Genomic DNA, 72,089 nt, shown 5'->3' with positions numbered 1-72,089 from the left:
AACTGGGCTCTTGCAGAGAAATCCAGCTGTACTCTTACATAGGAGTTCCCAACGACTTCATTTTCATTTTGTTGGGTAAGTTACTAACTTTGCAGCATATGCATTTGCATCGTCAATTCTTGTCACTCCTCTTGGTGCAATGAAGTCTAATTATGAGGCTATAGACACTCATATGTCGTATTATGTCACTATTTTCTCTTATATTTAAATGTATTAACATTCATATTCTGTTGCAATGCTGAACTTGCACATATTATTTTCTCTATGTTGTGGGGTCAGCAACAACTGTTCTGCATGCTCCTCGGGAGTGTGAGATTGAGTCTGTGAAGGAAGTGTGAGATCTTCCTTCAGAGATACTTGTTGTTATTTCTGTGGGCAGCTAGCTCTGCTATCATCGATTTGTGTAGCCTGAATGATTTTTAATATAGTACGAACTTTTAATGTTTTACTGCAATTCATTTTTTGAGCAGATTTTAAACATATTGACCTCAGTGATTCTACATGTCTTCTGCAGCTTTTCTTTTATATACAGCTACAGTAATAAATGCAGCTCTTATCTGGGTTTCTTATCTTGATAAAAGCATCTCGGAGCTCCTCAAGAAGGACATCTCGGAGCTCCTCAAGAGCGGCCTTGACATCAATGCCTACGGCAGAGTAATTCATTTCGTCTCTTCTGTTCCCTTTTCTGTTCTTCTTTTAATCTCTTGATGAGTAGTTCCATTTTATTTCAATGAAAATGAAGAGTTAACCCAACTTTTCCTTTGATTTTTCAAATAGAACGACTCATCTGCATTGTCGAGCCAGCATTTTCTAATCTTTCTTGCTCCTCTTATGCATTTGATTGGTGAAGCAGAATCGTGGTTTCTACTTTTCTTTTCCTACGGACTTCATGTCACAGCATTTACTCTCTTTTTTTGTTTAAATTTAACAATATCCTCTAGTTCTCGTCATCTGAACGATTCAAAATACTATCTACGTCCATCAATTTGAATTTTCTTTCTTATATTTTATTTTCCCTTGTTCTTTTCGGAAAAGAACGCTACAATTGATCATCCAAGTCCAATGTGCTTTCATTCTGTAGCCTATATCATTTGTAACGGCATCATTTCCCACCAATTGATAAGCTGATCTGTCATGTCGATTTATGATATTCGTTTGGTCTTTTTTCTTGTGCTTTCATGTGTATGGTGCTATGATTTGTGTTTCTCTTCCCGTTCTTCCTTTTCAGCTGGACGATTGAGTCCTTGTTTAGTTCGTAAATATTCACAGGGGTGGCAATCTCATCACTAATGGGCTAAGCTAGCCATGGTGTTGTAGGCATTCCATCATTTCTTTTCTTATTATTTATATTGCTTGCACTTTCATTAATGGGCACCTGAGATTTTTCTTCTTCTGCTGCTACCTGTTCTTCATTAATAAATGCAGAACTGCATTCCTTCCATGTCTTGATATGTTCATTAAAAGGATTGTTTTGCTTTGTTGTGATCAAATAAAAACACGGTATTGTGGACTAATGGGTATGTGTATAAGTGATTGGCTTTCTCTAATTTAGCCTTTTTATTTTCATGGGTTCATTGAATTTTTTGTATTGTGAAACAATCCTTGAATTTAGCATACCTCTGGTTATTGTGAATTTCCTTAAATTTGAATTAATTGGTACGTGAAAATTGACTGATTTTCATTGATTTTAAGCTTACTTTCAAAAGTGAAGAACCCAACCAAATTGTAGGAGGGAATTATTAAGTCGGATGATGTGAAGTAATAGTCAATGGAAGTATATCCCGACAAGTGGAGTTGGTAAGACCGAAAATTTTGAATCATCGCGGCCTCATGCATTTGTTAGTTTGCAATCAGTTGGCAAGTTAAATTCTTGTTGTGAATTTCCTTTTTATGTGCCTGTTCATTTGTCATGAATTTATATATGCTTTGTGTTTGTATGTTAAATTGTTAAATCACAAACGATGACGAGGATCGAGGAGATGATGAAGAGGAGATGGTAAAGATGGTCTTATGTAAATAATTAAATGTTGAACAATGCAGCTTTTCCCAAGTTTAGTTGAGGGAAACAATTTCGAAACATTTGTTATTGATGAATTCTTGTGATTTTAAAGATATTTTTGTGAAAATTTTGATGTTATTTTTAAAGATATTTTTGTGAAAAATTTGATGTTTTGAAGTTATATATATATATATGAGGAAAATGATTGTGAGCTTGAAGCTCATATAGCTTATATGAGCTTGAAGCTCATATAGCTTATATGAGCTTGAGGGCCCAAACACATGAGTCCCACATTTTTTGTGGTGATCCAAACCATTCATTTGCAAGGCCCCATCATAGATAGGGTGTGTACCAAAAATCAGCTCCATTGGATCATCCTAACCTCTCCATAAGCGGAGGGCAAAAATGGGCAGATTTGTGGCAAACGGTGTCTGTCCATTTTGCCCTCCACTTTTGGATGGGTTAGGATGATCCTATGGAGCTGATTTTTTGCACACACCCTATTTATGTAAGGGCCTTTCAAATGAATGATTTGGATCATCCTAACAATGTGGGCCCACATGTGTTTGGGCCCTCAAGCTCATATAAGCTATATGAGCTTCAAGCTCACAATCATTTTCCTCTCTCTCTCTCTCTCTCTCTCTCTCTCTCTCTCTCTCTCTCTCTCTCTCTGTCTATATATATATATATATATATATATATATATATATATATGAGGAAAGTGTCTCTAGTCGATCATATATGAGGAAAGTGTCTCTAGTCGATCGACTAGAGAACCTTCTCTAGTCCGCCAACCAAAAACACAGTGGGCCCACATTATTTGGATGATCCAAAGCAGTCATTTGATAGGCAATGACATAGATCATAGGATCATCCTAGCCCTTCGATTTGTGGAGGTTAAAAATGGACAGTGGAGTTAAAAATGCAGTGGTCCCATGTTGTTTGGATGATCCAAAACATTCATTTTATGGGCCCTGACATAGATTGGGTGTCGTCAAAAAATCATCTCCATAGGATCATTCTAACCCTTTGATTTGTGGAGGTTAAACTAGACGCTTATAAACTCCACAAATCTGTCCATTTTAACCTCCACAAATCGAAGGGTTAGGATGATCCTATGAGATGATTTTTTGGGCACACTCTATTTGATGTCAGGGCCTATATATATATATATATATATATATATATATATAGAGAGAGAGAGAGAGAGAGAGAGGGAAAATTGTTTGTGAGCTTGAGCCCATATAGCTTATATGAGCTAGAGTGCCATAAAAACATGGCCGATCCCACATTTTTTTGGGTGATCCAAAGCATTCATTTGGAAGGAGTTTACATAGAGAGGGTGTGTACCAAAAATCAGGTCCATAGGATCATCCTAACCTATCCAAAGTGGAGGGGAAAATGGACGGACACTGTTTGTCGACAAATTTGCCCATTTTGCCTCCACTTTTGGAGGGGTTAGGATGATCCAATGAACTTGGTTTTTGGTACACACCCTATCTATGATGGGTCCTTGCAAGTGAATGGTTTGGATCACGACAAAAAATGTGGGACCCATGTGTTTGGGCACTCAAGCTCATATAAGCTTATATAAGCTCAAGCTCATGAACAGTTTCCCTATAAATATATATATTTCAATATATATATATATATATATATATATATATATATATTGAAATACAAGTGTGACAACCCAAGAGGGGGGCTAATTAAAACTTTTGGCTTAATTAGGTGGATTATTAAAATTAATTTACTAATTAAGCACTAATTAATCTAACCCGTGTTTAAATAAGCAAGACAATGAAAGCTAGGGTTTAGATATTACTTTATCCTTTATATGCTCTAACCCTTGTTCAATAAAACAATAAACACAAATAAAGGGTAGAGATTACCAATCACCAATTGTGCAAAGGAAGGGAGAAGAAGAAGCAACCACAAGGCACAAGATTTATAGTGGTTCGGTCTATCACAATACCTACTCCACTCTTACAAGTTGATCTCCTTGGGCACTCCACTAAAGTTGAGATTCTTCAATGGCGAATCTCCAAGCCGTACACCACATTCTCCAATCTCCAAAGGGGACAAACCCTTTCTGCACGAAGCCTTGCGAGGGGACAGTCCCTCTTACAATGATTCTCCTTTCTTACCGGGCCGAATCGGAGACCCTCAATTACAAATGAAGAACTAAAAAATAAAAACTCTCTCTTTGCCTCTTTATAGGCAGATTACAAAAGTTAATAGCTCACAACCTCCCCAAAGATAGAAAATGTAAAAGCCCTATGGAGATTCCTCTTGATAAAATGAAAATCACAAGTTCAAGGCATAGAAGAGGATAAACCTTTGATTTGAAAATGTTAGGCTCAAATAGATGTGAAATGATTTGTCAAAATGTTGTTTACAAAGGTTTGGATAGTGTATATATAGCCCATAAAGAAATAAGACCGTTTGGGGTAAAACTGTAAAAAACTGGGTTGAAAAAGTCAAACCCCGCAAGCCCCAACGGCTAGTTTTCCAGGCCACAGCGGTCAACCGAGGTACATCGATCGACCGTCCTTATCGGGCTCTCTTTTTTATTTTCAAATTTCAAACCGTTGCGGTCGACCGAGCCAATGTGTAGACACCCCCATTTTGCTACACTTTAAAAAGCAAAAGATTCGGTAGTTTGTCAAGTCACGAGTCCATATTCCGCAATAAATTAGGCATCCATACATTATAGGGTAGAGTTCCTTTCATTTTAGGTGTTTGAAAGTTTATTTGCAATCCTAAAGGTTTCTAGGGTGTTCCAATGATATCTCGAAAATGAAAGTTCAAATTTCCAAGCAAGTGAAAAACCTGCTATTTTTAGAATTTTCAGGGTTTTCCTTTTTTTTGCCCATTTTTGTATTACAGGGGTATTTTGGTCATTCCAGATGTGTCCCGTTTGACCCCCAAGTTGTGGCTGAGAAATCATGAGTAATTTCATAAGTTTTGGAAAACCTGCTAAATTTAGATTTCTCAGAGTTTCCCTTATTCTTGCACTCCAGGGGTATTTTGGTTTTTTCCTTTGTGATTCATTTGATCCTTGGACCGTGTCTGAGAAATTCCAGGTCGTTTCTTGAATTTTGGGAAACCTACTATTTTGGAATTTCTCCTGGTTTTTTCTAGTTTCACCAAATTTTGTACCTCTGGGGTAATTTGGTCATTTCCAATATGTTTCATTTGAACTTTAGGGTGTGTCTAAGGAATCTTAGATCATTTCATGAATTTTGGAAAGCCTGCTAAATTTAGAGTTTCTCAGGGGTTTCACCTGACTTGAAAATTTTATGTGTCAAGGGCATTTTGGGTATTTTCAGAAGATACCAAATGATCCTGTTTGATATCACCAAAAGGACCTAATTTTAAAAGTTTCTATTTTTTAAGTTTGACCACAAAGACTTTCTATTTTTAACTTTCCCCTTTAAGGGGTGAACCAATTTGAGGGTATTTTGGTCGCATTTGGTAGTTTGTCAAGTCTCGAGTCCATATTCCGCAATAAATTATGCATCCATGCATTATAGGGTAGAGTTCCTCTCATTTTAGGTGTTTGGAAGTTGATTCGCAATCCTAAAGGTTTCTAGGGTGTTCCAATGATATCTGAAAAATTAAAGTTCAAGTTTCTAAGCAAATGAAAAAACCTGCTATTTTTAGAATTTGCAGGGTTTCCCTCATTTTTGCCCATTTTTGTATTACAGGGGTATTTTGGTTATTCCCGATGTGTTGACTCCCAAGTTGTGGCTAAGAAATCATGAGTAATTTCATAAGTTTTGGAAGACCTGCTAAATTGAGACTTCTCACTGTTTCCCTTATTCTTGCACTCCAGGGGTATTTTGGTCTTTCCTGTGTGATTTATTTGATCCTTAGACCGTGTCTGAGAAATTCCAGGTCGTTTCTTTAAATTTTGGGAAACCTGCTATTTTTGAAATTTCTCAGGATTTTTTCTAGTTTCACCAAATTTTGTACCTCAGGGGTAATTTGGTCATTTCCAATATGTTTCATTTGACCTCTAGGGTGTCTCTAAGGAATCTTAGATCATTTCATGAATTTTGGAAAGCCTGCTAAATTTAGAGTTTCTCAGGAGTTTCGCTTGACTTAGAAATTTTATGTGTCAAGGGCACTTTGGGTATTTTCAAGGGATACCAAATGATCCTGTTTGATATTGCTCACTAAAAGGACCCAATTTTAAAAGTTTCTATTTTTGAAGTTTGACCACAAAGACTTTCCATTTTTAACTTTCCTCTTTAAGGGGTGAACCAATTAGAGGGTATTTTGGTCGCATTTGGATGTGTAATGGTCAAATAGGGCATTTTGGTCTGAAAAGTTGTTTTCCCAAAAAATGATGGTTCGATCGTATGTCGATGGTGCACCATAAATGTCATATGGGTTGGGTTCATCAATAAAAATTTTAAATTTAAAAGATTTTATTGAATTTTCATTGAAAAAAACCCAAAATACATGTCATAAGGCCCATTGGGCTAAAGCCCAAAAGGTGGGGGTCCATGTGGGTCGGCCACATAAGTGGGCCCCCCACATGAGGAGGCCACATGCAAGTTAGCATTGCTAGTTTCATATGTGAGAAGGCTTCTAGATTGATCTTGAATAATCTCCATTGTGTAAGTTAGCATTGCTTGGCTTGTAAGAAATCAATATTATAAGTAAATCCAATTTAGAAGGTAAGGGTAAAGCAAGCCATATGTGAGAATTGGAAACTAACTAAAGGTAGGAGTTCTCACATTGGAAACTTCCAAATCTAATCTAACCCTAACTTTTTCTATAAAAACAAAGCAAGTACAACATTTGGCCTTTCTCTAGAAAATTCATACATCTCTCACTTCCTTCTTGGAATTCATTCCTCTCTTTTGTTGCTTTTGTGTTCATCTCTTCTACTTGGTTCTTCACAAAATGCTTTCACATATTCAATACATTCAACATATTGGAGGCTAGTTTATGATTCTTTGGGGTTTCTAGAGCGTATAAAAGGATGCGATAAAGCGTATACTTCGGATCTACGCATCTTAGAGACAAGAAGCGCGATCAACGATAGGATCTTTATCTTTGTAATATCAAAAGTAAAAATGCATGCTAGGGTTTTACTTTTGATAGATCAAATCAATGAATTTTTTCTTGAAATTCCAGTATGTTATAATATAGATTATAAGTATTCAAAATCCAAAATTTCACCAAAAAATTAATTCTCCTCCATTTAATAATGATTTTCTTTCGTTTTTTATTCAATATGGATTTAAATCAAATTATCAAAGCAAGTGTTTGAAAACGTGGGTTTCTTTAAAAACTGATATTTTTTGGGTTTTATATAAAACTGGAAACTTAATTTCTTTTTTCATTCTATTTTTCAAAAAATAACCCCTTTTTCTTGATGAATGAAGCCAAAAGTATATCAAACCATGTCCAAAATTCGTGAAATCTTGTTTCCAAACCAATTTTTGGATTTACAGACCACCCCAAAATTTTCGGAGTTTTTTGAATTTTTTTAATCGTGTTTTAAATTATTTTAATTTTGGGCTACTTTTAATAAATATTAAACGATTATATATCTCCCTTGCCATGTCAACATGAAGATTATACAGATGCCACCAATCGTTGCTGCCCCAAATTTTATTATCCTCCACCTTTTACTTTATTTCTACCTCAAGTTTTATATCCCACCTAATCTTATCCCGCCCATTTTAACCCATCTCGCCTATCTTATTGGGTACCGCATGTCTTGCCATGGGGCACCCAAGAGGGCAACTTATAGGCATTCACTTTGAACTTAAAAACCGAACCTAAAACTAAGAATCTCATTTCGTGCATATTCACTTCTTTGTCACTTATCGAAAGTCGCAAGTGGCAGAGGGGAAAATGTAAGGACATATTATTTATTTTTTACAGTAAAGAAACCCTATTTACCCTTATTTACACTGTATACTCCTCCCTTTTAAGTATGACAACACCCCCAAACTTGTTCAAATTAAAAAATACCCGCCACTCAACCCTAAAAATGAAATTTCCTCTTTCTCCAAGTGCTCTTTCCTAAAAAAACACCAAAACTCTATTTATTTGTTGCCCTAAATCCTTCCCTTTATGGCTGAATCCTTTCAAAAACGTCAAAGCCTACCCTACATTCCCCATTCACACAAAAAACCCCAATCAATCCTGTGGTTTTCCAAAGAAAAACCCCAAACCCAAAAATCCCCTTTATTGATTCACTATAACGGCTATTCGCTTCCCCTTCCCTTCTTTAAAACCCACATAGGCTTCCTCCCAAGGCACGGATCTCACACGAGAACCCCATAGCTAAAAGCTCTCTTCTTTCTTGCGTTTTCTTCTCTTTTTTTTCTTTTTTTTTTTCTCTTCAGTTTTGCCATTTTAATGTCGGGGCAGCAGCTCGGGCATCATCTCAATGTCTCAAATAGGGTCTCTGAGACGCACCATCATCATCCTTTTATTCTCTCAACTCTACCAATTTATTTGCACCTTGGAAGCTTCCAAAAGGTGGAGGTCTAAACTTAATTATTCTATTAAATATTCATTCATTCTTATTTATGCTCGTTTTACATAATCTTCATTGATGCATGCTCATGAAAATATACTAGATTTCTTACTTGAATATTGTCATTGATCTTGTACGGAGGCCTAAACATACCTTTGCTCCTCTACCTATAGCAACCTTGAACTGATCTTTTTACATTTGTAGCATAAAATCTTAAAGTAACAAAAACAAGACTTGTAAATCTACTTTACTAGATCCATTTAATTTTTTCACTATATTTCTTGAACTAGATTTGCCAAAGCCTCGAAATCCACCCAAACAATTACTTTCAGAACCTGCCCTGCAATTGTATACTTGCACAGGACATGTTTATTTTCTAAATCATCTGCAATTAAGTCAAATTAAAAAATGATATATATATATATATATATATATATATATATATATATATATATATATATGAGAAAACGGTTCCTACACATGTGTAGAGAGTTCTCCACACACTAGCTTAAAATACAGTGGGGGCCCACATTATTTGGGTGATCCAAGCCATCCATTTTAAAGGCCCTCACATAGATAGAGTGTCTACAAAAAATCAGATCCATAGGATCATCCCTACCCTACGATTTGTGGAGGTAAAATGGATGTCTTTAAACCTTCACAAATTAGTCCATTTTTTGCCTCCACAGTTCGAATGGTTAAGATGATCCTATGGATCTGATTTTTTATGGACACCCTATCTATGTGAGGGCCTTAAAAATGAATGGTTTGGATCACCCAAATAATGTGGCCCCCACTGTATTTTAAGCTAGTGTGTAGGTAACTTATCTACACATATGTGTAGGAACCATTTTCTCTATATTTATATACACATACATGCATGCACACATATCTTCCGAATATGGTTTCCATGTAAACTTTGTTTGCAGGATCAGATACCTCCCATCTTTTCTGATTCATGTAATCAGGTCTTGTTCACTTCAACTGAAGAACATATATTCCAAGGGTAGAACTAAATCTTTTTTAGTTTCTTGTCATTGTACTAATTCTTTATTTCCATTTTTAATACTATTTCATCATATCCGAGAATCGTAATACGTTGAAACTACTGTTAGATTTACCCATCAACTTACTTTCGAAGCTAAATCCCAGGATCTATTCATATTGTCTTAAGTATTATATAGTAGGCTTAATTGTTTCTCTCAATTTGATTGAGAAAACACATTCGAATCATTCAACCCCGTTTATACTTCACTGAAGCTGCAAATACACATACACCTGCACATGCCCTCGCTATTCCTTTACCAGCGTGTTATCCTGTCAAGAGCCCCATTAAATCTCTAGACATCCACCTCGCGACAGTTCAGTGTTCGAATTTCAGATTGCATCAATTGCTTAAGATATAAACTCGTGTATTGCAAAACTTGTTAAGATATCCAACGAACCTTTTTGCTATTGTATATCAGCCTAGTCACTTGCCAGTAATGGTAAGCTCACTGTAAGAGATTTTTAACTTGAATCTTGGAACTTACTCACATTAAGCAGTATAATGACATTGTATACCGTGTTCATTTTTTAATGATAATGAATTAGATTAAAAATAATAGAACCGAGGGATCAGCCTGACGAACTAGAAGATCAATCACTCATAAATGAAAAGGAAGGAAAAAACAAAAAAGGATGGCATGTGTCAAATGAAGGGGGGAGGAAATCAAACATTTCTTTTTCATTTCTTTTTTGAAATGGCAGGATGATTTCATTAAGAAAGGAAGAGGGCCGAGATGGACCCCAACCAAAAATACAAGAAAACAATACAACAAAAAACAAAAAAATAACAATTCTTGAGGAAGGAAGTCAAACCACTCTAACTCCAACCTCCGAACCCCACTCCTAGCCAAAGAGTCTGCCTCCCCATTTGCAGACCTCCGAACATGATTGAAAACAATAGATGAGCCCGCAACTAAATCATCTATTTCATCAAAAATAGAAGAAAATCTCCAATGAGGCACCACCAACCCTTTCAACCATCTAATCACATTCTAGGAATCTCCCTCCACAATAGTGTTATCCATACATTCTCTAGCAAGCTTTTTTATACCATGATAAGCTGCCAACACTTCGGCCTCCGAGTCATCACAAACTCCAAGAGGGCCAGAGTAAGCCCGTACAACTTCACCACGATCATCCCGACACACTCCCCCAACACCGGCCGAACCCAGGTTCCCAAAGCTCAACCCATCAAAGTTAATTTTGAACATGCCACTTGGCGGAGCCTCCCATCTCTGAACAGATCGAGGCCGAATCTCCCTACTAAAGCAAATAACTTTCCAACCCTCCCATAAGTCAAATGCTGATACAAAACGGAAAGCCGATAAACTTTTCGCCCATGAAAAAGTGAGAGCTATAATTTCATATATAGCCAATAAGGAGATTTTGCAACCCCTTCAAAGACACGAGAGTTCCTCTCTTTCCATATCACCCACCAAGTTGCTAGAAGACACAAATTCCATAATATTTTGCCTTTCTTCTTCCACGGCACAAAGGACCAATGAAGCATCAATTCCATAATAGAACAAGGAAAAATCCAACTAATACTAAATCTTAGAAATATCAAACTCCATATCTGACGCGAAAAAGAGCAATGCATGAAGAGATGACCCACAGATTCACTATCCTTCAAGCAAAGGGGGCAATGGTCAACAAGCATCATACCACGCTTGCGGAGGAAATTAATAGTTTGAATCCGATCGCGACATACCTCCCACCCGAAGATACCAACTATAGGCGAACAATGAAATTTCCATACCTCGGCTGAAATAAAGGATACACTGCAAGGCAATAAGCTAAAATAGAAAGATTTGACAAAGAAAAAACCAGAAGATTCCGCAGTCCATACTCTATTGTCCAAACCGATTCTCTTAATATAGCACCCATCTAAAAGCTTAAGAAATTGGACAACCGATTCTAACTCTAGATCAAAGAAGTTCCTTCTAATGCCGATCTATAGACACCATCACTTGCTAGCTTGTTTGCATCACTGTTCGCCGATCTTCTTACATGGTGAAAGGTGATGGAGGATCTCTACATCCAATTTATAACTTCATCAATCCAATGGGCAAAGTACCAAGGATGGGGGAGAGTCCCTTCAACCATTTTATTACATTAGTAAATCCCCTTCCACTATCACCTAATCCAGTATGTCATGATCTAATAACCTGATTACATGACAAATAGCTCTTACCTCCGTCTCATTGGAATCGGCAAACCCAATAGGGCCTGAGAACGTCCAATATGTATGCCTCTCATGATCACGAAGAAGTCTTCTTACTCCAGCCGTCTCAGAATTCCCCAAGCTAGAAACATCAAAGTGTAGCTTGAGGCAACCTTCCACAGGAGGCACCCAAGGATGCACTACGATTTGCCTTTGCTTCCCACTGGAACATACTTCTTTCCACTCTCCCATAGTGCATTCACTGAAATAAATCTGAAACTAGGAAGGGCCCTTACCCATGCAATTGTCAATGCTATCATCTTGATGAATAAGAACTGATGAGACTTTACTACGCCCCCTGAATACCCTTGCATTCCTCTCTTCCATGGCGAGAATAACCAATTCTATATCAACTCAGAAAGCTTGGATGGAAACACTAAAGGCTATACTGAATCTACATAGAATTTTGCTCCACACACACCTGGTTGTGCTAAAGTGAGGGACATGTGATCTACTATTTCTCCTGCCTTGTGCACTCATAATGATCAATAACCCACATATACCGGTTTCTGAGATTCCCCACCTTAAGGATTCAATCGGCTTGTAAAATGACTTGAGGGTGAACGACCCTAAAGAGCACTGGATCCAAACCTTGTATACCCCGTTAAATAACCACTAGTCTCCCATGTATGCTTCGAAATCTAAATTTTGAACCTTATGTATTCACCCATTATCTTGTTACTTATCTTACGTAATGACATCCATGTCCCATTGAAATTTGTTATTTCGATTGACAACTTTAGAGTTCATCCATCGAACTCATTCACACTCAATCATTAAGTTCTAATCCAAAATTTAACTCTTTCTCTCATCTATCTTCAAAAGCCCCAAATCTTGACTCCTTCACACTCAATCATTAACTTCTTACCCAAAATTTAAATTCTCTCATCTACCTTCAAAACCTCCAAACCTTGAAAGTCTCGCATTACTAATTCAAATTCATACATTCAAAAGTTTTTCTTGTTTTCACCCATATGTAGGGTTTTAGCATCTCATGAGATTCTTGTCTATGAATGGGGTCTGACAATGTTGATCATGGCCACAGCGACGAGTGGGAAAACCTTCCTCTTTCTTCACTTTTCCGAGTTGGAACGTTCAAGGAAGGGAATCTAAATGATGATATTAGGGTTTTGAAGGAAGAGGAGCATTGTGGCATTTCAGAAGACGGTAGTGGGTTCAAGATTTTGGAGAAGCGAAATGCTTCTAGGGTGTCACAGTAGAATGATGGAGATGTTGAAAATTTAGGGTTTCAGAGTTCGGAAATAGGAGACTTAGTTTGGGCAAAACCATCCACTTACAAATGGTGGCCTGGTTGGATTCGCAAGCGCATGGGGTCTATGGTTTTGGTCTCATTTTTTGGGATTGAAAAGTATCGTTGGTTTAAGGAATCAGAAGTTTGAAGTTTTGAGGAGAATTATGTTGAGATGACAAAAATGGTTAGGGAGGAGTTATCAGAAGCAATTGATTGTGCATTGAAAGAGTTTGCTTCCAGAGTTGGGTTAGGGCTAATGTGCCCTTGTGTTAGGGCTAATGCGGAGGGAGACCGATCTGAAGTGGTTGGTAATCTTCGTCCTATGAAACCGATGAGGGAAGTGAAGAAGGGATTTGAGCCTGTGGAAATGTTGGGTTTTGTTCTTAAGATTGTTGTTTCTGCAAGGGTTGAACCTGCGAAAGCTGTCGGTGTGGCTCGAGCTGCTGCACAAGTTAATGTGTACCGTAGTTTTGTTTCGATCAAGCGGGATTGGATGTATCGCGAAACAATGAGGCTTATTGAGAGTGATTCAGTCAATGATGATTCAGAAGGTACCATGAGAAGCACACTAGTTCTTTTTTTTTTATTTGTTTTGATGGATATTGAATCAGCATTTGTGTTATGGGATTTCAATGTTTATGGTCAATCATAATATAGGTTATGCGGTCTTTATATCTTGTTTTTGCCACTGTCCATCGTACTTTTATTTTTTGATGGTATCATTATAGCTGATGAATTAAAATTGAAATTTTTATGATCATGGAAAGTCAGTTCTATAATTACAATATGTATTTTTTGAACAAATATTATACTCAAGTCAACTCAACTCAACTCAACTAAGCCTTTGTCCCAAACTAGTTGGGATCGGCTAATGAATCCTTTAGAAAATTTTCATGAAGAAGGTGAAGAATCTACCCGGCTCAAATTGACTAAGTCTAATCATAACATAAGTTGGGTTTGTACAAATATTATATTAAATAAAAAATAACACACAAAATGGGGTTCAAAATAGTGCCCAAGCATTACAGAAAAACAACAAAGGAACTGAAAATGTTACAGATTTGGCCTCTTGTGTCACAGCCATAATTACAATATGGATAATGAACTATTTCTCGAATTTCTATAACATCCACGACTTTCAGTAAGAAATGTTTATGCTGATACTTGTTTTTTCCTGTTTTGCAAAAACACAAGTCTCAAGGAAGAATGTTGCTGACGTAGGACAAATTGCAATTGTGTGGGGTTATCTAAAAATTGGAACGAGGTTGACAAACTATCAAGTTTTTGACGTCCAAGAATGTGAACATGATAGTAACAGAAGTTCTGTAACTTTGGCCAACATGCAACTCCTATGATTCGATCACGAAAATATGATTAATCAATAGAGATTTTAAGATTCTCTGCGAATAAAGTTAATTATATCATCCATCTACACATAAGCATGAAAATAACAAGAATTCCAAGAAGTCACAATTTTCATAATCAAGAAATTTTAGCAACCTCACAAAAATGTATTCCAATCCCACGTACAAAATCTCACAAGGTCTCAATATAATACTAATATGCCTATGAGGAAGATTTTGGATCTCAAAGAGGACTTTGGGTAGGAAATGATCCATAACAGAGAACATGACCTTGGATAGGAGAGAACAGAAGAAAGTGATCCATGTAACTAGTGTCAGGATTAAACTTAGTCACTTGGAGCCTTGTAGATTCTTTCACCTTATTCATGAAAATTTCTAAACGATTCATTAGCCGACCCCTACTAGTTTGGGACAAAGGCTTAGTTGAGCTGAGTTGAGTTGAGAAAGAGGGCTTTGGGTAGGTTTAGAAGGGTCAGCTATGAAGCACGGGTACCGGTACGGGGTGCGGGTACGACACGACACGGGTACGTGGGTACATGATTTGCCAAAAAAATCGGGTGCGGGTACGTTCGGGTACGCCGAATATAATAATATATAATAATATTTTATTATATATTTATAAAAATTAAAAAATAATAATTGTAGAGCAATCAAATAACAATAACATCACCAAAATGGAAAATTCTAATATTACTCTTCATTTCATAAGTGATTAAGTTCCATATTTCATAACAAGAGGCATCAATACATCATTCATTAGAAAAAAAAGTCTGTCACCAGTGTGTTGACCAGTGCCTGACAAGATGAATAATTTTTAGAGAACAAATTATGAGATTTTTTTTACCGGACATTTGGGATTTAATAATGTTTGGACAAAATAAATTTTATGAATTTTTAAAATTTGAAAAATACCCCACCGTTTGGAAGTTAAGAAAGTTAAAATTTTGACCCGACCCTTTTTCTTTGAATTTTGTACTAGAACTGGAGAGTTGACTTTTTTTCCTTTTAGATTTGGGTGTTGAAACTATTTTTAATAAATCCAAAAGGGGGGTATTCCGTTATTTACATGTAAATCTTAAGTAAATGGACAATAAAATAGTAAAGACATTACTTGTAAAATACTGAGTACAGGAAAGTAAAGAGAAGTACAGGAGAGGAAAGAGAAGCAGCAGGAAGAAGCAGGACGTGTCGGGTACGCGTGGTGCGCACCCGACAGGCAAAACTAGTTTTTTTTTTTTTTACAAAAAAGGGGGGTACGTACCCTGGACGTACCCGCACCCCATACGTGTCGGGTGCGGGTGCGGGATCCCCGGGAGAGTACCCCTGCTTCCTAGGAAGGGTGCATAGCTATGTTGCATGGATTCTTTGCCCCCCTATGCCGAATCCGTGTCGACACGTCTCCACATGCGAATTGGAATGGATTCACGTGGGACACACCCGGATTCTTGTCGTAGCCGTGTCCCGCACGAATCCTGTTTTTTTCGGGCGAATCTGATTCATCGTTGTCTCTTTTAAAATGAGAATCCTGTATATTTTCCCTTTAAACGTGTTTTCTTAACCTTTTTATATGAAAGCATAACTTGTACTCTTTTAATAAAAACCCTTGCGCCTCAACCCCCGAACATCGACTGCCTTCCTCCTTCGACTCTATTAATATAAAACTCGCCTCAACACTCTACCCTCAAAATTTTCATGAATATATATACATATGCACATACATACATATATAGATATATTTATATATAGATATTTAAATTTTTAATTTTGAAAATTTTATTTTATTTAAAAATTACAGAATCTGAATCCTCCTTGTGGGAGTTTGCCGAATCCAAGACCTTGAATCCATGTCGGATCCCGACACGCAAATCCGAATCCATGCAGGATCCCGACATGCGAATCGGAGAGGTTTTTGGAAAAGATTAAGGGGCACAAGGTTTAAGGTGAGATGGGATGGGTAAAACACGAAGAAAAAAACAAGGGTTTGAGGGTTTAGGCAAGAGAAAGGAACATTTTCTTATTCCCAGACAAATTGTTTTGTAGAGGAAACCAAAAAAGAAGAAACATGAAAGAGATAGGTAGCAAGGCTAGAATCTCACTAACCAAAACCCAAGGCATCGCACCAAGGGATTCTGACGTAGTGCGGCCATGCCAAAGAATAAGGGTTTCAACTAGCCTAGGGTGGATGGAGTTTTGTTTCATTTTGTGTGAATAGGTTTGTAGTGTGGTGCAATTAATACCCCATATGAGGGGCATTCTTGTCCTTTATGTTAGCTAATCTAGCATAAGTAGGGGGTTTCTTTTCATTTTAGGGGGACTTTGATTTTTGGGAAGACGAGGGAATTTTGGGATTTCATTTCGGCCTCCTCCTACAAGAGGAGGAGATTTCTAGCCAGGGAATGAGCTACATTAGGGAGGTAGATCTGAATGAAGCTTCCTTCCTCATCTTCTTGTTCTTGTAGCTTTTCCTTCATTTTTGTAGAATTTATGTGACTTTATATTGTCCCCCCAATTGAAACATCCAAGCTGATTTCCAGTTCTATATTTCTTATTTTGGAAATGAATGCAATGTTCTCATCTTCAATGAACTCCATCACCATGGGTGCCTAGTACCAATTTACATGGTTGCTTATTTCTCCTATGCTCTGTTTGGTTGCTTGTAGATGGATGGGAGATTAGGAGAAAAAGAAGTCAAAGAGGAAAAGACAAGCATGGAAGATTGGGAGAAGATTAGGAGGGAGATTTGTGAGTGGTGTTTGGTTGCATGAGAAAAATAGTGGAAAATGTAGGGTGTCATTATCAAAATGTAGGGTGGAAGAGAGAGAAAGAATAAGACAAGAGAGATTCTCCTAATTCCCCACACAAATTTCTCCATTTTGGTGAAAAAGGGAGAAAATTATGGGAGGGAACATCTCCGCCACGTAGCGCCACCTAGGATAAAATGCAATAATGATGTCTAGAAGTTGTCTAGTGGTCAAATGTCTAATCGGCAACCAAACATGTTTTGGGGAGATCTTTGGAAGATCTCAAGCATTTGAAACTCTCACAATCCCCCCAAAATAAGCAACCAAACTGAGCACTATGGTGAATGAAATGTTGGATTCTTGAAAGTTTGCTTTGAAGTCTGTTGGAGATTCATATGTAACTATTGGCATGAAACCGTCCTGGTCTGGGAAACATTGACAAATGGCTCAGCTGGACACCTCTATTTCATCACATTTAATACAGCTCAGGCATCCCGGCTCAAGCATAGCCGTAGTGATCAAACCGATTTGAAGAAAACCTTCTGTCTCTTAAGTGTACCTGTGCATTTTCAGAGAACTCTGATTCAGAATCAGTTCCTTCAACATGATCTTGACCAGTTTGCCCTTCTCGATTAGTTCTTTGCCTTGCATGTGGCACCCTTTAGTTTCTTTCTCCTCATCTCCCCTTAAGTTTCCTTGCCTCTGGATGTTGTTTACACTCATCCCTAAGCTACACGTTAACACCTTTAACACTTGTAAGAGGCTAATTGTTTAAGTTTAAACCTTAAATCTCATTGCTACAGCCCATGCACCTCACGGTTTTCCCTAATGCATCACTACACTTACATGAATCAATGGCCCAGTGAGCTTTTGTAGTTTCGTTCTTTCATGCAATTAAGTGAAACCAAGGCTATGAAGGTTTGCCTATGAGCAGATTACATGAACTACGAATGGGATATTAGGCCAAATTTCATGAACAGATTTGCAACTACAGCTACCCAGTTCAATTCAATAAGTTCCCTAGCCTGGATGATTTGATTAACCTATCAAAAGCTTATATGGATCTTGGGGCTGGTTTGCACTAATTTACTTGGAGATTGACTCATATTGCACCTATATAAGTTCTCCAGAATAACCCACAAACCCCCAGGTTTGCACCACTTCCCTAACACCAGCAACCCAAATTGCAGTGCTACACTGATTAGGGAGTTCACTATTCCAATCAAAGTTACAACTTAATCCATCCTTTGACTAGGTGACCCAAACCTTAGGAGGCCTTACAGAGGGGGAAAACTCTATGCTAATCTAAATCCAATTAGAAATAATATCATAGATCAAAACACCGCCAAAGAACTTAGCCTTGGAAGCCCTCATATTCATTTCATTTCTCAACGAAACCTTTGGCCACCTTTACATCCATATGGAGCTAAAAGTGAAAGTAGGTTGTAACAATTGCCAAAATCAAGAAATAAATTTTATAATAGGCGAGGAAGTACCTGGGTATTCCTTTTATATAGTCTTTTGCTACAAGTCACACTATTTTTCAATTCCTCCATCGTACTTTAGAGTATTATTAAAATCCATCTACAACGTAATGTTTTCCAATCTTGAGGTTATTCCCTAATTTTAACAACCTTACTCTTCATGATGGAGTTTATTTCCTTGTGGGTTCCATCCAGAGATATGATGTGACTTAGAACTTTCAATAGGCCCTGAGTAAGTAATTATTTCATTAATCGATGCATCACTCACATAAGGTGAAATTGTATTTAGGACAACTTTCTGTTTCACTTCATCTAGAGTTGAGCAATTTTAGAAGGATTTGGATACACAGTGAAAATTACAAGGTTAACTTCGATTTACATAGAACTTTGATCTGTGTAAAGAACCAATACTTGAGCTATATCCCTATTATGGTTTATAATTTCCATCAAAACTGAGACAAAACGACCAAAATGATCCCCACAAAAACATATGCAGAAACTGAAACTGAAACGAAAATGCATATCAAAACGAAAACCATAAGTTTATTAGTGGTATATTCTATTAGTGTGTTATATAATTATATTTATAAGAAATGCATGTGAAGTTTGGTGTATATATTGTGTATAAACATTTATATTAATTGCATGTAAAATATAGTATATACTGAATGATCAGACATGTGCGATAGTGCATGTCACTTGGTGTTCAATGTTGCTGAACCATTGTGGATAGTCGTATTACTTAAGTGATTGTTTCTAAGTGTCTATTTGTGCCTCTTCTTCTTCTTCTTCTTTCTTGAAACTGAGTCAATTGTGCTTATTCTAGCTCTTGAAACTGAGTCAATTGTGCTTATTCTAGCATTTCATAAAGATTCATCTTAAAATTCTATCAATTTTCATGTGTCCATATGATTCAATGGCAACCAAAACTGAAATTTAAAACCTTGATATGCAGGCAATTGCATCATCTAGATGAGGTTTCCTTCAAATCTAATTTTTAGGTATTCTCTTGGTTGGCCACTTCGATGATTTGTGGGGCCACCTATATATGGAGATATTGTCGTTTCTTTGAACTATAAGGATCCAACAACATGAAGACCGCCAAAAGTGTGAACTAAATTGTGAGGCCCGGCAATCATCAAGAAAGAGGAATGCTTGTGCAGGGACTGTCTTACAGCAATACAATAGGCCATTTTTACTATTAGATAGTGGATCACACCTATGATTGATCGGAACACTATAGGATAGGGCTCATGTTGGACCTGATGTTTTACTATTTTTATTAAACTGTAGATTTAAAGAAAAACCAAAAGGCTCGTGACTTAAATCGAACTTCTTTGAATTTTATTGAACTTTACCAAGTAACTCAAAAACACACTTCTATAAAAAAGGGTGGACTAGTGCACGAGGCTCCCGCCATTGCGGGGTCAGGGGAGGGCTAGATGTACGTATCCTTACCCCTGCTTTGCAGAGAGGCTGTTTCCGTGACGCGAACCCGTGACCCCAGCTCACAATGAAGCAACCTTACGGTTGTGCCAAGGCTCGCCCTCTAAAAACACACTTCTATATAATCACATATTTTATTGATCCCGCCCGTAGGTTTTTGCAATTTCCAATAATCGCTATAATATAAAATTTTGCATCCAAACACAGCCTAAAAGAAAAGAACTGCTGTTCTTCTTCAAGAACATGGAAAACCCCCAAAACACCGCCTATTACATATCTCTCTCCTCCTGCCATTCCAAGCTTTGTTTCTTTTATTGCTGCTAGTTTAAATCAAGGGTGGTAATTCTTTATATTCTCTAATGAACCTCATTTCTCATACACGTCACTAATTAAAATAATAAAGAGGAATTATTCAATAAATCACAACGCTAGTTCAATTGTAAAGGTGAGTCCTGTCATGATCAATCTCGACCAATCCCATTGTGGATCCCACCTTCAGCATGACATGGTCTGAAAATCGCTCCAATGGGCTGACCCTAACAGTGGGATCAAGACACTGCTAGTGGGTTGAAAAGGTAATAGATGCGCCAGGTTACAATTCAAGAACAAAAGAAAACCCATCAATAGTTACAGTTAGGGCCAACCAATTAGATCAATCACTGACCCTGAAAAATCCAAGGTAATGACACACTGGTTGGAGGGTCCAAATCTACGATCAGTCCATATATATAGTAGGCTTCAGTAGGGTCATTCCTCAACAGCAAAATTATCAATTAACAACTCTATCTCAATTACCCAAAAATGAATAATCACAGAAACAACAGAAATATAAGAAAATTCTAGATTTAAGATCAAGGCGTTGCCCACAAGCAAATATCCAATATCATTAACATTAAAAAAATCCTGCATAACAATCACACCCCAGAAAAAGGCTGCTGATATTGGCACTACCATGTTCCGATAATTGCACGAACTCACCTTGTCTTTTCTTATTTAAACAGCTGGCAAAGGTTATTACAGTTCCCACACAGTCCCAAAAGCCAATTAATAAGTAAAAGACAAGCTGAGTTCGTGCAATTATTAAAACATGGTAGTGCCAATATCAGTGCCCAGAAAAAAAAACAAAATAAGCATATGGAGTTTTATCAATTGTCTAAGTGTATAGTAGGCTTTAGTTGGATCATTCCTCAACGTCAAAATTATCAATTAACAACTCAATCTCAATTACCTAAAAAATGAATAATCACAAAATCAACAGAAATATAAGAAAATTCTAGATTTAAGATCAAGGCGTTGCCCACAAGCAAATATCCAATATCATTAACACTTAAACAATCCTGCATAACAATCAAACCTGGCTGCTGATATTGGCACTACCATGTTCCGATAATTGCACGAACTCACCTTGTCTTTTCTTATTTAAACCACGGTTTTAAATTACGAACCGAAATCACCGAAACCAAAATTTGGCGAAATCCATTTTCCAAATTTTGGTCGGTAATTTCGGTCCGAAATTTCGAGAAGATGCCTTTCTTTTTTCTTTTTTTTAAATGTTACAAAATTTCGGAATTTCGGTCAAAATTTTGGTTTTTCGGAAGTCCAAAACCGGTACCGTAATCGGAATTTTAAACCTTGATTTAAACGGCTGTCAAAGCTTATTACAGTTCCCACACAGCCCCAGAAGCCAATTAATAAGTAAAAGACAAGCTGAGTTCGTGCAATTATTAAAACATGGTAGTGCCAATATCAGTGCCCAGAAAAAAAAAACAAAATAAGCATATGGAGTTTTATCAATTGTCTAAGTGTATAGTAGGCTTTAGTTGGATCATTCCTCAACATCAAAATTATCAATTAACAACTCAATCTCAATTACCCAAAAAATGAATAATCACAAAAACAACAGAAATATAAGAAAATTCTAGACTTAAGATCAAGGCGTTGCCCACAAGCAAATATCCAATATCATTAACACTTCAAAAATCCTGCATAACAATCACACCCCAGAAAAAGGCTGCTGATATTGGCACTACCATGTTCTGATAATTGCACGAACTCACCTTGTCTTTTCTTATTTAAACCATGGTTTTAAATTTCGGACCGAATTTTCGGATTTCGGTGGGGACCGAAACCGAAATTTGGCAAAATTAGAAATTTCGGTAATTTCGGTCCGAGAAGATGCCTTTTTTATTTTTATTTTTTAAAAGTGTTACAAAATTTCGGTCCAAAATTCCGAAATTTCGGTTTTTCGGAAGTCCGAAACCAGTACCGAAATCGAAATTTTAAACCTTGATTTAAACAGCTGTCAAAGCTTATTACAGTTCCCACACAGCCCCAGAAAAATAATTAAAAGACAAGCTGAGTTCGTGCAATTATTAAAACATGGTAATGCCAATATCAGCGCCCAGAAGAAAAAAAAAATAAGCATATGGAGTTTTATCAATTGTCTAAGTGTATAGTAGGCTTTAGTTGGACATTCCTCAACATCAAAATTATCAATCAACAACTCAATCTCAATTACCCAAAAAATGAATAATCACAAAAACAACAGAAATATAAGAAAATCTTAGATTTAAGATCAAGGCGTTGCCCACAAGCAAATATCCAATATCATTAACACTTAAAAAATCCTGCATAAGAATCACACCCCAGAAAAAGGCTGCTGATATTGGCACTACCATGTTCTGATAATTGCACGAACTCACCTTGTCTTTTCTTATTTAAACAGCTGTCAAAGCTTATTACAGTTCCCACACAGCCCCAGAAGCCAATTAATAAGTAAAAGACAAGCTGAGTTCGTGCAATTATTAAAACATGGTAGTGCCAACAGCCCAGAAAAAAAATAAAATAAGCATATGGAGTTTTATCAATTGTCCAAGTGTATAGTAGGCTTTAGTTGGATCATTCCTCAACATCAAAATTATCAATTAACAACTCAATCTCAATTACCCAAAAGATGAATAATCACAAAAACAACAGAAATATAAGAAAATCCTAGATTTAAGATCAAGACGTTGCCCACAAGCAAATATCCAATATCATTAACACTTAAAAAATCCTGCATAACAATCACACCCCAGAAAAAGGCTGCTGATATTGGCACTACCATGTTCTGATAATTGCACGAACACACCTTGTCTTTTCTTATTTAAACAACTGCCAAAGCTTATTACAGTTCCCACACAGCCCTAGAAGCCAATTAATAAGTAAAAGACAAGCTGAGTTCGTGCAATTATTAAAACATGGTAGTCCCAATATCAATACCCAGAAGAAAAAAAAAAAAAAAAGGAAGAAAATCTGTTAAGATGGGTCGTTAATTGATTACTTAGGCAACAGCGAGGGGCTGTTGACTGGAGGGCTCGAGTTTCTTGTTGGAATTCCGATCGATGAAATCTTCGAGATTGTAGATAACGGTGATATAGAGGGAACAGCTAGGGCACCGAGCGATCTCTTCTCCTAATCTGAGCTCAGCTTTTGTGATCTGAAAGAGATCTCCACAAGGGCAAGGGTACGTGAAAGCCTCCATCTCTTCGTTCCATTCCATGTCTTCGATCTCCACATCGTCGTAAGACATCGATTCTTTCTCTATATGGGAATTTTCTAGGGTTTCAGAGATGCAAGATGGTATTAGGGCAAGAATTAGGGTTTAGGGCTTCTTTTTTTTGTAAGGGTTGCCTATAAAGGACGAATTGAGGTCGGTGTTTTTATTAGTGTGGGAATAAGGGAAAAGGGTGATTCCTGAACGCCCATCTACTTCATTTATTGGGACCCATTAGGCGTGGTTGATCGGGTCCCTTCACATGATTAATAAGTTCAGAAGAATATTAATTGGGAGGATTTGCTAGGGACTGTCATGGATAGTATTTCCCGGCTGTTTCATGAGATAGCGGCCACATAGGCTCACTTTTCAGTAGATTTTGTCTTATTCATTTTTCCAATTAGGGAAGTAGCTTAACAAAAGTGCTGCGCATAGAAGAATCATTATTTGAATTGGTGAAAGTTGTTCCTGTAATTTTGGGGAAATGATATCAGGACAACCATGTTTTAATAATTGCACACCATCTTGTCTTTTATAATGACTTTTTGGGAACTGTAATTACCTTTTGACAGATCTTTAAGTACTAAAAGACAAGATGTGTTAGTGAAAATATCATGGTTGTACTGATATCATTTCCCTAATTTTTTATGATTTTATTATTTTGAAGATTTTGCAAAACAAGTCTTCTACTTTGCTTTATTTGAAAAAGAGTCTTATAGATTCTCACTTGTCAAATAGAGGGATCACGTTTGGGGGGATTTTGCAAATCATGTCATACCTGTTAGCGTTTTTTAGTGTGGCCCACATTGGTGGGACCCACTTCAAGAGAAAATGTTGGTTTTCTTATGTTCACATAAGATCTTTTTACAAAGAGAGTCTTAGGGATAAATCACAGTGTTTTAAATCTCTAAAATACGCAGTGTTAGAGGTATGGAAGGACACAAACTCTTGTGATTCAAAATCTATATATACTAGTTGTAGACCCGTGCGATGCATAGAGCGACGAAAAAATATTATTTATTTTGTAAATGGTTGCGCTAAAACTGTTCTAAACAAAAAAAAAGTATACATTAAAACAATTAAAAAATTATATGAATGGTAATGATACATGATTAAAAAGGTAAAAAATAAATAAGGATATAAATATGGAAATAAGGATAGAAGGAAAATAGGGAAATTTATTGGACACTATATGGGAGAGTATGGGATTATAGAAAATGACTTCAGTAGTCTAATCCTGATGGGTCACTCTGGTTCATGATGGCTGTGACTTTCAGAATGACTCAAAACTGATTCTCAAAATACAAAACAAATAGAGCCTTACAACTCTCAGATGGCTATGAAGCTTAACCTCGAAAATGAAGCAAATAAATGGGCGTAACTGAAAGGAAAAATATGAAAAGAATGTATCTAGGGCGATGATATTTTCACTCCCCCAACACTACGCATGCGGCCCCCTTATTATGTGATTTGACGTCAAAAAGCGTTAAAGTTGCCTACTGTTCATGCCAAATCAGGTTATAAGGTTAAGGGAGGGCATGCGTAATACAGGGGGAGTGAAAATATCATCTCCCTTAAAAAAACAAGGGTGCAGTTAGGTGGGGTTAATAGCATGTGAATTAACGTTAGTGAGATACATCCACTAAATAAGAGAAGGAAGATCGAGAAAGAGATATATAACAGAAGGGGAGAGAGGGAGATGCACGCTAGGCAGGGGCAGAGCCAGCAATTTGCAGGCAGAGAACAGGGGTGTAGTTAGGTGGGGTTAATAGCATGTGAATTAACGTTAGTGAGATACACCCACTAAATAAGAGAAGGAAGATCGGGAAAGAGATATATAACAGAAGGGAAAAAAGCGGGGAGAAAGGGAGATGCACGCTAGGAAGGGGCAGAGCCAGCAATTTGCAGGCAAAGAATGGTTGTTATGGAATCTTGGGGCCAACCATTTTTTGATATGTAGGGGCCCACCACCTCCCGAATCCCTGCATAAGGTGGAGCCTACAATTTACACCTCATATTTTGATGTAGTTGTGTCCATTAATTAGACCTCATGCTATGATGCGTGGGGCCACTATTATATATGTTGTGTGCGTGTAGTCAAATATTTTTCAAAAAGTACCATGGGCCCACTTCATAGGATGATCTGAATCATTCAATTGTTGGGCAACGACATAAACAGGTTGCACCTCAATTTTACATGTGGCCTAAGAAATGAACAATTTTTAGATCATCCTATGAAGTGAGCGTACGGTACATTTAAAATTTTTTTGGAGAGAGACGCAAACTAAACTTCTGGTAAAAATAAATAAATTTGTGAAGTGTCTACGAGGGGAGAGAGAGAGAGAGAGAGAGAGCATTTATCTAGGTAGCTATAATGTAGGTAATGAAATCCATAACCTATCCATTTACCAACAAATTCCTATTTTTTGAGGGTCAAATATATGGACTTTGGCAAAGAAAAAGAAAAAAAAAAACTGTAGCTTATTGAATGAGGGAAATTTTCCTATTTTCATGGGAGGCAAATATATGGACTTTTGCATAGATTCATCGACTTAAGAGAAATTTAAGGGGGCAATTGCGAATGATTTCAGGAGGAGGGATACAAGGAGATTTTATTGGAAAATCGGTAGAGTATTTAGGCAAAAAAAATCAGTGAAAAATCAGCTACTTTTCTATTTTTTTTTCCCTAATCATGAATCCTGTGAGGAAAGGAAACTGGGTATAGAAGGGGTGCCACGTGGTGCATCACGTTGCGTTTTTGTTGGGGAGAGAGAGTGGGATAGAGGGGTAGAAACACCATTGAGAGGGAGAAATTTTAGGATGCTTTGAGATTTTAGTATGGTGTAAAATTCCTTTTTTATAGGTGTAGAATACCAGTAGAATTCCTTTTTTAAAGGTGTGGAATACCAAACATTAAGCTGTAGATTTCCAATTACACGTAGATTTAGTAATAGTAAATGAGGACAAACGTTTAGGTGTAGGATTCCTTTTTTGTAAGTGTAGAATACCAAAACATTATCGTGTAGAGAGAGAGAGAGAGAGTGGGGAGGAAAATCGAAAGGACACGGGATTTATTGAGATTTTATTAAGTAATTTATGGAGAAAATCAGGAAAATAAATGATGGGAAACGACAGTAGAAATAACGGTAGAAAATTTTCGAAATTACTTGCCATGTAGAAAATCGGAATGCAGAGGGGGTGCCACGTGGCACAACCCCAGAGTCTCACATTCCATTATATATATATACTAGTAAAAAACCCGTGCGATGCACGGGCCGACAAAGAACTGTACGGAGTACGTCATAGGTTGATCCAAACCCTCCATGTGATGGAACACAACATAAATAGGTTGTGCCCCAAAAATCATTTCCATAGGCTGATCCTAGCCCTCCAATCTATATTCCTCTTAAATCGGATGGTTAAGATCACCCTATAGATTTTTTATTAAAAAACCATAAATGAGGGGGGGTAAGATTGAAATTATAGGCTTTAATGGGTGCCTTTGTTAAAAGCATAAAGGAGTGGGTAGGATTGAAATTATATGATTTAATGGGTGCCTTTGTTAAAAGCATAAAGGAGGGGGTAGGATTGAAATTATATGAGTTGAATGGGTGCATTTGTTCAAAAAAGTCAAAAAATGTGACGTGTAATTCTCATGTAATTTTCAAAAAAATAGAAAAAACTCTCTTCTTTTCATCCCAGCTTATTGTATTAGACTAGTAAAAAACCCGTGCGATGCACGGGCCGACAAAGAACTGTACGGACCACATCATAGATTGATCTAAACCGTCCATGTGATGGAACACAACATAAATAGGTTGTGCCCCAAAAATCATTTCCATAGGCTGATCCTAGCCCTCCAATCTATAGATGTTTCCATAATTCCTCTTAAATCGGATGGTTAAGATCACCCTATATATTTTTTATTAAAAAACCATAAAGGAGGGGGGTAAGATTGAAATTATATGGCTTTAATGGGTGCCTTTGTTAAAAGCATAAAGGAGGGGGTAGGATTGAAAATATGTGAGTTGAATGGGTCTATTTGTTAAAAAAAAGTCAAAAAAAGTGATGTGTAATTCTCATATAATTTTCAAAAAAATTAAAAAATCCTCTTCTTTTCATCCCAGCTTATTGTAGTAGACTAGAACTGTACGGACCACGTAATGGGTGCCTTTGTTAAAAGCATAAAGGGGGGGTAGCATTGAAATTATATGAGTTGAATGGGTGCATTTGTTCAAAAAAGTCAAAAAATGTGACGTGTAATTCTCATGTGATTTTCAAAAAAATGGAAAAAACTCTCTTCTTTTCATCCCAGCTTATTGTATTAGATTATATATATATATATATATATGTGTGTGTGTGTGTGTGTGTGTGTGTGTGTGTGTGTATGTATATGTGTGTGTGTGTGCGTGTTGCATTTGATGGACGTGTTGTGATTGGAACAACAAACATACGTATAACAAAAGTTCCATCATAAAGAGGGTCCCTAATCTGAGAGGAAAACTGTGCCTGCGATTCCATCGATCGAGCCCTAAGGTCTTATACAGATTAGAAGATCTCTCTTCTCTTGTCCGTAGTGCATCGGAGATCGTGTTCGTGTTCTTAGTTCGCTACAGCAAAAGATTCGTGATCTTTGATTCTAATCGCCATGGACAAAGGTAAGTTTCGCATTATTTAGAATTAAATAAAGTCTAACAGTTGGTATCAAAGCCGCCTTTTGGATTGCGGCGATTGAATCAATCCCTAAAATTTTGGATTTATTTACCAATTTTTGCACTTTTAAATTATGATATGAAGTCCAATTAATGTTTATGTGACATCAGATTTCGAATTTGTCAATGGTAATTTGTCAAAAACCTCAAAGCCTACCCTACATTCCCCATTCACAAGAAAAACCCCAATCAATCTTGTGGTTTTCTAAAGAAAAACCCCAAACCCAAATATCCCTTTTATTGATTCATCACAACGGCTATTCGCTTCCCCTTCCCTTCTATAAAAACTTACATAGGCTTCCTCCCAAGGCATGAATCTCACACAAGAAACCCCATAGCTACAAGCTCTCTTCTTTCTTATATTTTCTTCTTATTTTTTTTATTTTTTTCTCTTCAGTTTTGCCATTTTAATGCTGGGGGGGGGCAGCAGCTCGGGCATTATCTCAATGTCTTTAAATAGGACCTTCGAGACGCACCATCATCATCCTTCTATTCTCTCAACTCTACCAATTTATTTGCAACTTGGAAGCTTGCAAAAGGGGGAGGTCTAAACTTAATTCTTCTATTAAATATTCATTCATTCTTATTTATAGTCGTTTTACATAATCTTCATTGATGCATGCTCATGAAAATATATTAGATTTCTTACTTGAATATTTTCATTGATCTTGTAAGGAGCTCTAAACATACCTTTGCTCCTCTTCCTTTATGAAACTTTGAGCTGATCTTTTTACATTTATAGCATAAAATCTTAAAGTAACAAAAACAAGACTTGTAAATCTACCCTACTAGATCCATTTAATTTATTCACAATATTTCTTGAACTAGATTTGCCAAAGCCACAGAATCCACCCAAATTACTTTCAGAACCCGCTTGCAATTATATACTTGCAGAGAACATATGTTTATTTTCTAAATCATCTGCAGTTATTTCAAATTAAAAAATGATATATATATATATATATATATATATATATATCTATCTTGCGAATATGGTTTCCCTGTAAACTTTGTTTGCAAGATCAAATAACGCTCATCTTTTCTGATTCATTTAATCAGGTATTGTTCACTTCAACTGAAGAACCTATATTCCAAGGGTGGAACTAAATCTTTCTTAGTTTCTTGTCATTGTACTGATTATTTATTTCCATTTTTAATACTATTTCATTATATCCGAGAATCGTAATACCTTGTAACTACTGTTAAATTTACCCATCCTTTCAAGAGCCTTATTAAATCTTTAGACACCCACCTCATGACATTTTCGTGTTCAAATTCATAGAATAACTGAGCTATTTGGAGGATGTCTCTCCGAGTCTTCGAAAATTTGGCAGAGTGCCGACGCCGAGTGTGAGCTGAATTTCTCTACTTTCTCTCTTCCAAAGTAAAGAAACTATGATTTTTTGGACAGAACCTTCTTTCAAGAGGGGTTTGAAAAGCATAAAACTATGATTTCTATATTGGAAAACCTAATTCTAAACTAGAAAACCAGAAAACTCTCACAGGAAAATTATCTCTGAATTTAGTGAATTCAAAATTCTGATTTCACTAAATCTAAATTATGAATTTTACTCTACCCCCTTCCTTATATAGTGTTCGAGGCAAAATTTCCCGCACTTTGCGAAATTGAAAAAGTTCAATTTTGCAGAGTGCGAAATTTTACCTGAGAGATGGATGTCAGTGTCAGGTCGGCAACATTTTGAAAAATATGATTTTTCGTCTTTTTAGGATTTTTTGAGGAGTTTTGGCGGGCCGTAACTCCTCCGTTTAGACTCCGAATTGCGGGCGATCAGATCCGTTGGATTCCTCGTTCTGAGGAGATTCCGACGAGTCTAATATCGCTTGTTTTCGGAACGCGAAGTGTTTTTGGGTAAAAACATATGGTTTTGACTCAAAGTTAACTTCTTGGTTGAAAATGCCGTGTGAAAACGGGCTTTTTGGCTGTGCCGTAAAAGGCAGATGCCATGTAAAGACGGGCTTTTATTGCATCTCTGGGATAAAATAGTTTTCGAAGAGTATTTTTCCTTTTCAATATCCTAGAGAGAGATTAAGAGAAAAGGAATAGGGCTCTGGGACTTATCACGAGACTCTTCCTTGCGACAACATATCATTAATTCCACCTTAACAAAATTGGGTGTCTACATCAGTGAATCTCCTTCCGCTATCACATGCGTATGTCATGATCTAACAACCTGATTACTTGATAAATAGCTCTTATCTCTATCTCATTGGAATCAGCAATCCCAATAGGGCCCGAGAACGTCCAACATGTATGCCTCTCATGATCATGAAGAAGTACTCTTATTTCAGCCGGCTCAGAATTTTCCAAGCTAGAACCATCAAAGTTTAGCTCGAGGCAACCCTCCACAGGAGGCACCCAAGGATGCACTACGATTTGCCCCTGCTTCCAACCGGAACATACTTCTTTCCACTCTGCTAGAGTGCATTCACCGAAATAAATCTGAAACTAGGAAGGGCACTTACTCATGCAATTGTCAATGCTATCATCTTGATTAATAAGAACTGATGAGACTTTACTATGCCCCCTTGCATTCCTCTCTACCCATAGCACCAAAATAGTAGCCAACGTAGTCACTTTACATACAATTTCACCTCATTGCCTCCACAGCGAGAATAATCAGTTCTATAGATGGAAATACTAAATCTATACTAAATCTACATAGAATTTTGCTCCACACAGAGTCACTTACGTAGCTGTGCTACAGTGGAGGGACATGTGATCTGCTGTTTCTCTTACCTTGTGCACAATGCACAATGACTAATCATCCACATATACCGGTTTCTGAGACGCTCCATCGGAAGGATTCAATCAGCTCGTAAAATGACTTGAGAGGGTGAACGACCCTAAAGAGCACTGGATCCAAACCATGCATACCCGGTTAAATAAACCATCTAGTCTCCCATGTATGCTTCGAAATCTAAATTATAAACTTAGGAAGATGATTTTTCACCCCTCCTTAGGATTATGCGCCCCCCTTTTAAAGTGAATTGTGGCAGACTTTAACGCTTTTTGATGTCAAATAAACCTAAAAGGGGCGCATAATTCTAAAGTGGGCGTCAATAATACATCTCCCTAAACTTAATGGAATTTTTGCACCTTAGGTATTCATCCGTTATCTTGTTACTTATCTTACATGATGTCCCATTGAAATTTATTATTTCCTTGACAACTTTGGAGTTCACCCATCGAACTCATTTCCACTGTTCTAATCCAAAATTTAAAATTTTCTCTCATCTACCTTCAAAAGCCCCAAATCTTGACGCATTCACACTCAATTATTAAGTTCTGATCCAAAATTGAAAATTTTCTCTTATCTACCTTCAAAAGCCCCAAATCTTGAAAGTCTTTAGCATTACTAATTCAAAACTTTTTCCTTTTTGCACGCATATCTAGGGTTTTAGCATCTCATGAAATTCTTGTCTATGGAATGGGGTCTGACGATGATGTTCATTCCCGCAGCGACGACGAGTGGGAAAACCTTCCTCTTTCTTCACTTGTCCGAGTTGCAACACTCGACGAAGGGAATCTGAATGATGATATTAGGGTTTCGAATGAAGAAGAAAGCGATAGTGGTTGCAAGATTTTGGAGAAACGAAATGGTTCTAGGGTTTCACAGGAGACTGATGGAGATGTTGAAAATTTAGGGTTTCAGAGTTCGGAAACAGGAGATTTAGTTTGGGCAAAACCATCCACTTACAAATGGTGGCCTGGTTGGATTTGCAAGCGGTCTAGGTCTATGGTTTTGGTCTCATTTTTTGGGATTGAAAAGAGTCAGTGGTTTAAGGAATCAGAAGTTCGAAGTTTCGAGGAGAATTATGCTGAGATGACAAAAATGGTGAGGGGGGATTTAGCAGAAGCAATTGATTGTGCATTGAAAGAGTTTGGTTTTAGAGTTGGGTTAGGGCTAATGTGCCCTTGTGTTAGGTCTAATGCTGAAGGAGATCGATCTGAAGTTGTCGGTAATCTTCGTCCTATGAAACTGATGAGTGAAGTGAAGAAGGGATTTCAGCCTGTGGAAATGTTGGGTTTTGTTCTTAAGATGGCTGTTTCTGCAAGGTTTGAACTTGTGAAAGCTGTCGGTATTGCTAGAGCTGCTGCGCAAGTTAATGTGTACCGTAGCTTTGTTTCGATCAAGCAGGATTGGATGTATCGTGAAACAATGAGGCTTGTTGAGAGTGATTCAGTCAATGATGACTTAGAAGGTACCATGAGAAGCACACTAGTTCTTTTATTTTGTTTTGTTTTGATGGATATTGAATCTTCTTTCTGTGTTATGGGATTTCAATGTTTATGGTCAATCATAATATAGGTTATGCAGATTGTATATCTTGTTTTTGCCACTGCCCATCTTAATTTTATTTTTTGTTGGTATCATAATAGTTGATAAATATAAAATTGAAATGTTTATGATCATGGAAAGTCAGTTATATAATTACAATATTGTTTTTTTGAACATATATTATATTAAATAAAAAATATGACACAAAAAATGCGGCTCAAAATAGTGCCTCAGCATTACAGAAAAACCTATGATCCGTGGACATGGACACGAGTGTCGCGTCTCGACACTGACACGGGGTGTCAGACATGGCAAACTCCCAAAATTTAGAAACGGGACATGGCTAAAATAGAAATTTCATATGCTCATGATTTGTGGACATGGATTCGTGTGCCGAGTTTCGACTAAGTTTCGACACGGATACCAGGTATCCAACATAGAAATAGTGTCACACTCATACACATACATACATATAAAGTTGCCAACACTTCTAGCAGTATATCTAAAAGTGTCTAAAGGAGTGTCAACATGTGTGGACACGGGTGTCGTGTCAGACACGACACGACACTTGTGTCGGCAATAAATTCGAAGTGTCGGCCAAATCATAGAGAAAAACAAATCAGGAACTGAAAATGTTACAGATTCTTGTGCCACAACCATAATTACAATATAGATATTGAATTATTTCTTGAATTTCTATAACATCCAGGACTTTCTGTAAGAAATGTTTATGCAGATACCTTCTTTTTTCTTGTTTTGCAAAAAAAAAAACAAGTCTCAAGGAAGAATGTTGCTGACATAGGACGGATCACACTTGTGTGGGGTTATCTAAAAACTGGAACGAGGGTGACAAAGTATCAAGTTTTGGACGTCCAAGAATGTGAAAATAATAGTAACAAAAGTGCTGTAAATCTGGACAGTATGTAACTCCTATGATTCGACCACGAAAATATGATTAATCATTAGATATTTTAAGATTATCCATGAGTAAATTTAATTATATCATCCATCTACTCATAAGCATGCAAATAACAAGAATTCTAAGAAGTTGCAGTTCTCACAAGCAAAACATTTTAGCAACCCCACAAAAATGTATAATAATCCCACGTACAAAATCTCACAAGGTCTCAATACAATAGCAATATGCCTGGCTATGAGGAAGATTCTAGATCTCAAAGAGGACTTTGGGTTGGTTTAGAAGGGTGCATACGTATGCCGGAAAGGTGCAGAGCAGACATATGCCAAGAAGGTGTAGGCAAGGGTTTTTGGGAAAGATTAAGGGACAAAGGGTTCAAGGTGAAATGGGATGGGTAAAACAAGAAGAAAAAACTAGAGTTTTGAGGTTCCAGGCAAGAGAAAGGAATATTTTGTGTTCCAGACAAATTCTTTTGTAGAGGAAACAAAAAAAGAAGAAACATGAAAGAGATAGATAGCAAGGTTGAAATCTCACTAACAAAAACCCACGATTGATACATCCAAGCTGATTTCCACTTCTATATTTCTTGTTTGGAAATGAATGCAATGTTCTCATCTTCAATGGACTCCATCGCCATAGTTGCTTACTACCAATTTATATGGTTGCTTGTTTCTCATGTGGTGAGTGGAATGTTGGATCTTGAAATTTTGTTTTGAAGTCTGTTCGAGATTCATATGTAACTAGTGGCATGAATCCGTCCAGGTCTGAGAAACATTGGGTATATGAACTACTTTCTTTGAAGCAGTGACAAATGGCTCAGCTGGTCACTGTAGATACCCCATTTTGACCGAACCCTTATGCACTTGATTTGATTAAAAACCTTCCAAATTAATGATTTAGTGTCCCAATTTTCTTCCTAGAGTAGGTTAAGGTCCCAATTAGGTCCTTCTAAAATTTCGTTGAAATCCGTTGCGGTTTGCTTAGCGAACGAGTGAGGTAGATAGTGTAGTGTAGCATAGTGAAGGAATAAGGGGAGTGATTTAGCTGGTTCGGGGGTGGCCTGGTTAGTGTATTTCGTAGTAGGAAGCTGTCCCTAGGTAACTAATGGGGTATTTATTTTATCTTTTTAATTTTCATTATGTTTTCCCGCTGGACCACCTTTCCCAATCAAAACCAAGTTAAATTCACTAATAGGGGGTTGTCTAAGCAAATAGTGGGGGTAAAAATTCGCCCAAACATCTATAAATAGGGAACGAGGGCTTAATTTAGGGGGATTTTCATTTTCATTTCTTCTTCTTGACAGAGAAACTCTTAGCTTTTTAGAGAAAGAAAGGGAATCTTGTCTCAAACCCTAACTCATTTTCTACTTTTCCGGCCAATCTCATGCCATTTTCCAGCACCCATCCTTAGGGGACTTGCTTGGTCCAAGTAGTACTCCCCTCTTTATTTTACTAGACTAACTCAGTCTTTTAAACACTTTTAGATATTAGATTCCTTCTTTTCATTGCAAGGGCAATGAAAGAGTCATCTAGAGCCCCTATTAGGAGACAGATTTGTCTCATTAGGCGATTCTCCTTTTGAGACAAGCCTATTCGTTTAGAGCCTACTCTTTAGGTAGTTTATCTTAGTTACGTTAGAGAGTTACTTATAGGAGGCATGCCTTGCCTCATTTATAGAACCCTTTCTAAGTTGTACCCCAACTTGTACTCTCTCCTTAGTGATGTCAGTTATGAGTTTATCCTTTAGAGTTGTTGTCACTCCCTTTGATTAGAGACTTACTCAGTTGTGTTAGAGTTACTTGGGATCTTATCCTTTTCGTGTTCTTGGGACATTAGTTTGCTTGTTCGGGGTTTCCCCTTTGGCTTTAGGGCTTTTGCCCTAGTTTGTGGTTGTGTTTGCATCTTCCCTTTGGCCTTCGACGAAAATGGTGAAAACATTTTTTAAAACTTAAAAAATATTTTGAAAATTCAGAATATTGGAAAGCTTTAAGATCTCAAAAACATTCTAAAAACCAGAAAACTTCAAAAACATTTGAAACTCTAAAGATTTTGGAGTAGTTAGGAAAGTTTGTTTTCGAACTACGTTGGCTTGATAATCTGTCACGAGGTACGTAGTGCAGCTCGGGATCTTTATCCCAAGTCCAGTCAAAGTTTGTAAATAAACCTTTTAACCCTTTTAAAAGCACAAAAATCTTTCATAAATTGTTTTCGAAAAGATCTTCCTCTAGAGTTAGGAGTTTGTCTTAGATGAAGTGTTTTGGTTGTTACGTGTTTGTGTTACAGTTAGGAGTTTGTCCTAGCTAGGAACGCCTCCGTCCGGTCAGTTGGCGATCCACATCGCCGACTGATGACTAGAGTAGGATGCGTTAGTCTGCCCATTGTTTTCCTTAGGACATATAGCGTAGTTACACATATGTTGTAGGGCCCATCTGCATTAATTTAAGGCTAACCTGCATTTAGTTAGGGCATATAGGGTGTCATAAAATCCACAATCCACTGGAATATAAATAGTCGCACAAGAAGTTTTAATGACTAGTCCGGTTTTTTAGATCGAGTCTAGGATAGAGGTCTAGATGCCTTAGTCATCCTAGTTTAGAATAGGTGCAAAGAACTACGTTGTTTTGATTCTCGTGGAGGCGGGGATACGCAGGCGGCTTTGGATGAATACCAGACGATGAATACCGGACCATCCAAAGAATCGGGTGAAAACATTAGAACCTTAGGGTTTGTTGTGTTGTATCGTGTGTGGTATCGAGTCATGTTGAATGTTTTGTTGTGTTTTCTTACTTTCCTGTACAGACCTTATACCTTTAGCTGTAGCATGCATGTGTTTGCCCACCAGAACTTAGACACCCATTAGGCATGTCACTCATAACCTAGCAATGCTTAGGTGACACTTATCTTTTATTATTTTGTGTTTGCTTGTTATTTCTATCCCTGGGTCATGCATGTTTAGGTAGACGTTTTTTCTCGGGAATATTTGTTCCATTTCACATGATTTTCGCCAAAAACTCTTCAAAGTTAATAATAAATGGCATAGGAAACCAAGTGCTTGCACTCAGACGGATTGAGATGCTCCTCGGACCTTCCTCATCTGTAATCAGGCACGAACCCATATATATTTCTGGTTATCCATTGCACAGAGGATTTATTTTTGGGGTTCCATGGCCTATCCATGGATGGCGACTCTGAGTTATTTTGTAGGTACATCTTGGTTTCGAGCCCTGGCTCCGGATCAAGAGGTATCTCATTCATTTATCGCCACTTGTGCTATGCTATGAGGGTGGCACCGTTTCGAGAGTTCCTTGGTAGAGCTCTCCTTTACGTGGATGATCTAAAGGACCGACGGGAGACTCGTTCTCTCGCCGCCTCCTCCGGATCGGGGTGACAGTCACCTCTATTTCATCACATTTAATACAGCTCAGGCATCCTGGCTTAAGCATATCTGTAGTGATCAAACCGATTTGAAGAAAACCTTCTGTCTCTTAAGTGTACCCGTGCATTTTCAGATAACTCTAATTCAGAATTTTAGTCCCTACAACACGATCTTGACCATTTTGCCCTTCTCAATTAGCTCCCCGCATTGCATGTGGCACCCTTTAGTTTCTTTCTCCTCATATCTCCTTGAGTTTGCTTGCATCTGGATGTTGTTTACACCTTATCCCTAAGCTACACGTTAACACCTTTAACACTTGCAAGAGACATAATTGTTTAAACTTTGCCCTAACTCTCATTGCTACAATCCATGCACCTCATGGTTTTGCCTAGTGCATCACTACACTTGCATGAATCAAAGGCCCAGTGACCTTTTGTAGTTTCATTCTTTTATGCAATTAAGTGAAACCCAGGGCTATGAAGGTTTGCCTATGAGCGGATTACATAAACTACGAATGGGATACTATGAATGGGATATTAGGCCAAATTTCACGAATAGACTTGCAACTACAACTAGCAAATTCAATTCAATAACTTCCCTGGCCTAGATGATTTGCTAACTTGCAGATAAAATTTGAAGTGGACATTTGGATTGCAATACAAGCTCAAGCCTGAATTGACCTCCACTAATTGGGTGACTTCTCTTCCTCTCAATTAAGCTGTTTCAGTGACTATTGCATTTGCTTGTGAGTTGCATGTGAACCACCACATGGCTAGTCTTCTCAACCCGACCACTATCCCACATGGCATCACATCTTAGGGAAGATCAAGGCATTACACCTTGGCAAGGAGAAGACATCACATCCTCACTAGAGAACAAGCTTTCAAAATCTTTGTTCAATCATCATTAATTCATTTCATCATATCTAAAAGAAAAGTGTCACGAGGCTTACTATATATAAGAAAAAGAAGAGAACTAAAAATTTCTAAAATCCTAAACAAACCTATTACTCTTTTTTTTTATTTGAAATAACAAACCCAATACTTTAGGACTAAAATATCGTTTAATGACTTAAAAACTCTCTCTCCACTTAATATCGCGTAGTACATGTGGGGGCCCTATTTAAAACGCTCACAACTCTAAGAAAACAAGTGATATAGGTAGGCAAAGACTGTGGTGCCCCTCCTATTAGTTAAGGGACTTAAAAAGACACCTAAAAGTTATGATTTAGCCAACACTTTGAATTTATTGCTGACACACGTGTCGTGTCATGTCCGACACGACACCCGTGTCCACCCGTGTCGACACTCCTTTAGACACTTTTAAATGTATTGTTAGATGTGTCAGTAACTTTATATGTATGTATATGTGTGAGTGTGACACTGTTTCTAGATTTTTAGGGGTTGCCAAGTTAGATACCTTTTATCCATGTTGAAACGCGGCACACGAATCCGTGTCCACAAATTATGATTATATGTACTTTCTATTGTAGCCGTGTCTTCGTTTCTAAATGTGGGGAGTTTGCCGTGTCCGACACTCCGTGTCCGTGTCGACACGCAACACTTGTGTCCGTGTCCACAAATCATAGCCTAAAAGACAGTTGAAAAATTAAAATACAGGCCCTAGGATGGTCGCCCTAGGATGGTCGCCATCAATTGCTGCTAAAATATATTATGCTATAATGGGTCTTTTCATCTATCACTTTCGAAGGTTATTACTTGTTAGTTGTTACCTCATGGAGTGATGGTAACTAGGATAAAAAATAACATGTCTCCATAATTCTCATATTCATTTTCACCATAGATTCTTTCACCATGAATGCTTCTTCTTTTTCATATGCTCTCAAATATCTCCCTTCATGTATGCATTCTTCACATACTCTTTCAATGTCATTGATAAATGAGAGAAGAGTTTCTACACACTAGTGTAGATAACACTAGCTTAAAATACAATGGGGGCCACATTGTTTGGGTGATCCAAAGCATTCATTTGATGAGGCCTCACATAGATAGAGTGTGCCCAAAAAATCAGCTCCATAGGATCATTCTAACCATTCGATCCATGGAGGCAAAAAATGGACAGATTTGTGAAGGTTTAAACACGTCCATTTTACCTCCACAAATTGTAAGGTTGGGATGATCCTATGGAGCTGATTTTTTGGGCACACCCTATCTATGTGAGGGCCAATCAAATGAAAGCTTTGGATCACCCAAACAATGTGTTCCCCACTGTATTTTATGCTTGTGTGTAGATAACTTATCTACACTAGTGTGCAGAAACTCTTTTCTCTTGATAAATTTATTGGCCCAAGAATATCCGATGTCCACACTCCACAGTCCCCACTGATTCAAAATTTTGTGTTCATTCAAAGATGGCCCATCAATTACTGCAAAAATAATCATTCAAAACATATGATGATTATTAGTTATAGAATATAAAAAACACGTGTGATTCATTCGGCATGCATGCATTTCACAACATTGATGAGGTTTGGTGGGTTTTTATACTTATTTAGATCTGTGTGTTTGTATTTATGTTTTTTTGTTATTCTTCATTTTTTTATTTTCACTTTTATTTTATCTTTTTTTTTGTTCTTTTTTGCATGCTTTGTTAATTTTTAAGTAATGAATATATTTGATATTAATTACTTGTTCTTTTTTTTTTTCATTTTTTCTTTTAAAAACAGAGAGAATGGACCCGACATAAGTGTTCCAATGCACATCTTTGTGTATAGAACATAGTTGGTAAATCAATCAAAAACTTAAGCTGTTACTTTTGAAAAATACGAAGGGTAACCTTGGATAGATGGTTTCCTTTATTCTCTAACACTCTTCTAGCTAGCATCAAGTCTTTATATTGACGTTAGATATTGTTGGCAGTTTGGGTCTGAGGGTGCAAACTGCTTTTGAAGCTTATAAAGTGTGTAATAAATACCTTAGTGACAATATTGGGGAACTAAGTGATCAGATAACAAGCTTCAGAGTTCAAGCACATTTGGGAAGAGATAGGAGTCACTATTATGTATGACAATTGGGCTAAAATACCATAAAATCTATAATTAATTTTCTTGTGTACTTTAATCGTGGGACTCTCCTTCATAAGTTCATCGATCCCTTAAGACAAAGTGAAGGACACAAACAAACTCCCTCTTTACACTGGTGGGTGAGGTGTTCGATGAAATTGGAGAGACTAATGTAGTACAAGTTGTAAAAGTTACTATTTGATGAAATTGGAGAGACTAATGTAGTACAACTGGTAATAGTTACCCACATTTGAACTTGTTGGAAACAAATTATTGGATAAGAGACACCATCTATATTGGTCCCCATGAGTGCCTGTTCGATAGTATTGGAAGACATTTGGGGAGAATAAATTCATTTAGAAGACACTTGAAAGGGAAGAAAATAATGACTTTCAATTATGAGTTTACATGGTTAGTGAACCTGTTGAAAATATTCAGTGAACTATTACTGCTTGACATTACGAGATTTCCATCAATTATATAGCTTCGAAAAATATTCTCAAGACCAAGGAAAGACTAAGACAAGTGCTCGTATCCATCTGATGCAATGAAAGATATGGGTAGGCAGTAATTGGCCTTCAATTGAAGTTAAGCAATTGTGTTAGATAATGACATTCAGGAGATGATGAGAGCTAGTTAAAAGTGCGAGCCTTTAGTCAAGGTGCCGAGAATGGTAGACAGTGATGAGAAGCCAACCATGGCTATAAAATAAAGATTATCAGTCATGATGAAGATTGCTGACAAGTGATGGGAGATGACATTGAACCATCAGTTGCATGCAACGGCCAACAGGTAAAATTATAGTATTACTAATACTGTATTGGTTTTTTGTTTTGAGTTGCAAATCTCTTCTGTGTATATGGTCACTTTTTCATTTCTTGTGAATGGTTCACTGATGGGAATCATTGGTAGCTCTAGGGTGATTCGACAAGGTGATCCCTTAACTCTATATCTTTTTATAACGGCGGCAGATTCTTTAAGTTTGATGATGAGGAGGGGTGGAGGATTGGGTTGTTAAGAGATTTCTAAGATAGTAGGAACTCCTGTACTATATCCCATGTACAATTTGTAGATATCATCATATTCTTAATTAATAGTGGAGATGAAAGGTCTTTGGATGTTGCATTTGTGGGGTTAGTTGCGCACGATTTTGAAGGTTGTGTGAAATCACGCTAGTTGTCCGTGACAGTCGGGGACTTAGACTTTGAATGAACGTACATCTAGGCTCTCTTGGACTTACGTGAACTTTGACAAGAACTTAAGAGTCACACGGTAATTGAACTTGCGAGTTAGTTGTCAACAAATGTGCAACTTTGAAGTCTCGAAAGTTAAACATTCAATTATTTACTGTTACTATGAGGATTTATGGTTTATAGTTATGGATCCAAATATTACTGGGGTTTGTGGGCCTGACTATTGAATTCAAATGGCAATATGGATTTTGTTGGATCTACTAGTGGATCCAAATAAAAGAAGTTTTGTGGGCTCGATTAGTGGATAAAATTAAAATCTCATATTTTACTTTGATATGCATTTTTTGCTCCATTATAGCATGCACGTAAAAAATAAAAAATGTTGCATGGATTAAAAGTATTTCGTATGTATAGTCATTGTTGGTAAAATAGATTGCAAAGTTAAAGTTCTTGGTGATTTTGAACCACCATCCTCTTGAGAACTGTGGTCAGACTTCATTTCCCAAGCGTTTTGTCATTTAATCTAAAGATCCACCTCTTGTTATCGGACAGGTATATCTTGAATATGAAGTTAGTTTTTTGCATTAATGATCAACTTTCTCATACTTGGTTAGAGAAATATCTCAAAGAAAAGATCTGCTTAGGAAACTCATGTTTTGTTTGCAAGGCCAGTTGCCTGCAAATGCCGAACCAAAAGCCCAGAAGCTTCAAGAGAATGACAGCTGGGCAGCTAGCCAAAACACGCTGATAGTTAAGATAATGATGCTGAGGACCAAAAAAGAAAATCAGATCAATGCTATAAGAAGTTAATGTTATTGTGTCATTGCAACCAAGCAACATCATATCACTTAGAAAGCATCAAAATGAAATTCAGGCCAAATTAACTATTCCCGAGCATAGATGCCACAACCAATACTGTTATCAAGAGAGGGGCAGTCTCAAAGCGGTTACAATTCAAGTCCATCGGCCCTCCCATAACTCAGCAAACAACCAAACAAAGGAATCTGCAATATGACTGATTTTAAAAAACTCAAAGAAGCATGTCTAATAAAACCTATTCAACTGCATCACCCAATGTTATGTCCCACAAAAGAAAATAAAGTAAAAATGCTAAAGCAACAAAACCAATTAGAATGACAGTGGATAAGCAGAGGTGCCGATTGTGCTTGCTAAGCAGGTAAAAGTAAAAGAGTGGATTTATTACCATAAACTAAGGGCCCGTTTGGATACCTCATATTTTGTATTTGGATTTGAAATTGAGTTTTGAATGCAAAATGAGTAGATCCGCCAGCTCATGTTGAGGATGACAGAGCGGGAAGGGGGTACTTCCTACTGGAGGGGAGAGGTTGAGGAGCAAAGAGGGTGAAGGAAACTGCCACATATGTGGATTTCCAATTATTTATTTCCACAGCATATTTGGAAATCTGATTTTTTTCGCTGTTAGTTGCTGATTTGGAAATCCAAAGATTTGATCCGGATCCAAATCACAACACAACACAACTTCTCGGCATCCAAACGGGCCCTAAAGGAATACTTCAAATTCCTATTATTCCCTTGATGTTGAATTTAATCTTAAAATCATCTAAACAGACTTTGAGCAAAATCTGGATCGATAAGATGCACAATGATATAAACAATTGACTTGTGCATATGCCCAAAAGAACACACTCCAAACTCTAGTGTAACTGAAATGATGTATATCACCAAAGCCTGACAAAAATATCATGACAAAGTGGTCAAGAGGGAAAAGGGCACCAAAGCTTAAGATTACCAAATCTTCTCAAAGAATAGCCAGTGATAATATCCAAGCTAATCTAGACACCTTACTCTTAGTGCTGTTAATCAACTTCGCATATGATGGATATATGCTGAACAGGTTAAGTAACTTAGTGGAATTTAACCAGCTATGAAGCCATTTGCGGAATCTATAAGCTTAATTTAATACAAGTTAAGACAAAACCTAACTACTTGATCTGCCGATACTGTTGGTCATTTAGCAAGATTTCTAAACGATGAAGAAAATAGAGGCCTGATTTTCACATTGCATTGAAATGCATAAAAGCAAGTTGAGAACTATTACAGCCTAAACTCAAGTGAACATTTCTAATTAGAAATGTCCATCACATTACAAATAAACCATAGTCCCTACAATGGCTAGATAGAAATGTTCATGACAGCTCAAGAACATGGAACTTCAAACTCCAACCATGTAAAGAATTTAAAAATCCTATGCTTTGGGCGCATTTGACTATGATTCTTTTTCTGTTTCTTGGTTTTAATTTCAATTCTTGATTTTGTTTTTTCTTCTGATTCTGATTATGAAGAATTTGACTCATGTTTGGTGACTGTGATAGAATTTTTTTTATTCTTAAAATGTAATCACATTTGGTTTATAAAATTGATTATTAATTACAGGTATGAACTACCTATATTGTATCACTGACACTAACTCTGGATTATTGGGGTGTACCCATCAGATGTTGACCATTGTAATCTGAAGCACAAGGTTGAATTGACCATTGATTACAGAATCATACAAACTAAAAAACCTCCAAAATAACTCAATAACATCATCCAAGCATTCATCAGAGCCCCTCTTTACCATTTGCAAATAGAGTAATTGTGCATCTCGTCTTCTATTCATCTGCAGCAGCAAGAGAGAACTAAAAATACCGAAGCCACTGTTTTCCATTTTCTCCTCTTTCCTCCCAAAACCCTCTCCATGATGGATTCACTTATCATAGGAGATCTCATCTGAGAGAGCCCTTTCCCTTCCCATCTCTCCCTTCAACCCAACCCTTCAATCATCTAGGCTTTCTGGTTTGAGGGATCTCATTATCATCTTCTCTGTTCAGATGTAACTGCTTCTAAATCTCCACAAGCTCTTGCCATTACTCCACTCCCCAACTGCAGGTTTCTCAAGGTGATTTTGTTTTGTCTTATTTTTCTTAAAAAAGAAAATTTCTATTTTAGGGTTTTAATATTTCAATATTGGGATTGTCTTAAAAATGCATGCATTTTCAGATGGATGGGTGTTACTAGATTTTGGGTTTTGAATTGGGGTTTTGAATTTTGATTCTTGGTATTCATGGGCACACATGTAATTTCAGAGCTATGGAGGAAAAAGCAATCCGATATTATACAGTTCTTGCAGAGGAAGAGACTTGGAGGAGATGGAGCTCGCTGCATATGGGTGCCACTTGGGTCGGGTTCAAACCGAAAAAAAGTTGGGTTGGGTTGGGTATCCCAACCCGGGTTGATTCGGATCTGGTTAGGGTTGAGGGCTTGGGCAACCCAACCCTAGTCAGACCTGACATTATTATCTTTTTTTAGTAAGCTTAAAAACTCAGGTTGGGTCCGGTTGAACTCAGGTAGGGTCAGGTTGAAAAAAAGGGTTCCTCGGGTCGGGCTGGGTTGGACCTCATCGGGTGGGAACTCGGGTCAGGTCGGGTTCGGGTTGAGTAAATGGTTCCTCGGGTCGGGGTCGGGTTCGGGTTGGACTCAACCCGACCCAACCCAACCCGAGTTGCACCCCTATCGCTGAGGGAGAAAGTGAAGCATAGAGCTTCACTTCGCAGCTGCGAGGGCATCGACAACCTGGGTGGGCTACTTGTTCTGTTGCCATGGCCGTGGCTGAGAGAGAGAGAGACCTGACCTTGCGGGCGGCGATGGTTGCTGGTGGGCCGTGGGAGGAGAAGAGATGAGATAGTGGTTTGGATTGTGTAAGCCCAATGGTTCCATCCTTGGCATTACCTTCTTGTTTTGATGATTCCATACACAAGTGATTTTATATCACTAATGTGCTTTTGATTGTCTAAGTTGTAGATCTCATTAGTGTGCAATCAAGGAAGCTTGGATCAAGGCATTGAAGCTAAACTGGAATGCATTTGGAGTGCCAAAGCTAGGATGATCCAAGAAGCTTGGTGGACTTGAAGCCTTGAAGATTAAGAGAAGATTGTAGTGCTTTTCAAGTCAATAGAGTTTGTACTCCTCTCCTTGTTTTTAGAAATGTCAAAGGCACTAAACATAGGTTAAAATGTATTTGAAATTGTATTTGAAAATGTAGGATTAAATCCCAAAGACCATGTACCAAAAGTCCCTAAAGTTTTTAAAGTAAAAAAGGAATTTCTTACAGGGCCGGTTGACCTGGCTATGCCGGGCGACCGCAAGATGGAACCTGGAATTCCAGGCATCTCGAAACTTATCGGGCCGGTTGACCGGGGTAGTCCTTGGCTAAGAAGCACGGGTACTCTCTGGAGGCCCACGTACCCGTGTCGGGTGCGTATCGGGTGCGGGAGCTCTTAGGTACTCTTTGGGGGCGTACCGGGTACGCACCCGGGTTTGTGTACGTATCAGGTGCGCACCCGGTTCAAATTAAATCAAAAATTACTTATTTACAATAGATTGGTAGCCCCAATTAACAAAAGGGGGGTTGAATATATCAAAAAAATAAATAAATCCCGTAATTAAAAACCTAACAACTTAGAAGTAATATTAGATTTTGGTGATGTTATTGTTATTTGATTGTTCTCCAATTAAATTGTTTGAATTCTTTTACAAAATATTTATTTTTTATTTTTATAAATATATAAAAAAATAAAAAAATAAATTATATTCAGCGTATCCCCAACGTACCCGTATCCTATTTTTTTTAAAAATCACGTATCCACGTACCCGTATCGTGTCGTGCCTGCACCCCGTACCCGTATCTGTGCTTCATTGGTCCTGGGCGACCGCGGATGTGTTGCTGTTTCATACAGAAACAATCCAGCATGGTTGGGGCGGACGACCGCCAAGGGTCAGTCGACCGCGAAAAGGTTTTTGAATTTAAATTTTGAGCAAACAGGTAGTTTTCGTCGGACGACCGCCATTGGTTGGTCGACCGCGACGATAGAGATTTTGAAAATAAAAAAAGGCGCCCGATAAAGGGCGGGCGACCGCTGTGGCCCAATCGACCGCCGCGGCCTGACAAAAGAGCCGTTGGGGCTTTTTCTCGTTGACTTTTTCAACTCCGTTTTTTACAGTTTTACCCCCAAACGGTCATATTTTCAAATGGGCTATATATACACTATTTAAACCTTTCCAAACCATCTTTGATCATTATTTTGAATATTCTAAAAGATCAAACCAAAGTGTTTTTAGTGCCTCTCTCATCTCTAAGCAAGGAAGTGGAATTAGGCTTAAATTTGTACATCTTCATCCATCCTTTGTAACCCTTGTAAAGGGATTTTTAGTTTTCTTTCTTTGAAGAACTTTGTATTTTGGCGAGTGCGAAGAGATGCGTAGCCATCTCATGAGCGAGTGTTGGAGACGCGGAGCTTTCTTCGGTTGGTGGCGAGTCTTGCGAGGCGTAGCCTAACCTTTGTAATTGGGTTGATTCCCCGCCATTAAGGGAATCCGTAGTGAAATCACCAAGAGGTCTTGGTGGAGTGGAGTAGGTCCTTGAGTGGCCGAACCACTATAAATCTCGAGTGCACTCTCTATTTTTCTCTCTTTATTTCGTGATTGTGCATTTGTGGTTTATTTTCATTTGTGTTTAAAGTTTTAATTTTCTATTTAGTTTTTCATTTCCGCAATATTTTTGGCAAAGTTTTTTAAAACCCAATTCACCCCCCCTCTTGGGTTGCCATCGCCCCTGGGATTTCATTTGGTATCAGAGCACAAGGCTCTTATTTAGGTTTTTGAAAAATTTTCAAAAATAGAAGAGAAAAAGATAATGGCAACCCCATCCGGATATGTTGAAGGACAATCCGTTTCTAGACCCCCATACTTTAATGGTTCAAATTATGGGTATTGAAAAACCCGGATGGATTTTTTTTCACAATCCTTAGACTTTGAAATGTGGGAGTTAATTGAAGATGGATGCATTCCTCCCACAAGTGATAGAAGTGAGTGGTCAGCCACTCAAAAGAAGAGAGCTGCATTGAATGCTAAAGCAGTGAACACAATCTTTTGTGCTCTATCTCCCGACGAATTCAATCGGGTGTCTACTTGTAAAACGGCTAAGGATATATGGACAATCATTGAAACCACTCATGAGGGGACTTCACAAGTCAAAAAGTCTAAAGTTAGTCTTCTTGTTAGTGATCTAGAAGCTTTTAAAATGAACGAAAATGAATCTATTTCCGAAATGTATTATCGTTTTACTAATATTGTTAATGAGCTTGAAGGTTTAGGTAAAACCTATGCAAATTTGGAATTGGTGAGGAGGCTTCTCTGGTGTCTTCCATTTAGTTGGGACTCCAAGGTCACGACGATCGAAGAATCTAAAGATCTTGACAATGTGAAGTTAGATGAGTTAGTTGGATCCCTCATTACACATGAAATGAAGATGAAGAGAAGGGAAAACCAACAAGCCGAGGCTTCAAAACTCAAGGAGAAAGACAAAGGAAAATCCATTGCCTTCACCGCCAAATCATCATCTTCTTCCTCAAGTGTAAGATCTTCCACATCATAGACATAATCCTTAAAAAGGCTAGTGTAAGATCTAGATGTGCATATTATAATGTAACTAGCCTAGCTAACCCTCAATTCGATGTCATTATTGCGGCCTTCATGGGCATTATCAATTCCAATGTGCATCAAAATTGAGTAGGGATAGCATTGGGACCAAAAGATCTTGGGTTCCCAAAGCCCCAACTTAATTTCATTTTGAAATTGGTTTAGTATTAGGGGCTTGCGCTAAATCTTGAATATTCATTGCATTTGATGATTTAAAGTCCAAGGTTCAAATGTATTCTTGGTTATTTGCTTACCTTGGCATGTTTTGTTTTATCAAAAAAAGAAAAAAAGAAAAAGAAAAAAAAATCCCTCTTGTTTTGAGTGTCTGTCTTTGATAGGGGGAGTTATTTTCATAAAAGGGGAGAGATTTAAACTTAGTTTGTATATCTTTTTTCTACAATCCCTCATTTATTATATTCGTCAATCAATTAGGGGGAGTTGTATGTTTGCATGTTTTCCTTGATTTAAGGGGAGTTTCCATATTGCATATCTTTTCCCTTGTTTTTCTCTCTTGCCCCATCTTTTTGTTGATGCCATAGGGGGAGAGAAATGTATGTGCTTATTGGCAAATCTCTTGAGAATGTCATCATAAAAAAGGGGGAGAATGTAAGCCCAATGGTTCCATCCTTGGCATTACCTTCTTGTTTTGATGATTCCATACACAAGTGATTTTATTCTAATGTGCTTTTGATTGTCTAAGTTGTAGATCTCATTAGTGTGCAATCAAGGAAGCTTGGATCAAGGCATTGAAGCTAAATTGGAATGCATTTGGAGTGCCAAAGCTAGGATGATCCAAGAAGCTTGGTGGACTTGAAGCCTTGAAGATCAAGAGAAGATTGTAGTGCTTTTCAAGTCAACAGAGTTTGTACTCCTCTCCTTGTTTTTAGAAATGTCAAAGGCACTAAACATAGGTTAAAATGTATTTGAAAATGTAGGATTAAATCCTAAAGACCATGGCCCAAAAATCCCTAAAGTTTTTAAAGTAAAAAAGGAATTTCATACATGGCCGGTCGACCGGGCTATGCCGGGCGACAGCGAGATGGAACCTGGAATTCCAGGCATCTTGAAACTTATCAGGCCAGTCGACCGGGGTAGTCCCGGGCGGCCGCGGATGTGATGCTGTTTCATACAGAAACAATCCAGCATGGTTGGGGCAGACGCAGGCCAAAGGTCGGTCGACCGCGGAAAGGTGTTTGAATTTAAATTTTGAGCAAACAGGTAGTCCTCGCCGGAAGACAGCCATTGGGCCGGTCGACCGCGACGGTAGAGATTTTGAAAATAAAAATGGCGCCCGATAAAGGGCGGGCGACCGCCACGGTCTGGCAAAAGAGCCGTAGGGCTTTTTCTCGTTGACTTTTTCAACTCCGTTTTTTACAGTTTTACCCCCAAACGGTCATATTTTCAAATGGGCTTTATATACACTATCTAAACCTTTCTAAACCATCTCTAAGCAAGGAAGTGGAATTAGGCTTAAATTGTACATCTTCATCCATCCTTTGTAACCCTTGTAAAGGGATTTTTAGTTTTCTTTCTTTGAAGAACATTGTATTTTGGTGAGTGCGAAGAGACGCGTAGCCATCTCAAGGGCGAGTGTTGGAGACGTGGAGCTTTCTCCAGTTCGTGGCGAGTCTTGCGAGGCGTAGACGTACCTTTGTAATTGGGTTGATTCTCCGCCATTAAGGGAATCCGTAGTGAAATCACCAAGAGGTCTTGGTGGAGTGGAGTAGGTCCTTGAGTGACCGAACCACTATAAATCTCGGGTGCACTCTCTCTATATCTCTTACTTTCTTTATTTCGTGATTGTGCATTTGTGGTTTATTTTCATTTGTGTTTAAAGTTTTAATTTGCCATTTAGTTTTTCATTTCCGCAAATTTTTGGCAAAGTTTTTTAAAACCCAATTCACCCCCCCCCCCTCTTGGGTTGCCATCACCCTTGGGATTTCAGATTGCTTGTGCTCGACATATCGATTTTGCGTTTCCGCATTAGAGCAGAAACAGCTTCTTTTTGTTTCGTCTTATATGTTTCTGAAGTGGAAGAAAAACAGTAAAAATGACTCCCACGTACCTCCTAAATGTGTTCTAATGATTCCCTTGATTCTCCGCCATTAAGGGAATCCGTAGTGAAATCACCAAGAGGTCTTGGTGGAGTGGAGTAGGTCCTTGAGTGACCGAACCACTATAAATCTCGGGTGCACTCTCTCTATATCTCTTACTCTCTTTATTTCGTGATTGTGCATTTGTGGTTTATTTTCATTTGTGTTTAAAGTTTTAATTTGCCATTTAGTTTTTCATTTCCGCAATATTTTTGGCAAAGTTTTTTAAAACCCAATTCACCCCCCCCTCTTGGGTTGCCATCACCCTTGGGATTTCAGATTGCTTGTGCTCGACATATCGATTTTGCGTTTCCGCATTAGAGCAGAAACAACTTCTTTTTGTTTCGTCTTATATGTTTCTGAAGTGGAAGAAAAACAGTAAAAATGACTCCCACGTACCTCCTAAATGTGTTCTAATGTGTTTTCTGGGTGTTCGATTTTTAAAATTAAGAAAAACACAAAAAACGTTTAATGAAACATTGCCAAACGGCCCAAACACACCCTTTGTTGCTGCCAGAACAGTTCCATGTTTAATAGAGAACTCTAATCCTATAAAACCGATTGATATCAGAATGGCTTTACGTTCAATTCGACAGCAAACTCTAAGTTTGACAAACATTTTAAATCAGACACTCCAGACAAAAAAAAAAAAACTGTAATCACTAGGCTCCAAATCTAACAGATGCTATCAATGTTTTGAAAATCGGAAATGAATTGTAAATCGTAATAGTGGTCGAATCGTATCGGATCATAAATCTTAAGATTCACACACACACACACAATATATATATATATATATATATATATATATATATATATATATATATATATATATATATCGGAAAAGTGACCGTACTCGGTCGAGTAGATAAGCTTATCTACTCGGTTGAACTAAAAACAGTGGGGGCCCACATTGTTTGGGTGATCCAAACCATTCATTTGAAAGGCCCTTACCTACATAGGGTGTCCACAAAAAATCAGATCCATAGGACCATCCTAAGTCCTAACCCATCCAAATGTGGTGGGAAAAATGGGGAAAAAATGGACAGACACAGTTTGTCCACAAATCTGCCCATTTTCCCCTACACTGTTGCATGGGTTAGGATGATCCTATGGGGCTGATTTTTTGTGGATACCCTATCTAGGTAAGGACCTTTCAAAGGAATGGTTTGGATCACGCAAAAAATGTTGGCCCCCACTGTTTTTAGCTGACCGAGTAGATAAGCTTATCTACTCGACCGAGTACACTCACTTTTCCCTATATATATATATATATATATATATATATATATAGGGATTTGCTAGGCAATTTCGCGGAAAACCATTTCACATATCACTTTTGCACAAGAGAACAGCCACATGGGCTCATTTTTAGCATATTTTGTCTTATTCATTTAATGCGTCTGAGGTGGCTGTTCGTACAAAATTTGGAAACCTTCCAAATTCATGAAAAATACTATTCACATTTTTCCTTGATGCAGCCCACCAAAATTTGTACCTTTTCTATCCTAAAATCACATGAAAATCATTAAAGACCATAATAAATCATATCCACCGCTCATCAATCCAATTTTTGTGATTAATGGAGTCCTCTAAATCCTACTGATGATGTCAACAAGAGATAATCATGTTTTCATGATGGCTTTAACAGCATGGTCTTATCGGGACCTTCTTTTTTACTCTTTCTCAATCTTCTTTGTTTCCGTCTACTCACTGCTGGATTTTAGGCCTACTCATGACTTCTCTTTGCATCATGTCTAATCACTATTGAACATTGGTTAATGGCGAATTACTGATTGGGTGGGCTGTAGAGCATGGGGTATTAGAATTGCGACAAATATCGCATTTTTCCATGATTCAAATTGGTTAATATAGTTTTCTTCCTTATCAGTGATTACTGATTCATAAATGGACGAGCTAGTGACAGCAAAATGTACTTTAGCAGTTCAATTTTTGGTCTTATGTATTTTTAAGTGCTTTTGTCGTTAAATAAGTGAATTTCTAGCCTGTTTACCATTTCTTTGTATCAATTTTCCACGCCGTTTTGTATTTATGATTTTATTTTTCTACATTTCAAATGATTGAAGTTTTATCACTCATCCAGATGTGCTATCTCATTTCTCATCGGAGGATGGTATAATCAACCCAGTGTTTCAAACAGCAGAAGTTGAACTTTTATCGGATGAGCACAACGACAAGTGCGAGGTGTCTTCAAAGCAAGAGCTAATTTATTACATGAAAAATGAAGATGACGTTACCACCCTTGGTCTTGATGAAGAATCTGAATCTCTGCCTGGTGATCAAGTTGAAGTTATTTCTGATTCTAGTGTATCAACAGAGAAGGATTATGGTATTGATGAAATCCTTGTGGAGCAGAACTCAGATAAGACCTGTGCATCACAACAGTCAGATATTGGGATTGAATTCTATGAATGTACTAGGCCCATACTCTCTGGTGATATTAGTTTCACCAGAAAGGAAATGGAAACTATTTCAACTACTATTTTAGAAACTGGAAGTGGGCCGCATGAGGATGTTACTGGGAAAGATTATGAAGTAGATGGTTCTCTAAGAAAGGGCGTTTCTTTAGCCTTTAAGGAGCAGTATGATACCTCTCCAATCTTACCAGTGCATGAATTTGGTGCTTGTTTGCTAAATACTACAGAAATGGAACCAGAATTGTCTAGTGCTTTTTCCACTTCTAACAAAAGCAAGCCACAAGATCTTCACAATATGCTCAGACACTTGCATTCCCTTGCAATGGATCCATTTTATTCTGGAGGAGAGAGCCTTAAGTCTCTAAAGCGCCTGAAGTCTCTAAAGCGCAAAATTTTGAATTACAGAACTTTAGTTTACCAGAATATTTCCGACCTTGCTTCAAGAAAATATGCTTCGAAGTGTCCTGATGACCTGCAAAGAATCAAGGTGCCTGACTTTTCTGCTCATGAACTATTCTTGCATCACAAAAGTAATTTTGTGATAACTCAACCTTATAAGGTTGGTGTGGCCATTGATGAGAACAGAGAAGGTAATTTATTTTCACATGTTAGTGATGACAATGTTGAGAGTCAGCCCGCTGGTAAAGATAGTGTTAGTGCTAAAATAAGTGACAAAAAGAAAGTAATTTGCAGCTTGACCTGTCCTATGGATTGCTCTGGGAATAGTCTCCAGGGAAAAAAGAGGCTTAATCAACCCATTATTTCTGATCTCCCATTGAAGTTGCACAAAAATGTGCCTCTGACCTCAGACCATGCATCTGAAAACTGTTCGATAAGTTCCATTCCGGAAATTGAACCACAGGTTCCAAATGGTTTTTCCTTGGAGCCTGCAGGAAGGTCAAGGACCCTAAGGTACCCTGCTGACCAAAGCAGGAGGCAATCTCTTCATAAAATGCTGGGACACTTACGATGCCTTGCATTGGATCCGTTTTATTCTGGGGAAGAGAGCTTGAAGTCTTTAAGTTGCAAAATTTTGAAGTATAGGACTCTGGTTTACCAAAATATCCCAGTTCTTTCCTCTTTAAGGCATACTTTTGAGTTTGGTCATGGGTCTAACGTTAACGAGGCACAGGAACCCTCTTGGCTTGACTTAAATGCTGTAAAATCTCATCCTGATGATAAGGTCGATGTTGCAAATGATGCTGCCAGCAAAGCTCATTTTTTGACTCGTGCTAATTATGATAGCATTAAGATTCAACCTAATAATAAGGGTGTAATTGACTATAAAAGTGACAATACAGATGCAATTTGCAGTTCAGGTTATTTGAAGGAAGTATCTGTGCTTGAAAAATTGCCGCATCTCAGAAATGGTGCTGCCAAAACGCACCAAGATGATAAAGTTAGTGCGACTCATGATATAGCTGATGAAGCTCAATGCCATGTTAGCAATAATAGCGTTAATATTCTACCTAGCAATGAGTTTGGTGTTGATGGTGATGGAAATGATGGAAAAAGCAACAGCTCAACCTTGCCTAGGGACAAATCCAGGGACACATCCCATGGAAAGAGGAGGCTAGATCAACAAATTGCTTCTGATCATTCATTCAAGTTGCACAGAACTCTTCCTTCGTCATCATTAATTGCACCATATGCAAGTCCGTTGTTAAAAGACAGTTCAGACTCAATTACCAATGTTGAGCAGTCTATGGAGATAAGTAAAGGCCTTGGAATTTCTACCTTGCATATGAAATTCCCAAAGGATTTCAATCTACCTTCCAAAGAAGAGTTGGAAAAGAAATTCATTGCTTTTGGGCCATTGGATCGGTCACAGACCAGGGTTTTCTTCTATACAAGTACTGGGCAGGTGGTTTTCTTACACCAACGTGATGCAGAGGCTGCTTCTCAACATGTGAGGATGAAGAATTTATTTGGTGAAGCAAACGTCCGTTGTTGGGTTACTCATCAAGGTGCCAATTCCGGAAGAAGAAATGAGATTCAAACATTGCCTTTGAACACTACGGGACATCAAGATTTGAATGTTGATTTGTGCCGTCAGACATCCAATGTAAAGAGGAAGGAATCTGCTTTATCTGTTTCTCCTTGTAATCATAGTAGGGAAATAGAACCTGACATATCACTTCCAATGTTGCTTCTTTTGGAGAAATGCAATCAGCTGGTGTGTAATATTAAAAGTAATCTGGGACTTGAATCCTATTACTCAATTTTCACACATGATTTTATGTATAGGACAAACCCTTATGATTGAGGGAGATGGGGAACATACATGGAGACAATCAAGTAAGGATTTTATTTCCATTAGTGATTTCCAATCGAGCACCCTTCTCTGTCCTTCTCGATTTCAGTGCATGTCACCAGTCATGTCGCTCGACATCTCTCATATCAGTTCCACGGCCAAGTTATCACTGTTACTGTTGCTATTGGTGGTGCTGTTTTATTGTAAAGATTTAATGAATTTGTTACCTTTTCGAAAAAAGAAAGAAATGTTATTTTCTTAGTCATAATCACACTTATGTAGAAGTTTACCTTTTTTAATGGAGCTATATTTTCTTGGACTATAGTTTTCCTTCACAGTGACTTGTATTAAGCTTGCCTGTTTCCGAGATTTGTTTATCACAGATAGAATGGTGTACTCCAGTCCAAACAAACCTTCCTTCTGCTTATCGTGAATTTGAAGAAGACATCCATCTGATGTTTCAATCACAAGACAAATATTCAGGAACAGACTTTAGGTGTGCAATCTTAAAGTTGTTGGTTATGCTTTCTACAATTTGTAGTAATTGAATATGATGCCATTGAAGAATTTTCTGCTGATGCTACTGATTACTCATTTCAGCTGACCTGGGTTTTGGGCCCCGATGTATTTCGAGGGATTATGATTTGGCCATTGAGCTCCATCTGGGCTCATTTGTGAAAGAGTGATTAGATGCAAGAAGCTGTCATTAATTGCTGTTGCAGAAACTAGGCATGAATTTTTCATTGAGTAAACACATCTGTTTGCCGTGCACGGGATTGCATTGTAAGTAAAGAAAATAGGGCTTATTTGAATTTCAATTCTACTGATTGCAGGGTTATAATTAGCGATCACGATTACTTTTGGCACGCTTGGCAGGCAGGGATACAGTTTCACCATGGCATTACTTCCGTTCTCCCTTTGGCATGTTCTTGGTAAATTTAAAGAATCCAAAGAGATACTGCACAGACAATGCATCTGAAATCAGAGGTATGCACACACAATGGAACGGATTCGTTGGCAGTCCTCAGGAATTTTAAATAGATGAAGGTGAAGCTTATTAGGTTCATCTTTCCACTTCTTATTCAAACATGGTGAATTGGTGACCCATGTGCAGAAGAATACTCAAACCCGGACGGGTGTGGCTCTTTGGCTTAAACTCATCGGTATGCTCCAGTGACGTGAGTTCAAATCCCCATGTAGTAAATCGATGCGCATGGTTTATGGGTGATTGTGCGCATCCATAGGGATTAGTCCCGGCCTAAAATGGCGTGGGGATACCCTGTCATAAAAAAAATGTGTAGAATATTATGTTTTTTTTTCTTTTGCTTGCAAGGTAAGAGTCAGAATTGAGCGAATTGAACCCTACCAAACAGGACCAGGACTAACTTTCCACACCACCTTAAAGCCCCAATTGGGTTAAAAGCTCTAGTGAATGAGCTCAACATATGTAGAAGATAATGTTGAAACTTCTTTTTTTTTGTAGCTGCATTTGACTGCATTCAGGTTGCGGAGTTCAGTTATGATACATTCCATTGTCTTAGGGCGTCTGTATCTTGTATCAAATGTCATTCTGTAAGTTGCGTAACTTCTCAATTCAATGAGCGCTTTAGCTCATTTTTTGCCACAATTTGGTTCCAGAATTTCCCGATCTTCTCATAGAAGAACCTACTTTAACTACTTGTTTCTCTCAAGTTTGTCATCTCATTCCCTGTAACGTTTAATCTGTCAACTCAATTATCACTTCTCTTATTTCATCGCTTTTTGATGCAGATGAAAGTAATGGTCATCATTGACTGGGTTCTTCAAGAATGGTTGCCGATGAAAGTATACCACCTTCGATCCAACCCATAGTTAGCAAAACGTGATACGGCAAAAACACGGGACTGCAAAAATTCGAGTTTAATGCGTTACTGGTTAAAAAAACGTAGTAAAAAAACGGAAATTTTATCATTTAAAAAATATTGTGGGGTTAAAATTGGGAATTTCGCCAAAAAAACGTGTTTAAACGTTTGCCTAAAAAAACAGAGTTTTAATCGGGCACACCAATAAAACGCATTTTTGTTTTGGAAAAAAAAAAACGTCGTTTAAAACGGAGTTTTGCTGACTATGATCCAACCATACTATGAAACTTAGCTTTACCCTTCCTTTTCAAGACTTATACAATACTCTGGCCAAAGAAAGGTGGCTTTACAGGTGGTGCCATTCATTTTTTGGGCCCTGTCTAGGTAGGCTGTGCTAAAAAAATGGGTGTTGGATGATCCTAAATCTTTTCTTTGTGGGTTGGTAAGCTAGGATTGAATCTATGAACTCGAGGTTCACATGATCCTAAACCCTTCAGTTGAGAAGCTTTGTGGCCTCTATTCACTTTGATGAAAACTCTTAAACTGAAGCGTTTAGAATCTGGAGTTGGAACTCTGCTACCCACATTTTCCTATTCTACATGAAATAGATCAAATAAATTAAGAAATGATATATCCATTCCTCTTCTCGTTTTATAAATTTATAGTTTTGTAATTAGAAGTGGGCATATTTGGATGTATGGTCTCTACCTTCTTAGAAAAAACTTTCCCCCTAAAATAAGTTTTCCACTAGTTGGTTAACTTATTTACTCGAGATTTTTTATTCCTGGGTTTAAGTTTTCTCCTAGAAAAAGAAAACAGGGAATCAAGTTGGAAGGGGTGGGGGGTATTATCGCTCCCTTGGATACCACATGTTCACATCATGGAGACTAATTTGAACATGTTGGGGTTGCTATTTACTTATGCTCTCTTCTTATATTTACTTCTTTTATATTGCATGACATTTTCTTATCGAGGAAATGCATATAAGGTATTCGATATCTGTTGTTGTTCCCTGTGTACTTCCAGTCATTTCCAAATAACATTTTGCAACTGTAAAATGTCTTTTTCTCCTTCAATTTCAAAGATCAAAACTTACCAATCACATCATTTCCACCTCTTTTGCAAGTTATTTTCAAGGAAAAAAACAAACAAACAAACACAAGGAATGAGAAAGCAGGGAGAGGGGGGGAATATCATTTCCCTACAACAATTTCCAACTTTAAAGTTTAAACGCCTTTTTCTCCTTTAATTTCTAATATCAAAACATACATGTCACATGCATGGCTTTATTTCGTTTTCAAAAACAAAAAAGGTTTAAGCCTATACAACATTCACAGCAAACACTGTGCGAACGTTGTGAAAGCCATCAGACCATGTCACTGACCCGTATCCATATCCCTTCTTCGCACCCTTGCCGGAAACTGTCACCGTGAAAGACGCTTTTTTCAAAGTCGGCGAGAAAATGAGCTGCTCCGGCCACACCTTCACTGCCAATCCGGCAGGGGCGTACATGTGGGCCACATACGTAGAATTAATGGGCCCCACATTGGTTAGGGTCCTAGTGACCATCCGGGCGGCCCCTTGTCCATTAAGATTGCTAATGGAGATGGATGGGTAATTGAGGGTGGCAATGAGGTCCTCCGAAGAGTTGGCCGGGCAGCTAAAGTTGCTGCCCGAGACTGACCTTATGAGCTTCTCGTTATAGCCGTAGTAACAGAGGAAATAGAGATAGTCTTTTGTTGTGGTTTCATAAACTAGGCCTGGGTTAAGGGCCCCGAATGGGCTTATTTCTCCTGAGCCCATTTCGTGTGGGCTTGAATACATGGCTGAGCTATTTGTTAAGGGCTTTCCAATGTTGCTTGATACTGTGGCTGCATAAATGACAAAAAAATTGGTAAGATTAGTAGATGAAGCCCATTATTAGGGTTGGCAACAATATGGGTCCATTGGCTAATCGGGTCCATAACTAACCTTCTACTAGGACCAAACCCGGGTTCAGGCTATTCATATTTTAGTTAAAGCTTGGATGGTGTCTACCCATTTGAAATTTACATTCCAGTACCCACCATATTATGATGTGGCATTGTTGTATTGCATATAGAAGGTAGATCCATGTCATCTTGTGGTGGGGCGTATCACCCATCAATGGAAATTTGCTTCCATATTTATAACAAGGCTAATCATAACTGCACCCCTTGTTTTAACCATGTCCTCCTCGAGTGTTTTTGTGACATTTTTTCATAGTTATAAAATCACTAGTTGGGTATGGCCTTAGTAAATAAAGGGTTAGATTTATCATTTCCCATTTAACATTCCAATTAGATCATCCTCTTCATACCATTCGTATGGTGCATGCAACAGAGTATAGTTGAGGATTGGTTCAGTACACATCATGTCACAGATATTATTTCACTAGAGACACAATGATAGCTAGGAAGACTACTCCAATGTCAATGATATTTGCACCCCCTTTTATTTTTCTTTCCTTGAAAATGACTTCATTTTCAGGAAAAGTGAAACAAAAGAAGATGAACTACCAAAAAAAACTCAAATACATTACGAAGCCACTAAAATTTCTTCAGTAGATGAAATTTGCATTTTCTTGTTTGGATAATCTTCTTAAGCCAAAATAAACCTTTGTTCATTCCAACCAGCCCAAATGTTCTAATATATACTATTAATTTTGGGGGATTAATATCCCTTTCAAAATCAAGAACCTAGCTTTCTTCAAAACTTAGAAATTAATATACTACAAAAAATAAAAGATTGCTATAAAAATGGCAATGCCAAAATTTCTATACCACGTGCGGCCCGTAAGAAACCGGAAAATAAAATTACGACAGAATAATTTACCTGTCGTAATAAGGGCTGACTTGATCATGGAAGAAGTCCAATTTGGATGCACCGATTTTACCAATGCGGCCCCACCCGTGACATGTGGGCAAGCCATAGATGTTCCTGATTTGATGATAAAGCTCGACGGTTTCACCCCCACGTGAATTTCCCCTGATTCAGTCGCCGGAATTGCCGCGGCTAGTATGCCAACTCCGGGAGCCATTACATCGGGCTGTCAAATAGAATGTGTTTTGAGATTGTATATAAAGTGTTCTGTTCTATGTACGTAAATGCATATATAAAACCAGAATTCTTATGCATGGTGTAAAATTACAGGCCCTGCACCTTCAAAACATGGTGTAAAACGGGGTCCACTCTAATGCATAGGTTTGGATGGAGATGGTGGACCCTACATTATCAATAACATTAAGGGTAAAATGGTGGCTACACCCTATGCATGGGTCTGGGTAAAGATAGTGGGCCCCACCCACCAAAACTTGAGGTGTAAAACGTTGGCCCATTCCATCAATATCTTGAGATTTAAAACGGTAGACCACACCCTATGCATGGGTTTGATTAGATATGGTAGGCCAACCAAATTAAAACATGAGGTGTAGAATGGTAGGCCCCACCCTGTTTATGACTACTCTTTTCGCACTACAAGGGGGTGACCCAGAGAAGAAAATGAGGCGCATATATCATTTCCCATATAAAATATGCTGTCTATGTAAGCATGCATTTATCTACATATGTGTGCTGTTTTCAGAATTGTATTGTCTCAAAGGATAAGTCAAATTAAATGGTTTTTGGTCCTACTGTTTTTTAGAAAAAAGGTGGGTATGAGTATATTTTTAATTAGGGGAGTGATAAATCGACTCCCCATGTGTCTTTCTCTCTCCTCTGGGTTAGAGAGAGAGGAAGAGGAGAGAGCTAGACACATGGGGAGCCGATTTATCATTTTGGGGGGTCGATTTATCACTTGCCTTTAATTATCTTAATGCTCTACAGTCCGTTTGGTTGCATTAGAAAAGAACATGGAAAGTGAATTTTTGACCGCCAAGTTGCTTGATCCATCCAAATTTTTTCACCCACTTCTGTTTTTTTTAATGGATAAAGTGATTTGACAATCGAAAAAAGCATCAAATACCAACTTTCCATGTTCTTTCATAGAAAAGTGTTCCACTCGTGACCATGTTAATGTAGACTGTAAAATGGACCCCGCGTAAAGTTAAATCTCGGGTGTATACGAAATTTACCTTTTAAAAAATTATGTACATACTAATCGGCACAATAATTAACGGGAAGTGATATTTACGCCCCTTTTGATCACTAGGGACACTCAGCGCCAGTGTACGGGGCAATCAAACCCATTAGATTTTTCTGAATACAAGTACATTAGCCCCCTTTTAGTCATTGATACACTGGCGCTGGGTGTCCCTAGTGATCAAAAGGGGTGTAAATATCACTTCCCTAATTAACATATTCATGGAATTGAGCCTCTAACTCAATGGTCAAGGATGTCGGAGGTTCAATCCCAGCTTACCAACCCAAAAAAGAGAAAGTAACATATTCCATAGGCTTATAGAAAATCAATCTAAACTATACATTTGGCTTTGTGAGGGATCCTGCATGTTTGGATGAACGTGTGTATATGTATGTATGTATACGAAGGCGAAAAAATGCACCTTGAGAATGGTTTCTGTGAGCCCTCCAGGACCTCGGGATGAGAAATAAGCTACAACCGGTGCTGGTTTGAACTTCTCTATATCATAGGATGGAAGAATTGTGGCCGTTGGATTCCTGTTTTCAAGGTGAAACAATTTTAAGCCTTCCCCACCGATCGGTGTACAGTAGCAAAATCAATAAAGAAATATCTTAAATTGCGCATTGTGTTTTGGTCCTAATGCAACTGTGCACTTCAAGGTCTAATTTGAGCCTTAGGATTCATCTCCACGGGAGGAAATACATCATTTTATCATTTTTACTTCGGACTGGCTAGGCAATTTATCGGAAAGCGATTTCACGGCCGAGTTTTGCACCAGAGAACCCCGCCTCAGATGAATTAAATGAATGAGACAAAATCTAGCAAAAATTGAGTGGATGTTCTCTCATGCAAAAGTCAGCCGTAAAATGGCTTTCCGCCAAATTGGCTAGATTACATAATAAAGAGGGGCTTAATTATAATTTTTAACTTTTAAATTACAGATGGTTTGTATGGGCTTTTTTACAAGAGAATTTATATGGTGCCCGGCCGTGAAGTCAAGTGTGGGCGGTACAGCCCATGATATTTGATCCAATAGCAGACCACTTTTTAAGAGTATGCTGTTGGAACAAATATTCAAATATCAATCGAGTACTTTTATCATGCTGCCTACACTTGACTTCACGTCGGTATAATTTCTCTTTTTACAAAAGCCCCTAAAAATACAAAAAATATCATCAAATTAATTGATTAATTATTCTTCTTTTTATTTCGCAAAAAGAACACACTTACTTTGTAGAGTTTATGTATTTAAGTATCTGACTTCCAACAACTTCCCCAACTTCTGAGAAAGGAAATAAACCAGAATCAAATGGCACCCCTTTCTCGAGCTCGTCAATAAGAATCAACCCTTTTACTCGAGCATTTTCTGCAACTAATTTCTTTACACGCCTTGAAACCGTCGGATCACTGTCCAAACAAACTACAATTTTCCCAGCCGTCTTTTCGGCATCTAATGATCCGGGGTAGCAGTTGCTATATTTCAATCACAATGACACAAATGAGAAAAAATAAAATAAAATCTCAAAATAATAATAATAATAATAATAAGGGAGATGATTTTTTTGCCCCGGTAGGATTATGCGCCCCCCTTTTCACGTGAATTGTGGTAGACTTTAACGCTTTTCGACGTCAAATCGCGTGACAAGGGGGTGCAGAAAGGGTGAAAAAATCATCGCCCTAATAATAATAATAATAATAATAATAATAGGGAGGTGATTTATTCGACCCGTTATCTTCCCGTGCCACCCCCTTAGTCTATTTACGACGCTCTTTTTACATTATGAGGGGGATGATATTTGCCCCCAGGGAAGAAAAGGGGGCAAATATTTTATTTAACAACAACAACAACTAGATGAGGAGGATGATGATGATGATGATAATATAAAAAACAATAGAGCAATGATAGATACAAGTGGATCCAATCAAGAGCCTTTTGTTTGGCTCTTTATGCAAGGGCTCCCTTGTATCTCATTCCTCAAAACAATATGATACCATATATATACTAGTAACTAGTAATGGGAGGATTACCTTGCCTCTGACAGAGGAGTGGATTTTGCAGCAGCTCCAGTTCCAAAAACAAGGGGGTAAAATTTTGAGCGAGTTAGGTTGGAGAAGTTTATTGCAGATCCCTTGGAGAGAAAAAAAAGAAATTTTTTTACACAAGAACCTATAAATTCTTCAAAAAAACTTGACTTCACGCTCTAAGACACTACAGTAACATTACCATCTATAATAAAATGGAATTGCTGAAAGAAAGAATAATTTTAAGCAATAATTACTATGATATTGATAATAGCAATGAATATTGTCGCCATTTTACCTTGAAGGCATATCCATTGCCAAGAAGTATATTAGATTGGAAGTCTCTATCAATATTAGAAGCCGCAACTGTGAGGATCCATGGAGCTGCATTGACCACAGTAAAAGGATCCGGCCCATCATTCCCACCTGAGCAAACCACTAGGACCCCGTTCTGGCTAGCGTGAAATGCTCCAATGGATATGGGATCATTTAGGAAATCAGATTGGAAAATTGGGCTAATCCCTATAGAAATTGAGATTATGTCCACCCCATCTTTGATAGCATCATCAATGGCCTTCAATAATGTGGAGCCAGAACAACCTTCTAGTGAGCAGGCCTTGTACATTGCCAGCCTGCTTGAAGGGGACCCACCCCTTGCGGTCCCACGTCCTAGCCCGAAATAGCTAGCATTGTGGACTAAGGTTCCAGCCGCGGTAGATGCGGTGTGGGTCCCGTGGCCAACAGTATCCCTTGGTGAGCCAATGGATTTTGTTTTATGGCCCTTGGCATTGCTAGATTGTGGTGGGATGGAGTTGTCTTGGATGTCATAGTATCTTGCCCCTATTAATTTCCTGCAAACATGGCAAATGTGGGGTTTATTTAAAAACATACAAAAAGTATAGCAGGATTTCTTTTTGGTTCCGTTTCTTCCGATGTAAAATTGGTATAAAACAAATTGCACACCCTTTTTTGGGCAGTGATAAATCGACCCCCATATATCTTAAAACGACCCCTCTCTCGGAGGAGAGAGATAGACACATAGGGGGGTCCGATTTAAGATATATGGGGCTCGATTTATCACTTCCCCTATTTTATCACTAAAAATGGGTGTAAAATTTGCTTCATGCCCAACTTACGTTGAAAGAAACAGAGCAAAAGGTTATACCAAAATACGGGTATGATTGTTATTGGGAAATGATAAATGCGCCCCTTTTCATCACTTGGGACACCTAGCAGCAGTAGTGTATCAATGACTGCAGAGGGATCATCATTCATCATTTCCCTTGTTATTTTACAAAAGAAACAGGAGTACTTTTTTCCCCCTATGATTATGAAGTAAAATTTAACATATGACACTATGTATAGAGAGAGGGTTGTTGGAAACATCCCTAACAAGCATGTCTCCATAGCATGCATATCTATGGGCGCCACCATTGGAGATGCTTTGTAGGACTTTCCTAAAAGTGTTTCTCGATCCCATCCGATTAATTAAGGGTTGTATCTAGGGGTGTAAACGGATCGAATTCGGAGCGGATATGGCTATATCCGAATTCGATTACAGTATACACCATCTGAATTCGGATTCGGATTCGGATTCGACGGATGTTTAATATCTATTACCGAATTTGTATCCGCCGGATATTGTTCGAATTCGGATATTATCCGTATCCATTTATCCGGTAAATTTAAACATTTTATTGCAGCACTTTATCTTTTTTCTCCTTCTTACTCAATGAATTTTTCAAACCCTAAAACTAGACCTCTACATTCTCTTCAAAAAATAAACTCTCAAACCCTAAAATATATGAGATCATCTTCTTCCTTTTAAAACAAAGGCAGAGAGAGAGGGAGGCGGTGGGGATGGTTGATAGAGTTGGTAGTGGTCTTTGGATTTTTCCTTTTTTTTTTGTATATGATGGAATAGGTTTGGGCTATTTTTGTTTTTGTTTTTTTTTTCTAAAAAGAAAATTCACTTTTCTTTTAGAAACAAAAGATAGTGTGTCATTACTTAAAATAAACATTAATGATATTATTAATAATAAATAAAAAGGATTTACTTCTCGGATTCGGATGTTAAACGGATCGGATATACCATTTACCAGATTCGCATCCGCTAAGAGCCGGATATCTCATAAACGAATTCGGATAATATCCGCTTGAAACGGATTCGGATAATATTCGCTTTAAACGGATTCGGATGCGGACGGTAATCGAATTTCCGAATATCCATTTACACCCCTAGTTGTATCTATTCCCCACATGAGATACTCCGATGAACCCACATCATCTCAGTTCCACCCATTTAGAGAATGATCCAAAAGATCCAGAGTCTCTTGACATTTACTGATAGTTGCTTGTAGAATTGTAGCCAATTGGGTTTGTTAACATTTATTGATAGTTTCTTCTTGAATTGTAGCCACCAGTCAGAGGTGTAAATAATATATAGGGGTGCCAATATAAAAACGGGGGAGTAAAGATATCATTGATCACCTGTTACAATCAGATTTTCTGAAATCAGACCCTTCCATACAAATTCCTTTCCATTTAGAAGGGATTTCCCCCATTCCTGCATCTCCAAAACTTGGAGATTCTGGCCAAATTCCTGTATCAATTAAATATAAACCATTAGAAAAATGACAATAGTTTAATTAAAATCTCATATGTAGATGGAAATCTAAGAAAATAATTAGGGCTACAAAAAAATTCGACAAATAATCCTTGAATTGTTCGATGACGTAATGAATAAGACAAGGAAGAATCAAGTAGACATGAGACCCAAAGAATCTAGAGGCCCCACAAATTTCACATGTTAGGCCGTGGGTCCCAACAACCAGTTGGTCACCGAAAGGAATGGCAAGAGGCACAAAATCGTCGGCTTTAATGAAGCACATGAAAAGCCTATGATGCAACCATGTAAAGGTTAGGATCATTGGGTACTTTGTGTCGCCCTCGGCGTACGTTAGATTTCTACTTTGCTTTGTTCCGCAGATCTAAGCCAGAAGTGTTAGTCGACAATTGGTGGGACCAACAAGTTGATCACTTAGATATGGGAAATTGATATATATATTCCCCACCTGTATTTTTAATTTAGACAGCCCACTCCAGTGTAAAAGAGTAGTCATAAACATGGTTTCAAATTTCGGTTTCGGGGATGCATTTCGGTCCTCACCAAAACTGGAATTTCAGCCAAAAATTTGAAATTTCGGCCGAAATCCAATACACCAATTAAAAATAATATTATATTTAAAACCAAATTTCAGTCCAGGAAAATGTTATATAATTAAAAAAATCAAGAATTTTGGGTCGAAAATTTTCAAAATTTCGGATGAAATAAAGCAGCGTTTCGGGTATTCCCAATTTCGGTCCGAAATTTCAGATTTCGGTCGAAATTTAAAACTATGGTTATAAATACACTAGGAGGGCTGTCCCAAGTGGAAAACGGGGAGAATATATCACTTCTCTAGATATGTAGGGCAGCTGCGGAAACACAACCGTTGCAAACGGCGCACGTTAGACTTTGACTATGTTTTACTGAAGTAAACGATTTATATTTTCTCCATAAATATATTAGAAATGGAAAAAAAGAAAAGAAAAGAAAAAGACTCACCCGTGTCAACAATTCCAATTATGACATCACCGGATTCTTTAATATATTTGTGCTTCAATGGGATTCCGTTGGAATCAGTTTCCAGGAATTCCCATGAACGAGTTGTATGGAGTTGGAGAATTGGGTCCGGAAAAACTGATACAATTCCAGGATGGCCTGCATCCAAAAAAAAAAAAAAAAGCCTCATAAACTGAATAATGGGCATTTGCTAACTTGCACCATGGATTGTAGCACAAAGTTAGAAGGGCAAAATAATTATTTTCCTTCGCCCCCTTTTCTTTCCCAGGCCACTCCTCCAGTGTATTTATTGCTGCTCTTTTTACACTAAAGGGGGTGGCTGGGGAAGAGAAGGGGACAAATATATCATTTCTTAAAATAGGAGAATTATTATTATTACCGGATAATATAGCAGCTTCCTTCTCTGTAAGCATGGCAGAGAACCCATTGAAAGCATGACTGTAACTATGGATTAGAGATAGTCTTTCACTCTCCTCACTGTAAATTCAAGAAAAACAAAAACAGCAAAAAACCCAGGTGTTAACATTGCTGTATTTATTGGTTTTGTTCTTCTATCTAATCAATTTTAATTATATGTTAAAGAAAGAACCTTGGAACGATGGAGGATAGTCTTTGCAAGTAAGATGCTTCTAATTCTCCTTCTGTATTACTATTAAAAGAACTCCCCATGTAAACAACATAAGCCTGCAATTTTATTTTATTTTACAAAAAATAAGAAATCGCAGAGTTGTTAGAATTTCAAAATTTTTCATAACATTGATTAGAGAGATTAAAGGAAGATGTTAATTTTGAAAGAGGAGTTGCATTAATGCAGATCAAACCCACTAAGAATCAGGGATTGATTCCAAATTTTAATTGCAGTTAGTTTTAAATTCAATTCTAAAACAGATGGTAGACCCAATTCAAAGAGTTAGACAATGCATGTTATGATGCTTTCTAAACAAGATAATCCAATCATTTTATGGGGCACAAGATTTTGAAACTTGGGTTAGATGAAACCCATATTTTCATACCTTTGGAGTCTGATTTGAAGTGCCATGGAAGATAAGACATGAGAAAGTGAGAAAGACTACTTGCAGGAGACTGGCCACAGAAAAATACATGATGGAAAGAGCTCAACTGAAATGGGTTGTGAGAAGGACAGAACTTGGATGAAGGATTTGCTATTGGAATACCCATTTGTAGTGGAGTTTCAAGACAAGCTTTTTACAACAAGAGAATTTGATTCATGGAGAGTAAAAGCATCTGTGATACTGTAAAGCTCTTTCTTATGAGATGCTTAAGTACAAACTTTTCTTTATTTATTTTTAAAATTAAATTAAAATTTTTCTTTCCTACCTTTTTGTGTTTATTCATTTACATTGGCTCTAGTTTGTGGTGTAATGTACAAATTTTTCTTTTTTATTTTTTGGAGGCCCAATCATCATTTTTAATGTAATTAGAGATGTTCCCTTGATTTGCTTTCCTTGAATAATTCAAAGAAGGGGAAAAAAAAGAAAAAGAAACAGGCCCTTAATTTTTTTGAAAAATATTGGCAGAAATCCCTTATTTTATTTGTATTATGCTTTATGAAGAGTCGTGAATTTATCTACCAAGATTATTTCATTTTCAACCATTTTGAAGTAGTTTGAAAATCTCTGTAGTTTCTCTAATAACAAAAATACAATACATTTTTAGTTTTTTTTTTTCAAATAAAACAGAAGGACCATATTTTTGCAAAGTAATTTCCCTTGAGTCAAAAGGTGAATGATATATACTATGATTTTTGTTATTATTTTGAGTCAAAAGGTGAATGATAGTGTGATTTAGAGGTTCATTAGTCAATATAATAGAGGGGATTTACATATTCCTATTTCTAATAGAAATGGTAATAATAAATATATCTTGGTTGCATGGGCATACTGTTATTCTTTTCTTTTTTAATAATATCTTCCTATCATTTTCTTCCTTATAATAATGCATGGAAGTTTGGATACTCATAAGTCAAAAAGTTACTGTTATTATATCAGAAGAAAAGTTACATTTCAATCAACCCAAGAATATTTATTTCTGCATTATTAATTTTTTAAAAATTATTCCATATAGACTTGAAATGCAAGTAAACATCTCTTTTGGATATAAGTAAAGAAGAATCAGCTCCACAAGCTTCACTGTCCCCATGTGCATTTTCCTTTTCTTTTCTCTCATCTCTTTCATTTTCTTCTTCCCTCATCTTTATTTTTCTTTTGTATTCTTTATTGTTCTTTCGGTTTCTTGTTTGAGGTGGGGTCGTGTTGTTATGAAGTAGCTTTTGAAAAATGATGAAGACAAGGTGTGTGGACTCGAATTTGGAGATCTAAATTTGGGAAAAGGTGAAGGCGTCAACCACACTCATCAATGCGATCAATGACTTGAAGGAAACTTCCAATAGAATATAATCCTCCTTAGTCCTTTAGTCATTGTTAGCAATCTATCTTCATTTCTCCCTTTTAATCATTCTCTCTCTCTGAAACACACAATACCCATATTCCCATGCTTCTTATAGCTTGATATACACATAGTTCACCCCTTGATAGAAGTAATTCACAGAGAGGGCTTCACTTTACATTGTGATGACCCAAAGATCAACTGTTCTAATTCTTTTAACAAAACCCCTTATCACTTTGAAGTCTTCCATGGAAAACAAAACCCAATCACACAGGTTACCGATAAAACTGTGGAATACACATTATGTTTAGAATAAACTAGAGGAAAAATAAATAGAATAAAGCAAATTAAATGGGATATTTTAGTAAACTGTAAAGTTTCCTAACCGAAATTTCAAGGAGTACCTACTTGTGTCTTTCATGAGAAATTCTAATTCATGAAGTATATATTTCAACCTCACCTTGGATGGTTCACTCCTCAAATATTGCAACGATCTGTTCATTCTAAATGTCTGGTCAAGATCAATACAAAAGCATTACAAAGCATAAACATACAACAATCCAGATTAAATGGCCTTAAAAAAAACCCACTGAAGACATGGCTAAAATAGTTGATGGTTGGCTAATGAATGGGTAGTTGCAGTGCCATTGTCAAAATAATAATTTGGCACGCCCATCTCTTGCGATGCCTTCAATCTAGAGGTTGTACATATGCATGAGATTAGGGCGTGTTCTTAAACTATTCTGATTTTTTTTTATGTAGAATTAATAAAAATGAATGATGACATTTGTCAAAACAAGGCTCATTCCACCCATTTCTCTGAATCCTAAAATTGTGAGTAGCTAAAACTGCTTAATTCTGTTAGACATTTTCCAATTTTTGGAGTTTCTAAAGTCGTCGTATTTCCATGATTTAGACTTTCTAAATCATAGAATTCCACGTTCAGAGTTGCTAAACGTGTGTGTGGCCTTCCATTTTAGCAACCTTTCATTAAAATAAGTTGAACTCTTGAATTTGGAAGCGTTTTGGAAGGTACGTTGGCTTAAATAACTATTACAAATTTATGCCTAGAGATCCAAACGAATTTAGCCTAATTTACAAGCTTTATGGGATCTTGATTGTCTATATAAAGAGACTCTTGGTCCCTCTTAGTCTCATTAAGTGTTCCATCTATTTCTTGACAAAGTATACACAAGGAGAGGTTTCCCATAGGCCTAATGGTGAGGAGAAGGAAGAGAAGAACAAGGCCCGTGAAGAACGTCGTTGGATTGCAAGCGCTTGAAGGATCGGCTTTGGTAAAAAGTATTTCTAACCCATCTCATTAGAATTGAATGAATCTTTGATTTGAATGCCCAAAATCGGTATTGATCGTTCAAGTTAATGTTTGAACAACAAATTCATGAAGCAAAACAGAGTCCCGTCAAATGATTTTGTTCCACCAGTTTTGAGCGCTCGAAAACGTGGAGAATGAGAAGAGTTGAAGAGCACAATTCATTAATTGGGCATGAAAAAAAATGCTAAAAGGGCCATTTTCACCCCACCAAGCCTACATGATGAAGATGCTGATTTGGTGGTAGACCCCACTGGTCCCACAGTGTTCAGATGATCCTAGCCGTTATATATAGGGTAATAAAAAATTATATATCCAAAGTGCAACACCTCGCCTACCAAGTAAAGTAGTGGGTCCCACTCTGCTTGATCTAAGCCGTCCAATTGATAGGCTTTATTTGTCTTTCTTAATGGCCAAAAAACAAAGTCAATCAGTAAACCCTAACATCTAATATAGTGCATCTTTTATCATTGCTCTACACAAAAGCAACAGTTCACATTTTACAACAACAAACACACAAGACTCGGGCTATCAGATTAACAGTCTGGATCAATCAAATGTGTAGCCCTCATACCGTTTGGTGCAATGCCACGTGTAATGTGAAAACGAGGCGCATGTTAGTGAAACTCAGCCCTTCAACCGTTAACTAACTTATCATTACAAATTCAAATCTCCACCCCAACCCCTCCATCCACCCCCGCCCCCGCAACTGAGCCCTCTCTCCTCTATTCGAAATTTCTCCATGGCTCTCATCTCTACAACTGCCCTCCTTTCCTTCACCTTAATCTTAATCTCCACATCCTCAGTCCTCTCTGCAACAATCATAGAAGATCTAAATAAAAAACCACCCCCAGATTTTAGAGAAAAAATCTACAAAAACTGCGCAGAGAACCCATCACTCCGATACTGCGATTCTTCCCCCGCAGACATTCCCGACATCTTCAAATCAACAATTGTCGCAGAACATCTCTGCAACGAATCGAGAAACCCAAATTGTGAAAATTCTTTCACGAAAATCGATCTCCAATCCCGCCCATTAATCGCACCCCTCTACTTATCCTTCACCTTCTTTTGGAAGTACTGCCCCTTAACAGTCCTAACCATTGATTTCTCAAACAATTCGCTCGAGGGTTCGTTCCCTTCTGACATCCTTTTCTGTTCCCAAATTCAATCGCTTGACGCAAGTCACAATAATTTTATAGGGGAAATTCCTATAGAAAGGTTCACCCATTTGACCAATCTCACATTTCTCAATCTGTCTTACAATCACTTCTCTGTAAGCAACAATATCATTTCACAGAACCCGTTCTTCCAACGGTTTAATTCTTCGAGTTTTATGCATTCGGGTCTTCTCGCGAATGATCATAGTGGCAAGTTCAATGTAGTGGCAATTATTTTATTAATTGGGTTCCTAATTTTTGTTATTCTGTTTGTGGGTTGTTTTGGGTGGATCTGTTTTAGGCGGCCTGATATTTTGCCATCGGTTTTTCGGAGAGGGAATAGATTTACACCCGCTATGCTAAAGGCAGCAACGGAAGGATTTTCAAAGAGGAATTTGTTGGTAAAGAATGGGAGTGTAGAGATTTATAAAGGTGTATTGAGAGATGGGACTGAGGTTGCAATTGAAATGAACAGAGAGAAGATTTTGAGCGAATCCCGTGCAGAATTTGTTGAAGAATGCAGAATTCTTGTTCAATTGAGGCATAATAACTTGATTGAGGTTTTGGGTTGGTGTGATCATAGGGAATTAATGGGTATTGTCACGAAATGGAGTGAGGTGGATAGTGTTGAGCGATGGCTGTTGCTATCGGGTTCGCCTCCATGGAAGCAGAGGATGAAGGTCTTGATGGGAGTAATAGGGGCAATGGTTTATCTGCAGGATCAATGGCCTCAAGTTGGGTATGAACTGAGGACTAGTACTGTTCTGTTGTCTGAGAACCGAAAGCCATTAATATCGAGATTGAGGGTTGGAGATCAGATTAGTAGTTCAAAGAGTAAGCCTTAATTTGTGTTTCTCGAGTCTAAAGTTATTCTTTTACAATAATGAAAAAAGATTAAATTACAAAACAGAGATACCTTGATTTCTTAATAATTTGTTAAAGAAATTTAGGTCATTATGCTTGTGTGATTTATGTAATATTTTTTTGGTTGTTATGATCCTAGAAAATATTAAATTACACAATGTCACACTCTTGGTTTCTTTATAATTTGTACCAAAATAGATGAGCTACCCTTGTGTTTGTCTTATTACGTTTTTTTGTTGTTGTAATAATCAGAAAAGAGATTAAATTATACAATGAGACACCCTTGATTTCTTTAATTTGTAACAAATAGATGAGATACCCTTGTGTTTGTCTAAAT

At 37.6% G+C, this 72,089-nt stretch overlaps 3 protein-coding genes and 1 pseudogene across 3 annotated transcripts; 2 read left to right on the top strand and 2 right to left on the bottom strand.

The window, feature by feature from the left end:
* The first annotated feature begins 8,102 nt into the window (after window positions 1-8,102).
* Window positions 8,103-19,914, top strand: LOC143887447 (uncharacterized). Its single transcript, XM_077391529.1, has 3 exons — window positions 8,103-8,509; window positions 12,824-13,581; window positions 19,575-19,914. Exons 2-3 carry the CDS (start codon window positions 13,203-13,205, stop codon window positions 19,589-19,591), a joined length of 396 nt encoding a protein of 131 aa, XP_077247644.1. The 5' UTR covers window positions 8,103-8,509; window positions 12,824-13,202; the 3' UTR covers window positions 19,592-19,914.
* Window positions 19,915-23,076: 3,162 nt separating this feature from the next.
* On the bottom strand, window positions 23,077-23,763 carry LOC143887446 (diphthamide biosynthesis protein 3 pseudogene; annotated as a pseudogene).
* Window positions 23,764-31,479: 7,716 nt separating this feature from the next.
* Window positions 31,480-54,727, top strand: LOC143888440 (uncharacterized). Its single transcript, XM_077392867.1, has 2 exons — window positions 31,480-32,536; window positions 51,818-54,727. The coding sequence occupies exons 1-2, from the start codon at window positions 31,762-31,764 to the stop codon at window positions 54,415-54,417; spliced, it is 3,375 nt and encodes a 1,124-aa protein (XP_077248982.1). The 5' UTR covers window positions 31,480-31,761; the 3' UTR covers window positions 54,418-54,727.
* A 2,682-nt stretch (window positions 54,728-57,409) lies between these two features.
* Window positions 57,410-67,180, bottom strand: LOC143887445 (CO(2)-response secreted protease-like). Its single transcript, XM_077391528.1, has 11 exons — window positions 67,006-67,180; window positions 66,582-66,676; window positions 66,372-66,469; window positions 65,975-66,130; window positions 64,858-64,969; window positions 62,666-63,218; window positions 62,374-62,474; window positions 61,576-61,818; window positions 60,767-60,881; window positions 59,100-59,313; window positions 57,410-58,117 (listed from the first exon to the last, which is right to left on the bottom strand). The coding sequence occupies exons 1-11, from the start codon at window positions 67,093-67,095 to the stop codon at window positions 57,567-57,569; spliced, it is 2,328 nt and encodes a 775-aa protein (XP_077247643.1). The 5' UTR covers window positions 67,096-67,180; the 3' UTR covers window positions 57,410-57,566.
* Between the last annotated feature and the right edge of the window lie 4,909 nt (window positions 67,181-72,089).

Source organism: Tasmannia lanceolata, unplaced genomic scaffold (assembly GCF_043159265.1).
Source record: "Tasmannia lanceolata isolate RefF3 unplaced genomic scaffold, GAP_Taslan_0.1 ptg000012l, whole genome shotgun sequence".
Taxonomy (NCBI): Eukaryota; Viridiplantae; Streptophyta; class Magnoliopsida; order Canellales; family Winteraceae; genus Tasmannia; species Tasmannia lanceolata.
This window is presented reverse-complemented; position numbering and strand designations above follow the sequence as displayed.

Bases quoted from the DNA above. Each gene is read 5' to 3' on its own strand.
- LOC143888440 (XM_077392867.1), top strand. From the start codon at position 31,762: ATGGGGTCTGACGATGATGTTCATTCCCGCAGCGACGACGAGTGGGAA. The intron at 32,537-51,817 runs GTACCATGAGAA...TCACTCATCCAG, and splicing joins AGTCAATGATGACTTAGAAG to ATGTGCTATCTCATTTCTCA.
- LOC143887447 (XM_077391529.1), top strand. From the start codon at position 13,203: ATGACAAAAATGGTTAGGGAGGAGTTATCAGAAGCAATTGATTGTGCA.
- LOC143887445 (XM_077391528.1), bottom strand. From the start codon at position 67,095: ATGTATTTTTCTGTGGCCAGTCTCCTGCAAGTAGTCTTTCTCACTTTC. The intron at 66,470-66,581 runs GTTCTTTCTTTA...TTGAATTTACAG, and splicing joins CTATCCTCCATCGTTCCAAG to TGAGGAGAGTGAAAGACTAT. The intron at 58,118-59,099 runs GTAAATTATTCT...TCATTTATGCAG, and splicing joins GTCAGCCCTTATTACGACAG to CCACAGTATCAAGCAACATT.